Here is a 62,680-nt window from a genome sequence, read left to right as displayed (position 1 = left end):
TAGTATTAGCTATCAACAGCAGCAAAAGTTCAAGGCAGTTCACCCCAGGTGTTCCTGCTCAGAGTACGTGTCTCTTTAGAGAAAGAAAGTTGCTATTGCACCTATTTGTGAAAAGAAGCATGGTTTGTACGTGGAAGGGAGAAAGAGGATAGAGCTCAGGTTGACATCACTTGCAAAATTCAAGCTCTCCCCTCAGTCCTTATAATAAACTCATGACTCTGCTGCTCTGACTACCAAACAGGAAAACCATTAATTCCTATCGTGTTTATTTCTCTCTTTCTGATCACTGTAGGAGGCTTTTTTTGTTAGGGTGGGGGGTCCAGTAGAAACACACTGGAGGCCAGATGGAAGTACAGACGTGTTTTACATTACAGCATTAAGAACAATACAAGACCTACACAAATATGGGATGCCAAGTTTACTCAAAACTGCTTTTTACGATACTGACAATTCCTGTGCCGTTGCTAAGTAACCTGAAGTAAATGCAGCTGTGAAGCCTCAGTCTTGCCCATAAAGAAATGGGGGTATATCAGGCTACTCTTTAACCTTGTATTCCTGAAGAAATGGGCTCGTTTTTTTGTATTAATAGAGCTGCGTTGTTTTCAAAGCAGGCAGATCCCTTCACATGAAGTTCAATTTTTTTTTACTCATAACCTAAAGTAAAAAGCAATGATGCAGAAGTAACCTATAGGAACGTATTTGTTCATTTAATGTCTATAACAATAGCTAATGTAACACTCTTACTGACGTTTAGGGCATTTCTAAGATTGGTGAATTACTATGGATGATTTTTTACCAAACTAAAGCACTGCGTTAGCCCCACTTTTTCGGCATCTGGAAGAAAATGTCACTTGTAACAGGAAAAAAAGCTGAAAAAGATGCAAGTGGCATAGTGGTGCAGTGGTCAGCATTGCTGCCTTGTAGCGCTGGAGTCCTGAGTTGAATTCCTGGGCTGCTGTCTGTGTGGAGTTTGTCAGTTCTCTCCATGTTCGCATGGGTTTTTGCCAGGTGCTGTGGTTTCCTCCCACAGCCCCAAAAAATACTGGTAGGTTAATGGGCTTCTGGGAAAACTGGTCCTATTTTGTGTGTGTTGGTCCTACGATGGATTGGTGTGCCATTCAGGTTCTATGCTGCCTTGTGCCTTTGCTTGCCAGGATAAGCTCTGAATCCTCAACCCTAAATTAGAAAATGAAGGATGAAAAAGGCTGAAAAGCTGAAAAGGAAGTGACCAGATCTTAGTTCACCATGATCCCATACTTGTTGCCAATATTGTTATGTTTTGACACCAGGTCATGTACAGTATGTGGAAATGGACAGGCAGTTGAAACAGTTTTAATTAACATTGCTTGCAGGCCATACATTCAAGGACATTCTTGCACTAGCTAACTATGGGAACCCAGTGGGACCAAAATAGTTCAAATGTACTACAGTATCCATCTGCTACCGGCTAATAAAGTGAAAACATGTAAACCAATAGTAATTACAAATGTCAACTTAAATACTCAAATATAATACATAGTTAAAGAAGACAATTCTTAAGAATAAATCAAAAGTTAATATGTAGTGGGACATTTCTCCCTTTCATCTTTAAAAACTACTGTCAGTTTTACACCCTTGGAACACATAACTCAGCCAGAATTGTTTAAATATTAAAAAGCTGGGGAGTTATATAAAAGCTTCATGCTGTAATCTCTGTATATACATATTCTAATAGAAAAAAATGTCTTTTAAAAAGCTGTTGTGGAATAAAATGTAATGGAACTGGTTGGTGGGACAAAATCCAAGCCTGCTTTTGGAAAGGGTGGGAATTGCTGCCTAAAACTGAATTTAAAACCTGCTTTGTAACCTTCCGTCTTACCATGAACATGCAGTGGGAATGCTGCTCGTCCTGTATAGTGAAAAGTTTATTTGCTTTCAATTTGGTCAGGTTTACATAATGGTTGATTGAGCAGGACAGATTCTTGTATCCTCCGTTAGACTGACACAGCCCGATCCTGTGCAGCCGGGATAACTCGATTAAGAGAAGAAAGGTAAGCCTTTAAAATGTCTCATTATTGTCCTCCATTGATATAGAAAGTCATTTTCCATAATGCAATCCAGGTCCACACCCCAAATAATTTGTAATGTAACCTCAGTAGAAATTTCTCTTTTTTATTGAGATTTTTTTGTTCCTAATTGCTTTGTTTCTACAGTAGCTATCCTACATACTGTATATATAGTTTGTGAAGAATCTCTAGACAATGTTTTAAGATAAGATCAGCTGATCAGATAAGTGTTCTGAATCTAACTGGTAAACCTAAAGGTAAGTTTATTATGGTATATCAAATTGAAGGAAAAACATTGAAATACTTTTGAACTGTATAAATGAGTTGAGTTAAAGTGTCTCATTATTGTCACAGTAATGGTTCACTGATTGCTCCATTGATACAGAAAGTCCCTGTGCTTCATTTTTCATATGCAAACCAGGTCCACAGCCAAATTAATTTGTATTGTAACTTCTTAGAGATTTCTCTTTTTAGTGAGATTTCTTGTTCCAAATTGCTTTTTTTCTACAGTAGCTATCCTACATACTGTATATAACGTTTGTGAAGAACTTCAAAACAATGTTTTAAGATATGATCAGCTGATCAGATAAGTGTTCTGAATCTAACTGGTAAACCTAAAGGTAAGTTTATTATGGTTTATCAAATTGAAGGAAAAACATTGAAATACTTTTGAACTGTATAAATGAGTTGAGTTAAAGTGTCTCATTATTGTCACAGTGATTGTTCACTGATTGCCCCATTTTCCATAATGCAAACCAGGTCCACACCCAGATTAATTTGTAATGTAACCTCATTAGGGATTTCTCTTCTTTAGTAAGATTTTTTGTTCCTAATTGCTTTGTTTCTAGCTATCCTACTGTATATATATAGTTTGTGAAGAACTTCAAGAAAAAGTTTTAAGATATGATGAGCTGATAAGATAAGTGTTCTGAATCTAACTGGTAAATCTAAAAGGTTAGTTCATTAAGATTTTTCAAATTACAGGGAAAAGATTGAAATGATTTTGAACTGTATAAATAAATTTGAGTTTAGAGGTTATTCACACTGTTAGTGCCTTGAACTATGGGATTATTGGAAATGTAGGTCATCACTGAAACTATTGACATTAATAGTAGCCACTGTATTATTTCTGTTCTATCTGTGTTTCTTCCCTTGTTGTATGTTTATTCATAGTGATTGTGTGCTTGCTTGTATTTGCATTTTGTGGGGATGTGTTTGGGGGCAGTCCCTTTGTGAGCTTCCTCAACCTGTTGTTTCTGTGCTCACGGTATTATGAGTGTGTCTGTCAGCAGGAAGACTAGAAAATGCAAAGTTCTGATTTTTATTGAACGATAAGAGCACAAATTCCTGGAGAGTGTGGCATAGTGGTGTGGCAGTTAGGTGTGTTTCCTCACAGCTCTTGGGTCCTTCTGTTCAGTTCCCTGAGCTCTGGTTGAACTGTGTGGAGTCTGCATTCTCTTGTTCATGCTTATGTGACTTTTCTCCTGGAATCGGATTTCCTGACATATTCAGAATTCAAATGCATATTTGATCTGTTACTTGATTTTTTCAAGCAAGTATTCCATAGGAAGCCTGTGGTATTCCAGCTCAGGCCAGTGTTACCAAGGAAGTACAACAACCATGGACACTGACCTACACACAGTCCAGGTTCTCCAGGTTCCCACGCACTTCCCCCGGGACTGGATTCTTCAGAAGCTGCACCATCACTTCTCCCAGCCCTGGGGAGGAGAGGTCCTAAGGGTCCAGTACCCCACTCGAACCCCTGGCCAAGCCCTGGTCACCTTCAAGCACCAAGAAGGTGAACTTTGGTCCTCAGCGCTTTCATCTCAGGGAAAGCCCTGAAGTCAAATTCCTTAAAATAACAAGCAAAAAAAAAGTAAAAATCTCTAAAATGCTTACAAGTCGAATGCCGGCAATATGGACTTCTGGAGAGAACTTCACACCTGTCATAGGTGTGCTCTGTGTTTATTGAGAGGTTAATAAAACATAAACCACCACTTTGAACGAGTGAATGAATAAGATTGGCTGGATGGCCTCCTGATCTGTAAAGGTTACACATTTACATGGTTATTTTCTTATAGTCCTATTAATTAAAATTATAATGTATCAGGACAGGATCTGGCTTCTTGATCTTGCCTTTGCAATCAAACTCTAATCATCTTAAAATCATCTTTAAAGATTTTTTAGGAAAGCATTTTATTCACAGAAATAAAATAAATGAAATTCAAGGAAAGCATTTTATTCAAAGAGGGATAGAGCCACAGATAAAAGTGTGTTGCAGCACACACTTATATGAGGCTGCAGTTGAAGGAACAGTGTGCTCCCAGGTTTCTATGAGGGTTATATGAGGTTTTTTATCCTTTTAGCTCACTGACCTCCCCTGTCTCTGTTCCTGTACAGCTGCAGAGCGAATATTCCAGTATAAGCATGTGCTGGAGGTGGAAAGCGAAACTTTCATCCTGAAGGTCAAGAGGATAGAGAAGAATGAGGTGCAGGATGTATTTTACTCTTCTTCACCTGTGTGTTCTGTTCGAAGACCAAAACTGAATTTCTTGGAATCTGATTTTAAAGTGAGGGCAGCACGCACATACAAAACACGAGTTATGCAAGGCTTTCCTATATGCAAGAAGAAAGAGAGCTCAAATGAAATCTAGCAGCTACTAGCCGGTATTTACACAAACATACAGAGTGACATAATGTATTAAGGAGTATTTTATATATTAATGTACTTTATATAAGGTATTAAGACTTGAGAGTATAAAAACTTTAAAAAGCTACAAATGAAAGGAAGCCATCCAGATCAAATTTTTCTTTTGTAGTTTGGTCACTAAAAGAATAAAAATAGCCAGACATTCAGACAGCCACTTCTTGAAGGAAGTTTGGGCCTCAATAGCCAGGCTCAGGAATCTGAAACTCACAACTCTTTACGTTAAAAACATTTAGCTATTTTCACTCTGAAATGAATTTCCTTTGCTTCTGAAATTGTCCAATTGTATTTCCAAATGCTGAACATACAGCTGTCCCCTAGGTTGATGGCACCTATACCATTCAGGATTTCTATATACTTGGATCTTGACTTCTTTTATTGTTCTTTGAGAAAATTAGCACCTTTAACCTGTCCAAGTTTGATAATCACCCAAGACCTGGAATCATTCTTGTTGCTCTTCATCAAGCTCTTTCCAAGGCTTTTTGTGGAATGATGACCATAACTGGACACAATATTCCAAATGAGGATTCACCAATGTGCAGTGAAGCTTGTTGCTTTTTCACATTGTCTTAATGAGAGCATAGAAGAATTTCCATAGATACCCTCACATAGCTCCTGCAGTCCAAAATCACCCATGCGAAGTGTATATTGCACATTGCTATTTCCTGTCAGAATCAGAATCACTGATTTATTTGCCAAGTTATACCTCCAAGGAATTTAATCTGATGTCATAGTGCAAACACATAAATAGAAACCATTCAATAATACTTAAACACTTCACACAAAGAACACGCACAAGTTCACAAATACACACACACACACTACATCTGGTATTTTCTGTGTTGTGTTTAAGCAGGGTGATGGCCAAAAGGAAGATACTGTTCAAATGCCAGGCAGTTTTGCTTTTGATTGACTGGTAGCATCTCCCAGAGGCAAATTTTGTGAAACCGTGTGGCTCAGATTGCATTTTATCCAACTTAAACTTAATTTTCCAAGTATCTGCCCACTCCAGGATTTTGCTGCCGTTTCTGTCTGAGCACGTCTGACACCCCCCCTGTTTTGTGACATGAGCAAATGTAACTCAGTTACTGCGCACACCAGAATCTAAATCATTGAACAAGATCAATGAGAGCACCAGACATGAAATACACCCTGTGATTACATGCTTATGTATAATCGGTTAGTGTTTAGGCCCATTTTGATGTGCTGTTTTTTGTTCATTAATCCGTTCTTGATCCCTGTGCAACAATATCCTTGGATTACTATGGCTTTTCTTTTGACCTTTTCCAAATAGTGCATTTTCCCAAATGTTGATAAGAAAAATACCTGCATATTATCTCATCTCTGTTTTAAGGGAAAAAAAAGTTCAATGAAAACTTACTGGTTTCATTTTTTATTTTTTTAAACAAGTTGATAAAGTGTTCCAAAGACCTGCAAAGTCAACCAGCGAGGGAGATGGGGACCCCAGGCGATGGAGAGTGGAGACGTCAGCCGGTCAGGAGAAGCTCCACTCTGCCGAGTCAGTCAAGCAGGTGCTGGCTGGTGGGGACTGAGACGGACTCAAGTGAAACCCAGTGGTACCTTCAGGAGAGGCTCAAAGACAAGTGGCAGAAAGATGAACAAGGACCTCACCGTGTGCTACCGGGCATAAGAGGCAGCTCAGTCTCTGCTGCACCAAGACTGAGGTATGTGAATAAGGAGCATCCTAGAAGAAGTTACAGCAGCCCCACTTACAGCACCACTCCAGGTAGCGTTCATCCCAGTCCACCTGGAAAAGTGGAAATCTACGAGATGAGTAACAACAGCCTGCACTCAAATGACACTGATCTGATTCACAGCCCCAAAAGCTATGAGAGGAATTTACCTCAGTCACCAGGAAGAAGAATATTTCCTGCCCCAATAAGGGATATTTCTGAGGCACCTCAGTATGTTTCAAATGAAAGAAACCAACTCAACTGGAACCACAGAGCTGCCTTGTGCCAACCGGAAAGAAAACAGAACTTTCAAACCTGTCTTAGCACTGATACCTACACTCTGAGATACACCCAAGCCTTCCAAAAGCAGCAGATAGACCGGATCTTGAGCAGCCACTCAATGGACCTCAAAGTGGAGGAAAGCATCAGCAAATTGATTCTATCACCCAATGTTCAGGACCCCAAAATGGCAAGAAACATGAAAAATGCCCAGGAGCTCCTCTCAGAGCTGTTAAAGAACACTGGATGCTCTTTGCAAACACAGGACATCAATCTTAGCAAATACAGTGCCCAGGAGCAGAGTGCGATTCTGAGTCGCTATCCGGGGCTGAAAGATGTTTACAGGGTTGTGGTGGAGCTCTGTGGGGACAGGCTCCGCCTGGTGGGGGCGCCCTTGGCCTGCAGCGAAATGAAACAGAAGCTGCTGGGTAACTCAGCCATGTCTCCAGTAGAGTACCAGCATGTCACACCAAGCACAGGACGCAACCAGATTGGGGATTGTGAGATAGCTGTGCGTAGCAGGTCTGATGCTCAACACCAAGCTGGAACCAAAACCCCGCCTGTATAGTTCCTTGTAACACCAACGAACAAAATACTGTTCTTGGGACTTTCCATAATACTCTAGAACTAGAAAAGAAGAGTTTCCTCTTACAAATATTAGCTTATCCAACTAAGAAAGAAAGCCAAGCCATTATCGGATGGCTTCTCAAGATCACACGGGTTTCCTAGTTGCCTTACACTTCATAATAAATGAGCAGTTTGTGGTTATAAATTGGCAGCACATTGGTGCAGTGGTTGTTATTGATCATTGTAGCTCTGGGGCCCTGTGTTCAATTCCTGGGATGTTACTTATGTGGAATTTGTTTTGTAATGTGTTTGTGTGGGTTTCCTTTGGGTGCTCCGGTTTCCTCCCACAGTCCAAAAACATACTGGTGTGTTAATTGACTCCTGGGAAAATTGGCGCTGCTGTGAGTGTGTGCACAGCAATGGACTGGTGTCCCATCCTGGATAGACTCCAACTCCCCTTGACCCTGTATTGGAGAAAGTGGTTAGAAAATGGATGGATTATTACATAGTGAACTACTAGTGAGAACAAAGCTAAGACTAGTTTAGTTCAGTTTAGCTGATTTGTCATATGGACAAGTGCAATGAAATGCTTACTTGCATGTATGCTACAATACAAAGATATTAAAGGAATCACCAAAAACATAAACACAGAACAGCAGCCAAAACAACAAGTTAAGAAACATTAACGTTTTCAAAAAAACGTCAGACAAGCAGTTTGAGAAAACAACATCAGTGTGAGCCAGTGGTAGTGGTAGAGCTCAGTCATCTGACAGGTAGAATTATAGCATGACTCCTGTCAGACTCCTGAGTATAGACAGTACACAGTAGAGACAGAGAGAAAACATTTATTACAGATAGCTAACTTCCTGTTTCTGAGTAAGAAAATGTTGTTTGTAACACACCGCATGGAGAATTAAACCCAGGAGATACTTGAGAGAGCACCTGTCTGTTCTAATCCTGTAAAGTGATTCTTAGTTGTGTAGGGTGAATCTAAAAACCAATACAAAGAATATGAAAAAAGAAAAGTAAAAAAAAATGTGGTTATCATCCCTAACAAAAGAGCAGGGGGATAATAACTATGTATCAGGCAACTTCAGAAGTAACAACATTAGAATTAAATGTCTTCTCACAATTAATATCAGCAGAATTACAACAGTACTGTATATATACTCTTTTATTTGTAATGTCTAGAAAAGAAGAATACAGTCAAATGACACAAGCAGAGCATTATAAATGTTGAATGAGGTGCATTTGTACTTATAATCATTTTTTTTGCTACATGCATTAGTTTTATTTTGACTTGTATTTTAAAAAGGGTACAATTAAGCTTATGCTGAGACTAGTGGGATAAAATACAAAACTCTGGTCTGACCTTGAATGGACTGCCCACTTACATTGCTTGTTTTTAAAGAGCTGTTTGTATTCATGATCTGAACTTTGGGTGTAATAAACATGCACAGCTGGACTTTCCCCATGTCCTTCTTCCTCATGTTAAAAAAACCTGAATCTCTGCTTCAATACTTTAGTTAAATGACATTGAAGCCTGCTTTCTCTTATGGGAGAATAGTGTTAAGCAATGAACACACAGTCTGATTTAATGTTATTTAAGACAGACATGGCTGGCTTGGTGGTGCAGTGGTTAGCATTGCCTTGCTGTGCTGAGGCCCCAGGTTCAATTTCTGGGGAACTTACTGTTTTCACCAGGTGCTCTGGTTTCTTCTCACAGTCCAAAGATATTCTGGTATATTAATCCCCGCCGTTCGGAAAGTTCTTATTGCATGCGAAGTTCACACCTAGTTAGAATGTTTAGCAAATTTGTGAGAATGTTTCGTTTGTGAGCCATATCACTCTGCAACTGTCAACTGGCAGCCCACTGAAGCTCAGCAGGTGTCAGTACCTGGATGGGAGTCCTCCTGGGAAAAACTAAGGTTGCTGCTGGAAGAGGTGTTAGTGGGGCCAGCAGGGGGTGCTCACCCTGTGGTCCATGTGGGTCCTAATGCCCCAGTATAGTGGCAGGGACACTATACTGTAAAACAGGCGCCGTCCTTCGGATGAGACGTAAAACCGAGGTCCTGACTCTCGGTGGTCATTAAAAATCCCAGGGCTTTTCTCAAAAAGAGTAGGGGTGTCTCATCCAGGATGTTCCCTGTCTTGTGCCTTTTGCTTGCTGGGATAGGCTCTGGCTCCCCTTGACCCTGAATTATATAAAGTGGCTAGAAAATGGATGGATGAATGACCCAGAGATTCTACTTACAGTACATTGTGCTTCACAGACCAGTTCAAAAAGAGGCACCCTACTTGAAGCATTAATCTTGGAGTTCGATAGAAGGTGATAGATGAATGGTGATGTTAAAAGAGCTACACACCTGAAGCTCTCAATTCTTTATAAACTCCAATGAAATATGATATTGCCACCTACTTAACAGGCATGGTATTACAGATTAGGCCATTTCATCACTAGATTTTAGATCATGGTGGACTCTGAAATGCCTCAGCAACTGCAAGAATTGGCAGAATCCTTTCAATGGATTTCAGGGTAAGCCCCCACATGTTAGATCACAAGATGTATTAAAATTAAATCTTACAAGAGATTTCAGAGCAGGATATAAAAAGGTTTAGGTTTCACAAGTAGGTCTTCATTTTAATTTCCCCATCTCATAAGGATAAGCAGGATTGTTGCTCGTCCTGTAACTCTTTCTGGATCTGGCTGAATGTTTTGAGTACACAGTCATTAAAAAAAAATCAGCCAAAACATTTGAACCGAACATTTTTTATAAGGAACAGTAAATTCGAAATCTTCTATGTGTGTTTTTTTATTATATGCTCCACAAAATACAAACTACCTGGAGTTCCTACCTTTCACTGCGTTTACAAACTATACTTAAATAAACAGAACTAACTTAAAAAAAGTTGTGTAGTTCTGTAATGTTTAAGTGATCACCAGATGCTTCTATGACTTAAAACTTCTTAAATGTCGAAAAATGAGAAGTAGTCAACCGTTTGCTCTGTAAGATGTAAATCTCACAAAGTATCTGTGCTTTCTCAAAGTTGTAAAGTGTACTTTCAGATCGAAAAACCCTTTAAATCAGACAAAAATCCCTTTAAGTCTTCCTCAGTTCAATTTGATACCCATATCACGTGAGGAGGACAGCGATTCCCTGCTTACTAGTGACGAAATCAATCTGCGACATTTGCGTTTGGAGGCCATGTGAATGTTGCTTCCTTCGACCAATAAGGTGAGTATATTGTTTAAGAATTATATTACACCTCAACCTTATTTTTAAATTTAGAGGTTGGGTGATGAGTAACGAATGGTTGTGTGGCGTTAAGCACATATTTAATGTGCAGTCTTGTTCGATAGTCAGTAAGTAAGGGCAGTGTAACCGGCAAGGTCAGAACGGAGTGTTTCCGCATCAGGTTGTGCAATAGATCAATTCTACTGTCACTACAACATGAATTGTTGGACACTACATTTTGAAACATAGTACACAAGGGCTTTCACGTACTGTACGGAGTCTGGAGAGCTGTACAATGGTCCTGTGGTTGTCTTTAGGTGATTGTCACTATGTACAATGTAGAAAGAGGATGATGAATATACATACACGATAACGATTAGCGAAATTAATAAGCGATCTCATAATTTTCATAATAACATGCATTACTTGTCCATGATCTTGGAACCAGAGGCTGCAACATTAACAGAATCGCGAAGTGTTTCTCCCTAGCCCTAATTTACCCCCCAGTCTCCCCTAATCCCAATCGCCAATCATCCATCAATTCTCCGTCCGTTTGCCCTGTTGAGTGTCTCCAGAAGGGTGTAGTTGTTCCTCGTTAAGATTTGAACATTTTACGTCCCACTGGGTCACTGTATTGACTGGGGAAATTACTGCATTGCATGTTTTCAGTTTAACAAGTATGTTAATTATTTAAACGAATTAGCATTTATTTAAGAAGTGCCAGTTGTGTTCCGTGCTTGCAAGGTCGTGAATTTCATACCTTAATCTGCTTAAATTTTGTTAACCTGACTGGGGGACCAAGTGTATTAGTCCCGGTATATTTCCTGTTCACTCAGTGCAGGGCCTGCAGATTCCCTTTCAGCCCATGGCTGATGTGTCCATGAGTGCCGAGGACTATTGTGTATCTGTAACTCTCCCATTTTCTTACTGTTGGAACTGTTAATAGGCGGCGATATCCGAGTCAGTGAGACGGCAAATGACCCAGAACTGCACTGGTGTCATCACAGCTATGCCGTGTGTTCAGGCTGCAGACTGTGTATGTTTGGCCTATGCTCAGACAGGGCTATTTCTTCCCATTTCTAAGAGCCGTTTATTGAAGACCTCTGTCTAGCAAGTCTTTACAAATCCTTCATATCCAATTCCCTGTATAAGCAGAAGTATTCCTGACAACCGGATCTGGCTTCGATTGTTCCCCTGCAGGTTCAGTGAGATGAGGAGTCTAGTTCTTTGCTTGTGAAGGCAGTGACAGCGCCTGAGAGAGAGCTCCTGATGACCACGCGATTTTTAGCCCGCTGCACCCGGCTCTTGGGTGCCCAATGCACTCGTGTTCCTGCCATCCAGGGACGGCCCCTGGCCCTCCCTCCCCCTTCAGAGCCCCTGTGGATTGTGGCCTGGCGGCTCCCCTCCCTGGGTCCACTCCGGGCGCTCTGCGATGGGCACGGCGTGGCGGCGGCGGAGGAATCCTACCCCAAGGCCCCGGAGCGCACCGAGCTGGACCAGCTGCTGGAACAGGCCCGCTCCCCGCAGGAACTGCTGCAGCTGTGGGCAGAACGGGGCGGCAAAGCGAACCAGGCCGCCATTGCCGTCGTGCACCTGGCACGCCTCGCGGGCGACAGGCAGGCCGCCCAGGGGGGAGAGAAGGGCGGCTCTGACACGGACGATCTCCTTTACGACTCCAGATTCCAAGACCTGCTGCACACAGTCAACTCCCAGGTAAGAGCGCCCAGGGCGAGCAGCACCTCCAACTGCCTGTGTGCAGCTGGCCAATAACAGCAGCTAGAACATGAGATCTCAATGCAGCTTAACCCACTAAGTAACAGGTCAAATACAGTTATAGAGAACACCAATCCACTGCTCTACTGCACAGAATGGTGAAGTGGCATTGAACATTGCCAAATCTGTGAGTTGCAGAATTTGTTCTCGCTTGTTTTTTTTTTAATGTTTTAATATTTTGTCAGTGATTTTAATTGTAACAATTAGAAACGTAGAACGGGGTTAATAGATTGTGCTGTGCACTCTCACACAGTTGGCTCAGGGTGCTACAGTGGAGAGTGGGGCAGCGCGGGTGTGTGTCTGGAAGTCTGAACGCCACACGTGTGCCTGTGTAAGTACCTTTGCTGTGCTTTCCAGGTGTCCACAGTGTGGAACGGCTCTCTGGTGTCTCTCCTGAGGGCCCTGTCCCGACTGGGTGTGGCCCCTGGGGCTCCTGTGCTGCGCTCTCTGCAGACGGAGGCCCATTGGCGGCTCCGGCGGTTCAGCTACAGGCAGCTGGCGGCGCTGGCAGAGTGGTGCAGTGTGCGCCAGCACAGCGGGCAGGAGGGGGCGCTGCTGAGGGACGTGCTGAAGCAGCTGGAGCTGCGCTGGACGGAGATCAGTGACCCGCGCACTTTATCCCTCCTGATGATGAAGGTGGGACATCTGTCCGCCTCCCTCATGGACAGGCTGGAGGACAAGGTGAGGAGCGGGAAGGGGGGGATGCACTGCTTGGAAATTCTTTCTCTCCTGCCTTCTGTTCGATTTGAATGTGACTTTTCTTAAATAGCCCCGTCTAGTTTAGTTTGTGCAGCATTTAATATCCTCCTCTGCAGATCCCACTAATTATCTCTCTCTCTCTCCCTCTCCCTCTCTCCCAGGCTCTGGAGCTGGCCGAGAGGTTCGGCCCGGAGGAGACACGGCGGGTGGCTGTGTCCCTGGCAGCTCAGGGCCGGCGCTCGGTGCCCCTGTTGAGGGCGCTGTCCTACCACCTGCTGCAAAAACCTGGCCTGGAGCTCCGCACGCCCCTGCTCATCGACCTCGCCTTCTCTTACGGTGAGGAAGGAGGGAGGGAGAGATTGAGGAAAAGAGGATACCTTGTGTGCCGCTAACAAGCACCGGAGCTCCTTGCACCTTTGATGGATTTCTCCCTTCCCTTGACCCCTGGTAGGAAAGCTCAATTTCCAGCAGACCCAGGTGTTCCAGAGGATCGCGGGTGACCTGCTGCCAAGGCTGCCTGAGATGAGCCCCGGTGATGTGGCGAGTTGCGCCAAGTCCTTCTCTTTGCTCAAGTGGCTACATCTTCCGCTATTCGAGAGCTTCACCGAGGTCTGTCCCTGCCCCACTCTCCACCTTCTCTGTCTGTTCTCTTCATTCTCTTCTTCTGAAAACACAGCTACAGCGTACCTGATAGGGTTACGTGGGTTTCAGCTTACATTTGCAACAAAAGACCTTTAGAAGGTGAAAAAGTAGATAACGAAATTAACAATTCCACACTGACCCTTACAGAATTGTTTAACATTTGAAAGCCTTGGCATTCAAGTTAAGACTTGCCCATAGCAAAGCATTATACATTTACTTTAAGGTTCACCAGCCATAAGTTCATATTACAGTAACAATACAGTGGAGTTTGGTGTGTCCCTACTTCTGTCTGCTTCTCACTGCCCTACATTGCTCTCTTAAGTGTCTTACTGACATCCCTTGTTGAAATTCCTGCTCAAATCAAAGGAGGATTCTTGATAAGCACAGAATATACCAAACAGGACCTGGTGTGTCCTATGGGGACCAAGATCATTTGCAGAGGAGTTATAATCCATAGCAGACTGCAGATTCTTAAAATTTTTCCTGTTCTGCATAAGCTTGGGCAGACAAATGGACAAACCCAGAATAGTATTGGATACACTGCCAGCAGCTAAGCAGGGGTGAGCCTGGTCAGTACCTGGATGGGAGACCTCCTGGGAAAGCTAAGGTTGCTGCTGGAAGAGGTGTTAGTGGGGCCAGCAGGGGGTGCTTACCCTGTGGTCCATGTAAGTCCTAATGCCCCAGTATGGTGTGATGGGACACTATACTGTTGCAACGCTTGCTCTGTGGAAAGCGAAGGGCATGACAAGGCACAGAAAGGCGTCATGGCCATCCACTGCAATTAAGGAAGTCTCCAGTCATGACGAGTACTCGTACCACTGGACCCAGGATTCTGAGGTCGAGAGAGTGGGACTGCCCCAGTGCAATAGCATTCCCACTTCAAAAAAAGCTCTCCCGAACAAGTTTCTTTGTGCAGAAACAGCCGTCATCATTAGATACACTGCATTTCAGTTTCATCAGTACAGCTTGTAAAGCTTGTAATAGATCCAGCTGATGAGCAATAGGATTCTGATTTGCTGTCGTCCAATCCTCGCGTATTCAAATTCACACCCGAACCCTGTGTTCTCTAACTTTCTCTCATCACAGAATTTCCTGCAGTGCAGCGAAAACTACAGCACCACCCAGCTGTGCAACCTTCTTATGGCATTTGCTCGGCTCAACTTCCAGCCCAGCAAGGATGTTGCCTTCTATAGTAAGGTAGGCACAGCTCGGCCAGGATGGGCTTGTTGACAGGCCCTCCTTCAGGTCCCGGGGGCAGACTTGGGGATTTCACAAGGGCGCATTGCTGCACTGTGTGGTTGATCTGAGGGACTGTGTTTCTGTGAGCAGGTCCATGCTGGTCTGGAGGGTGCTTTGACCCAGCTGGAGCCGTTCCTCCAGACGGATGTGGTGTGGTCACTGTGTATTTTGCAGCAGGCCAGGCCACAGGACTTGCGGCCAGTGCTGGAGCCAGGCTTTCAGAGCAGGCTGACGGGTGAGCTTCTGTCCACACACACTCTCCGGTCCACCGCTCTGCAGCCATTTCCCTCTTTCTTCCTGTAGCCATGTGCTCCTGCTCTTAAATTCTAATTTAGAAGCTCATTTTTGGGTATGATAAAACTGTCCTTCCCCTTCTCATTTCTGTTGAGAAAAACAGATTGGCACCTGGTGAGGTCAGAGATACGTGGCCTTCTATATTTGTGACTAAATCTTAGTGATCTTTTGCATTTCTTCTGCATCTGTACCGTGTCATTCCAAGTGTGCCCAGGAGAGGGCAGTGCAGGATGGTGTTCGGGTCAATAAGGTGTTCCTTTAGATCTGTACACAAACTGTAGGCATCGTCTCATGTAGTGGTTAGTCGGGATGCAGGTGCTCCTTGCTCAAGTGGACATCCAGCATAATCCTGTGCATTGAAAAAAGCAGATAAAAACATTCCACATCCATAATTGGGAAAACACTGAAGCTAGGGGCAGCGAATCTGAATTTGTACAACACATTTCTGAAAACCATGGATAGAAACTCAAATGAGAATTTAAATAAGACTGAAACTTATTTGGATGACACTTCACTTGAAAGGTGTGACCTAAATTGAGATGTTAAAAGAACTGCATGTCTTTTGCCCTGAACAGAGACGACTTTGTGGAAACTTGGTTCATATTCACAGAATCCTTAAAATATGGACAACTCCAACCCTTTTTTTATCTAAAGCTGAGAACAGGCATCTTTAAAATGAAAGTACGAGTTGTGGAGACTAGAAGTACCCCACCACGTTGTGGAAAGTGGTTGATAGCAATCCTTCAAAAAAATTGAAATGGTAATACTAATTCCCTGCATTTATATAGCGCCTTCCATCCCAGCGTGCTCAGCTCCTAAAAGCAGGATGCTTCCTTGTATTGACACACAGTTCTCATGTGCCTGTTGCCATGGCGGCGCTCTGACCCTGTGTGAGTTTGTGTTCCAGGTGGCAGTCCCTCCCGCACTCAGAACTACAGGCTGAAGCTGGCCCACATCGTGGCAACGGCACAGTTGGAGTACGGGGAGCTTCTGGGGACACCACCGCCCGCTCCCCCCGCCGAGGCCTCCAGGAGCCAGCCTACACCCCTGCAGAGCAGCCTGCACGAGGCGCTCCGCAGCCTGGTGGCGGGGCAGGAGGGCACGTACCGGACCGCTGTCAGCACTGTGTACGGCTGGACCATTGGTGAGCCTGGGGAGAGGGCTGACACTGGCTTTGCTGCTGCTCGGGTCCATCCTGGTCAACTTTTGTAGGTTAACCAAGCTCCTGGTTACTACACACATAGAGCCCATTTACTTTGCTCTCCTGTGGCTTGCTTTGACTGCGAACGTGTGAAGTCAGAGTTAAGCACCTTACATGTGGTATTTTTGGCATTGAGCTTTAAACCCTGCTTCAGTCATTTACTGTATCATGTTTAAAACAATCGTGATCTAGTGGAGTTCTAGTGCTTAACTGTGAAAGTCATGGGTAACTGTAGTCTGGTGTGGCCCTGGGCTGAAAGTGTAAGAAAAGCAAGCAGAAATATGAAATTACGAAGCAGATTTCTCATTCTTATCTGTCGTAAATGACAGCATTAACTCAAGCCAGGCTGGGGAGGCTGTCGGATGTACTGGTTGTCTCATAAGCTCACAGAAATGATTAACTGTGAGACTGTATTTCTGGAAGATTTAGACAGAAGGTAAAGCAGGTTGCACTGCCTGATGTTAAAAGTAGTAACTGTCTTGTTTAGATTATAGTTTTGGGTTAATTGTATTGTCTTTTAATTTGATATAATTCCACTTGTAAATAAGTGATGTAAATGTTACACTAATTGAGGACAATAAGGGCCCAGTTTATATCCTTCCTATTAAGTACAAGCCTCCAGTCAGGTTCCACAGAAAGTTTTCTGGACAGTCTGTGCTCCATGCTGCCATATTAGGGCGTCACAACACCCCCTTCATTTTTAATCTTCAGCAATGGTAAGGTCTTGCAAGGCAAGTGTTCCCTTTAATTAGTTTGCTGTGGGCACTGCCTTGAAAAAGCTGAGTGAGCTGCAGCCCAGTGGGGTGATGTGCCTGAGAGACAGATCCTCCTGTTGTGTTAATGTGGCTGTAGTGGACAGACGCTGATGTTTTATTGCCTGGTCGCTCTGCAGACGGAGAACTGGTTCTGGATTCGGAGAATAAGCCAATGAACCTGGAGACCCTGAAGGCCCCCCACCTCCCGGGGGCCGGGGGGCCCACACCGCTCCCCAACGGAGCCAGGAGGTGAGCCGCCTGTGCCTGGCGTCGCCCCTCGACACCCCTCCGCCTTCTCCCTCTTTCCTGGCTGCTTTGTTTCCTCCCTGCCATGTGCCATGCCACCCTCCTCCACCTTCCCACTGTCTCTTCCGCTTCTACAGTAAGGCACTGTGCCCTGACAACTCAAGCCCTATCCTGATTCCTGCCAGTCTGACGCTGGCAGCCACCTTTTTAGAAAACAGTGACTCTTCTTATGACGCGAGATGAATGCAAAACGCATTGCCATTTCCTGATTGATTTGTATCCTATTCACCCGAAATCAATGTCGATGTGCAGGATTGCGTTCCTGGCTGGGGAATTCCCTAATTATGGCTCACGGAGCAAAGACCTGCTGGGGCGATTCGTGATGCAGCGGCGCCACCTACAGCTGGCTGGTTTCCTCACTGTGGAGGTGAGAAAGAAGTGTGTGTGTGTGTGCAGGGGGGTGTGCTCTCTAGAAGTCATAACTGGGACTGTGATGCCATGTTATAAAACAGTCAGATTATGCCATTCAAACAAAAAAACAGCAGAAATTCCAGCTACAAAGGATCCCAGTCCAGGTTGTGACATATACATGGGAATTAATATCCATTAGGATTGATGTAATTAAGCTTGAGATCTGTTTCCAGCACATACAGTTCAAACACATGTATATACTTATAATGCATCTGATGTGTATATTTAGTGTAAAACAAGAAATGGAAATAATTGACAAGTGTGTTATGGCCTGTTCATCACTTCTGATTTGCTTTATCACGTCTGTTTGCCCAGCGAGACTAATACATTGCTTCTTGCAAAAAGCAATTAAATTTGCACCAACGCTTGATTTTCCCACCTGTGGTTTAAGTATTACACACATTAAGTTAAAATATATGCACCAGCAATGAGTCCACTTTTAAAACTTACAGACTGTAAGGAGGGCAACGCAAAGGACTGTGGTGTGATGTCATTGCGTATTATAGCGCCTGCCAGGGAACCTGCTCGGCCTATGTTGCTGGGTTTTGCTGCCTTGAATTTAAGTGTGGATCTGTGAGATGTGTAATAAATTGTTTCGTTAATTAGTTGACGATGTCCGTGTGAAACGAGGAGACTCATAAAAGGTACCCTCTGTATCTTGAAGCAAATCAAATTTATTTCTCTTGTCAGCATCTATAGTGCACTACTGGAAATGCAATACCTCAGCAAGCCTCTGACTGCTGCCATGATCCTTAGCAATTGGCCACCCCTCTGAGGAAAGCTGAAGCCACACTGACGTAACTTTATTTCCAAAATGGCCTTCAGAACATTTTTGAGTGCAGTATTCGCTCAACAGATGCTGTTCAGTATCCGACTTTATTGCATCTTACTTCATTTCTGCAGCAGCTGTCAGAAATGTTACAGTGAAGCAACAGGTTTTGAAAACTGCAGTGCCCCTCCAGCCCAGTAGACCAGCAGGGATAATCCTTCTCCAAGCTCCTTTACAAGATGAGCCTAGTGGCTGAGCCGCTTTTGGTGAGGGGGAGTGTGTTCTATCCTGAGTTTCCTGTAACTTAGTTTGTGCGGTTCTTATCATATTATCTGGGGACTGACTGGTATTGTTTTTTTCTTTTTCTGTTGTTTTTGTCAAGGCTGACACTATAAAAACTACTACCATTAAAAAAAACGAACTTCAAGCTCAACGGGCATACTAGGACTAAAGGATAAAAACTAAAATGAGGTGGGGGGTATCCCAGTTCCAATCCCAGTTCCAATCCCAGTTCCAATCCCAGTTCCAATCCCAGTTCCAATCCCAGTCACCTGGTGACAAGAGCCATGTTAAAACTCAGTATATCACTGACAAAACCTGCCCAGGGGCCTTCTTCTGAATTACTAGTAAAAGTCATACCAGAGGACACAAATGACAGCTAAGAGGAAGTGCATTTAAAATTGGGAACTAGTGGCACTTTTTTACTCAAAAGGTTGTTGGAGCCTAGAACAGTCATGTGGCTGAAGTCACTACCCTGGCTTCTATCAGGAAGCCTCAGAATGTGATCCTCAGATCAATGGGTGTTGGGAGCTATGTGAACTCTCTTGTTTGAGCCCTTTCTTGTGTGCATAGGGGACTTAATGATTGTCAGTCTGGTTCTGAGCCTCTGACTGGTTTAGAAAAAGCTGAGATCTATTAAATTCTGTTGTTGTGCCCAAAGCAAACTTGTAATCTGTGAGCAGAGCCAGTGCTGCACAGATGCTGGGTTCCTTCTAGCAAAGAGACGAGGGTGAGAGGGAGGCAGAGCTGTGATACGCTGGGAGGGGAGGGGCACTGCAACACAAATATTACATTGGGGCGAAGCATCTACTTTAAACACACTCATGTACAAGACTGAATTAAAAATGAATGAGACGTCTGTCCAAGACTACAAATATAACTACATTCTATGAGAGTCTTGCTGTCATTGGCTACATAATTTCATGCCTCGCTCTTCCCTGCTGAAGCTGATTCATCGGATGGATAAATGTGTTGAAAAAGGTTCAGCTTCGGTGTCATGGGTAACCGCGCACACGCAGCAAACCTTTTCAGCTTCCCTCCTACATGCGTCAGTGATGAGTGTTATAAATAGTGAGGTCAGCTCTGTGCTCCTTTCAACAGAATCTGTTATCTCTATCTAGGCCAATCCTCTTACCCCTCAGCCAGAACTCAGGCTCTGATGATATTCACTAAATTAAGCCAGTTAGATTGGGCTTGTTATTAGGGCCTAAATAGCAGACCCAGCAGATCTGAGTTACAGCACGCCGAGAGAGAATTTGGCAGGGGTTGGTGGAGAAACTGGGTTACTCCTTAATGGCATTAGACCTCCCTGTGCTGGCAAATAATGGGCAGAGAAGAAGCAATGTCAAGTCCTGCTGATAAGAGTGTGCTGACCACAGACATGACCAAGTGAACACCCATAAAAATGCTGCCGTCGAGTTTCTCTGCAGTACTTCCACAACCAAGATATAAATATCGGTTTTCTGTATGACCAAGCCAAAACTACCAGAGCCAGATGTGCTTGGATCTATTTTGTGCCGGGTGTTTTATTATGGTCTTTGTCCTAATGGTGTTTGTTATACTGTGGCAGTAGCTCTGTGGATTTCCAAGCAGCCCATAAGAGTATTGAAAGTGCAATTGAGAAAATCTGCTGAAGGAATTTGTGTGTACCAGGGTGGAAACTCATGATACAGGTCATAGGAAAATATAGACTTTGTCATTCTCACTTGTGCACCATCCTGGGCTGAAAGAGCTGATAAATGGGTGGTTTGTACCCTCATCTAAAAACGAGTTATTTCTAAAAGGCATTTATTGATGTTTATTTGTAATTGAGGGGTTGTCCATCCTGCTAAGCTTGAGCATTGCTGTTAATTGTTTTGAGAAAGTAGGGTGTTGAAGCCTTGCCCAATGATTGCAGTTCAGTAATTGTGTTTTTCTTTTTTCCGATTTTGTCCTCTTGAAGGTACCCTACTATGAATGGCTGGAGCTGAAGTCTGATTGGCAGAGGGTGGCCTATCTGAAGGACAAGATGGGGAAGGCAGTGGCAGAGGACATGGCCAAATAACATCTGGACAGCGGAGTCATTTCCCTAAATGAAACAGCTGAAAGGAAAACACAAAATAAGGATTAGACAGAAGCAAGCAGTTGTATTTCTGTGTACTCACAAAGAGTTTGTCCATCAGAGGCATTCCCAGCAACACTTGCAGCCCATAGTTTGAGTTCTAGAATGCCACTCAGGTTGTCATGACAACCACCTGGGAATTTCCCTCTGCCCATGGAGATGTGGCTACAGGGAGGCATTCAGAAGCCTGGTTTTGGATGCAGTATCTATGTATAGTAGGTTGAGCCAGCGGAGATGGAGAGTCAGATACAAAGTGTGCATCAAAAGAAATACCGCGTGACTGTGCAGAAGATGCTGAAAGGGGAGTTAAGAGTTTTCCAGCTCTCTTGCTTTGCTGTCAGCAAGTAAGAGCTGCCATGTGACGTTATAATACTTGCAAGATAAAGTTATTGTTAACTGTGCAGGCTGCTTGTGGTGTATGTGAACTCAATACCAAACTAATTAAAATGGAAAGGAAACTCCACAGCTCTCAGTGACTCAATTAAAAGAAGAAACCCTAATTTGACTATTTTAATGCTTTGGCTGCTGCCTTCAGTGAGAATAAAGTTTTTAATTGATTTCTTTAGAGGTGCAGTTTTCTTTCCTGTCTGGTGTAATACCACCAAGAGTGTGTCCTGGTGCATGTCTCAAGTTTCAGGAAGAGTTCACTGAAGACCCCTATTATATCACAGCTTCTTACGTAACTCTGTACACTACAGTGAGAGTGACATCTATGGTAGCCATTCAGATTAGGTTCCTGTGCTGTCCTTTAGGACAGTGAAGACATTATCTTTTTAGGGTACAGTAAAATGGGTCTGGGACACCTTGTCAAGAACCAATAATATATAGTGTGGCAATAAGATTTATTTTAACATTGCCTTGGTGACTTGATACATGTTTTTATGTTGGTGAAGAACTGTAAAATGTTGTATCCATAGAATAATGTTTACAGTTTAAAGTTGTATCCATGATAGGCCAACATGGTGGCACAGTAGTTAGCATTGTTGTATATTCTCTCTGTGGGTTTCTTCCAGATGCTCCAGTTTCCTTTCACAGTCCAAAGAAATGCTGGTAGGTTATTTGGCTTCTGGGAAAAGTGACTCTGGTGTGAGTGTATGTCTGGACGTGCCTTGCAATGACCTGGTGTCCTGCCCAGGGTGTATCCTGCCTTGCGCCTGTTGCTTACTGGGATAGGCTTCGGCTCCCCCATAACCCTGTACTGGATAAAGCAGTTAGAAAATGGATGGATGTACCTGGGATCCTGAACGTCGGTTTTTCAAGGGCTCTCAAGCTAATGAGAATACAATGCCAAATTTAGAAATGTGTTCAGTGACCTGAACAACAGGACGAAGGAGGTTGATATCAGCTTCAAAAACATAGTTCAAGTAGGTAATGTTATTATAGTACCATGTTCCAAGATGAGCAGAACACATTTTGGGACAGCTTGTCTCTTCCCTTCCAGTTTTAACATAATCTTCAGTATCTAGTTTATTGTGTGCGAGAGAGGCCTGTTTAGTGTTTCTTTATAATATGCTTTTCTTATTAGTACAATGGCGATATAATCCTTCTCTTATTTGAGTTTAGATGGGCTGGAGTGTAGCACAAGGGTGCCCAGGCATGGGCGTTTGAAACCCCGTTAGACAACTTACACTGATTGCCAGGTCGGTATGTAAGGGAGCTTTGTCTAGAACAGGGCATGTCAGCTCTGATCCTGGAGGCCAGCAGGGTGTGTTAATAACCGGGAAATTATGTTATTGTGGAGCTTTTGGCTCACATTTGGTTTTATTCCAAATTGTTTATGCTTCTAGAAAATGATCAGGGGAGCAGCTCTCCAGGAACACCTGGCCGACGCTTCCAAGTCCGTTAAGCACAAGAGTATCACTCTGTGCTCCTTGACTTGCCATGTGGTCCCATCTTTCTGAACTCACTCAGCCAAGGGCTGGAGGTCTGTACGTTTTGGCTAGCACTGCACCTGTGTGTGGAACAGTCCAGTGAACAGGACCACGTGACAGAAGCGGACAAACCATAAAGCTGGAAGTATTTCATTCCAGATTTGGCTTCCTCGGGACCTGTGGTCTCTGAAATTAAACTTTAAAAATTGCCACAGACAGGTTTTCTCAATGCTTCATGAGGGAGCGATGTACTCTATTTTCTGGCAGCGTGATCAGTCCAGTCGAAAAAGATTTGTGGGCAGGTTGCCCCTACCTGCAATCTTCCTGCATCGGCATCTCGTCATTACCCCCATTGTAACCCTTTAGAGTCTGTAATCAAGACAGCGACCTGTCTGGGCAGAGGAGTAACAATGAGTGCATGTAATAGATGTACAACAATTGGTTTAAACCATCACATCAGGCATTCCAATCTAGAACTGATTGTGGAATTTGAGTACCATAAATATGAACATATAGAACTTTGTCTTCAGGAAGAAATGTTTAATTGAATTTGGAAACTTGCATTTCTGGGCTACTTTTATGTTGTAGGGGAAATTATGATGATAAGTGAAAAGTTTTAGTGATTGCTTCCTTGAAGGACACAAATTAGGCAGGCTGCCTGTGCATATTTAAAGTTAAAAGGTATTGGTGCAGGCACCACCAAAAAAGAGCTTTTCCTTGAAATGACTCATTTCCTTTTCCTTCAGAACTAGGTTTGCACATGCATTTATATATTGAGATCCATTCAAAACCCAACAAATGCTGTTATGTAGACTGTCTGGGCCTCTGTTATAAATCCCATGCCACTGCTAGGCCTGATCTGCAGGTACTCTTCTCTAGCTGGTGGAGTGTCAATTCTTTGTCAGTGAAGGGATTAATATGAGTCACCCTTCTTCGTGGGAGAATGGACTGCCTTTTTATAAATGGCATTTTGTCTTGATTAGGATATTTTTTCTCCCTTGACCACTGCTGTGCTGTTATGCTATCTGAGCTAATGTTCCAGCTGATGCTGCTTAATGCGCATGTTGTCCTCGCAGAATTTCAGTCTTGGCCAGAAAGGAATTTCTTCCCTCCTCTACCAGTGTGTGAGGCCAGCCAAGGCATGGGGCACTCAAGTGTTTACTTGTGTCTTTTGAAAGGCGACCATATAAGATCCAGATCCAGGCCTTAATCATTCTAATTACTTCAATGCTCATTTTTGAGTGAGCCAGCTAACATTTAGGGGGAGTCAGATCAGAGAGGGTCTAATAATCCTCAGTTGCAGGCCCTGACCTGAGCAGTCATCTCTGCTGCTGCCAGCCAAGAGTTAAACTGCTCACCCTGAAGACGCGGCTGTGATTGAGCCCCGTACTTCAAAATATCCTTAAAATGCCGCTGCCCCCACCTGCAGAAAATCTGCTTACCAGGGTGCATCAAGAGCTGTTGAGCACGAGGCTGACGTCAAACTGGGAAAGAAGGGGGAGGTGGGCAGGTTGGAGCCTGTAAAGCTGTAATTTGCTATAACAAAGAGATCTGGCGAATGGGTTGAACTGCAAAGCAGCAAAGGGTAGAAAGAAAAGGCCGGGCACATATGCACAACAGCACAGGCCAGCCAGTCTTGAATGAGACTTGGCAAGGTGCAGCCTGCACCAGTGAGAGCCAGCTAGGGCATGGGGCCCTCCACAGCTCACACTCTGCACAGTATCTCGGCAGCATTCGCAAAGCAAACAGCTGCGGATGCTACCCTTTAATTTTTGTTTCGAAGGGTAGGGGCATTCAGGATCATTTTGTTCGTGCATCACTTCTGCTAACCATAGCTCATCTTCTGCGCATTATGCATCCGAATACCATATATTTCAGAACCACCGAGAAGAGATGCACAGGACGACCAAATACAGAGGTGTTGGTCTGTGCTTGTCTTTTGGTGCTGAATGGTGTTTCTTACCATTGTCTTCGTGTCATCTTTTCACTTTAATATGACAGGGTTCTGTCTGTGTTTCATATAAAGATCTGCATAAAATGTCTGCCTACCAGCGATACTCACCCTTCTGTAGCTGTCTCTTCTCAATGCGGAGCAGTTGAGGCGGCAGTCTTCAGGACTGTCCCCAATTCTTTTGAAACCCCCAGTCACTGGTTTATATTAGAAAGGTGTAGTGAACAGTGAACGCTGTTGTGACAGGAGTGCGGTGTGTATGATACTGAGGTGATGTTTTACTTAGGCTAAAAAACATTACACAATACAACATGCACCAAAACCATATAGCGAAATAATTAGATAATCAAACCAAGATCCTGTTACTGAGCTGCATCTGCAAGAAGTTCTTGACAGATCTTAAACCTTCAAATGAAAATGTAATTTTTTCCTATGCTTCTGTCTACCTTGTGTTCTATTAGTGTTCTGTTGACAACATATCTCGTTATGAACCAGAACAATTGCTTATCTGTAATTCATCTGCACAAATGAATGTAATAAATAATGAATTTTATATAATGTTGTGTTGAGATTATGAGAAAGTTATGACTGTACTTATTAGCTACATTCAAATGAAACCCTGCCAGTTTCAACACTTGAATTGCCAGTGTGCTTGAATTTTGTTAATGCAGATTAAAGAAATCGAGTTGTGCACTAGAACCATGCTGTATTCAACAGCACTCATGAAAGCAGTTCATACCCCATTCATACTGTTAGATCTCTGCATTGTGGTGATGCAAATGGATTTCATTGGTTAGGAGTTTGTTTCACCTTCCATTTAAGTCTGAGTTCATCTGTAAAATGGCAGTTTTATATGTAATATTTAAGTTTGTATAGCATTCTGAATGGAATGGATTTGTGTCTAGAGTCTCTGGATGCACTCTTGTCTGTTTTCAATTTTCATGGGTATTTAGCTGTTTATGAATGCATTGATTTAAAGGCTTATGTACATGTAACCTCACAATCACACATTCTTAACAGATCTTTATTTGCATATCATATAGAGGCAGCAAAGTTAAGTTATATTGCAACGAAGAATTTTAAATCAAAATAAATTCAAAGGATATACAAATTGACAATTTAATTGTCAAATTGCATAATATGTCAGTGAGTCCTTATTTCAGAATATTATGTACACATTTGATCACCACATTAAGACAAAATATTTCTGCTTCAGAATTCTTTGACTTCGGTGTTAAAAACTGACAGATTAAAATATCTCAAATGTTTAGGTCATGAACAGAGAAGACAATGGGGGGAACCTGTTTGAAGTAGTCAAACTTCCCTGACAGCTGCAGCCCATTGGTTGTCTTTACACTCAATTCTGAAACATGAACTAGAGGGAACAAGTGGAACTACGCAGTGTATCCTGGATGCACCCAGATACAGATTGCATTTTGAACTGAGAAATTCTGCTACATCTTTACACGAAGGGTTGTGGGGGCTAGAACAAGCTATGCAGGCTTGAAGTTGATGCCCTGACTTAGTTCACGAAACAGCTGAATCCTTGACTCTTAACGAACTCAGTGTGCCATATAGCCTTCTGTTTTTTTAAATCTTTTTAAGCCTAATCTTTGCTTTTTTTTTACCATCCATCCATTTTATAACCATTTTACCCAATACAGGGTGATGGGGGAGATAGAACCTACCCTGGCAAGCAGTGGGCACCCTGGATGGGATGCAGGATACATACAGACACACACTCTCACGTCAGGGCCGATATTCCCAGAAACCAAATAATCTACCATGTCTTTGACTGTGGGAGGAAACCAGAGTATAGTTTGAAAAACCCATGTGAAAACAGGGAGAACATACAAACTGTCCAGACAGCACCCCGGGAACTAAACTCAGGGTCCGGGTGCTGAGAGGCAGCAATGCTAACCACTGTGCCACCAATGCCCCCATTTTTCTTTACCAATCTGGCTGAATTGTGTGAGGAAAGCAAAAAGATTTCCTCATTCCAGCCATAAGCAGCATGCCTTTCATTGGAAAGGCCAATGAGGTCTGCTACCAGCCCTGCTGTGATCCTCACCCCATGGTGTCTCCATACCACCTTCCTGCCCCCACACTGATGATGTCATCACAGAGTCCTGCCTCCTGCCAATGAGCAGTGTCAGGATTCGGTCAGCTTCCTCTCCTAAGAGCATCTGCAGAACTGGCACTGTTGCTGGGGTCTGGCATGACTTCCAGTCTGCCTCATTGATAGGGTTGTTATACACAGGATATATAATTACTTTGGAATTCACACAAAGTAGCACACGTCTCTATGCTGCTGGTCAATTTATCAAGAAAACAATTGCTCCTTAAATATATTTGGAAATGCACACAGTCAAAATGATATTTTGCTTGTAAACAAATTTCTTCATGTCTAACATCATAATTGTTCCCCTTGTAACAAAAAATGTGGAATAAAATGAGTCATTGCTCGGTAAAACAAAAAACTTTTTTTTAATAAATATGTCGAGGGACGTTATGAGATTGTAGTGACAAAATATTTAGGTAGACTTCATCAACCTCAGGAAACCATCAGATAAATATTTTTACATTACTTTAAGATAATATCTAATAAAGATGAGATTTTTTATGGACATGCAGTGTTTTTGTACATCTATATACATCACAAATTGCATAACTCATTAAAACACAGTATACAAGACATATTTGACACATTTTGATCTACATTTGGGAACCCTAAAAGATCAAAGACGTTGAATTTCAGAATTAAGAATATGAGAAGGATAGTTATTTCTGATTTTTTTAATGGGAGAGTTGCACCCAAAGTTTGTCAGTTTTGTTCAGAGGGTGATGTGATGAGTGATGTGTAAAATGTAAAATCTCAGTTTACCGTCTCTCAGATCAGACACTAACATTTGCTTCCTGTGTTTTTCCAAAGCACCTAAGCAATGGGAGTCAGGTGACAATGACACTGATGTATTTAATGTCTGAAAGACGAGTAAGATATCCAGCCAGCCTGAGAGCTGGGCTCCAGAGCTCCATGTGTGAGCTTGTGTGCAGGCCAGGGTAGCTGGGATAGGGGGGGTCTGATCTGAAACAACCGATTACTGAAGGATTGTGTTCGATGTAGAGACACCCTTCACAGACAAGAGTGACAGATGGGCAAAATGGCCACAATCCAGCCCTGACTCAGAAACCGCAACCTATGCAAAAAGAGAACTTTCGTTTCCAGGGAATTTGGGTATGCCGCAACAGTTTCTGATAGCACAATGAGGGCTCACAATTAAAAGCACATTAAAAAACAAAGAAATTTTAGGAAGACGTGGAGACAAAAAAGTTAGAAGATTGCCGTAACCGGCTGCCAAGAGTAAACTCTACATAAGCAACTCTGACCCTTCAGAGCTCTTCACAGCCCATTTCTTCACAACCTCACAACCTCTGGATTTTATTTCAGCACACCATCTGTTGAATTAATTATTACAAAATTATTTTAACTTGTTTTTCAAATATTTTTGGCTCCCTCACAAACAATTTATGTTTTTTTAACTTGAAAGCCGATGATTTCAGAGCCTAAAACCCTTAAAGAGGCCTAATGAGTGAATTGTTAATTGCAATAGTGGGTTTGATTATGGAGTTGGGGGCTCTGGAAAGAAAACTGGATGACAACGGATTCACAGAGGCCTGTAAAGCATTGAATTACCCCGTGCAGTATGGACCTGTGTTAACCGAAGGCCATGTGAGAATTAAGTGTTACAGTGCGATAATACAGGGGAGGTCAGACCAGGTCTATTGTCCTGACAGCATTGGTGAAATTAAAATCAGCCTTGAGTTTCAGGTGAAAGAACTCATTCCAGGAAAGTGAAAGAGATGAGAAACAATGAAAAATTCCCCTCAACCCAATCCACATTGTTGTGTGTCAGAGTCTGGAAAGCCCCCAGTCTTCCTGTACTTCAGTAAGTGCTGTCTCGGGGAACAGGAATGACGCCAGCCTTTGGTTATCTCATTGGATTTTTCTTGCTTCTCTATTGAGTTTTCTCCTGCGATAGTTCCCATGGCAACCTCACTTCTTTTTCTTCCAAAGTTAAGTCTGTTGTTGTTCTGCTGCAGTCAGCCCACCCGTCCTCTGTGTGCACATAAGGAAATTCCCTCAGGAAGACAACTCGTGGATAAAGGGGCTTTTTTCAACATAATAAAACCCTAAAACCATAGCTACACTGATTATACCTAAAATACGTTGGGTCTCTTAAGGTGAGCACCATGGTGGGACAGCAGTTAGCATTGCTGCCTTGCAGTCCTTGTGCCCAGGATTCAGTTCCTGAGGTGTTATCTTTTTATAGTCACTATATTGTCCCTGGGTTCATGTCTGTTTCCTCCAGGTGCTCCAGTTTCTTCCCACACTCCAAAGACATACTGAAAGGTTCATTCTTCTGAGAAAACTGGCTCTGGTGTTGTGTGTGCTTGTCTGTAGTTGTGTATGCCCTGCGCTGGACTGGCGTCCTATCCAGGTTGTATCCTGCCCAGTACCTGTTGCCTGAATGGGTTCCGGCTCCCCTGCGACCCCTTAACTAGATAAATTGGTTAGAAAATGGATGGTTGATGAATACTCTTTCTTTTCCTTGAATCCTGATCATACAATAATTTGATGGAAAGGGCTCACAGCTGAAACATAGAGATTATTTTCTTCCCCCCTCAGCATGGAAGGAACCTTTATCCTTCATTTAAAAACTAGACTGGGACATGCTGCTAAAGTTGTCACAGAGTGCCCCAAGTCCAACAAGCTGTGATTGCTAACAAGGTGGAGAGGGGAGGGGATTTTCTTTTAAGCGAACAATTGCTGTAAAATGCCAGCAATTCAAACCCTCATTGTATTTTTAATTTAATTTTCATGTGAATCAATGTTTGTCACTGATTGTTCTCTGGCTTCATGCAAGAAAAGATCCTTGGATCAATTCGCTGCTAGCTGCCCAATGGGCTCAGTGGGCTGAATGTCCTCCTTTCATTTGTAACACTTCTTATATTCCTTTTTTTAAAAACTTTTTATTTAATGATGCAAGAATTTACAAATAAAACACATACAACACAAAGAAAAATAATGTGCAGCTTTCATCTTTCATGGTTTGATTATATTATTTTTTATGTAATGAGCTATTTACTTTATACCAGCAAGGATGGGAGGTTGCATTTAGAAACACGATCAGCTTAAACATAACAAATAACCAACAGTCTAGTCACTGTTCCATCCTCTTTCATCTCAATGGGGCCACAAACCCCAATCCAGGCTGGCCAGTATCTGCTAAACCTTTCTGCATGTAACCTTAGGAGAAAAGGGGATCTTTCCCATTATATTAATCTCTTTTTCTGATATCCCTTTATCAGCTTCTTTTCAGGAAGAACTTTCTGGAGACAACACAGTGACTGTTGTGTTCTGGACCACGTGTGCATCTACTGTGCAGCAGGTTCAGTGGAAGTACAGCAGTTGAGAAACCATTCTAATGGGGGATAAGAGCATCAGACAGCAAGGCTGGAAGAGTTGATCTCATTCCGCAGTAACTCCCTGGAGAGCGAAGGGTTAAAGGAAGGGATGTTGAGGTGGGGGTGGAGCACTGCTGCTGGGATTGCCTTTGCTCTGCAGCATTAACTGGAAATGCAAGGCCTTTTCTTTCTTTATTTTTTGAGTCTCTCGCAGGCATCTTCTCCAGCTCTCCGCAGTGCTGAATGCACATCCTGCCTTCACCAATAGGGCCGAGGCAGGGAACAAAAACAGAGGAGAAATCTGCTGACATCACAGATCGTGTTCCAGTCACAGCCTGGGAGATGCTGAGTGAGAGAGAGAGAGTGAGCGAGGGAGAGAGGGAGCGAGGGAGGGTGGGGGCCAGGGAGAGAGAAACTGCAAGCAAGAGATTGTGAGAGGAGGGGGGGGGGTATTGCCGAGCTGTGCTGTAATCGGAGAGAATACTGCAGCTCCCTCTCAGACTCTACACGCAGACAACAGCGCAGCATCTCTGCAGAGTGCGAACACTGGGGAGAGGCAGAGAGCCGTGCACGCACACACACACACAAATGCGGAGAGGGCTGCTGGCCAGGGCTTGAGGATCAATGTCTTAGGAACCGGTAAAAAGCCCGGCGCATCTGACACCACCTATTCTGCAGAGCTGCCCTCAGTCTGAGCGCTTGTGCGATTGCTGGGCTGCTGCAGTCTCAGGGAGCCATGCCAGGGGAGGCAGCCCGCAGCTCGGTGCCCACACCTGGCCTGCCGGAGGGTGAGGCGACAGACAGCGGCATCCCCGGACCAGGTGAGTGAGAGCGAGGGACGGGACAGAGGCAGGGAGGGGTTTGGGGCCGAAAATGCAGACAGAACAATGGCGGGAGGAAGGCTGGGGGAGAGAGGGAGAGGCTAGCCGGAGAGAAGGTTGTCTGACTGGGCCCAGCTGAGGCAAGGATGGAGAACGGAGGGGCTGGGTAAGCAAGGCAAGAGAAAGAGAACATAACGGTTGAACAGAGGCCATGCGAGATGATTGTCCTTTGCTACGGGGAATGACGAAGCCATCAAAACAGATCCCCCACCCCCCAGCAACCCCTAATTACTGTATTGTGCTGTGAATTAGAGCGTAGAGCAGCACTGCCTGGTGCAGAAATGGCGCCTCCTCTGCCGCGAGATGCCAGGGGCATGACACAGCACTGGCACACTGCACCTCATGTGCTCTGGAAAGGGGGGCAGCAGACAGGGAGGACAGAAGGGACACTGTGACACCTGGCCGGCGCGAGCAGACTGGTCACTCCCACGTCCTGAGCGTGAGATTTGTGTCCTTGGTCACAGGCATGCCTTCATGCGTCTCAAAACCAGAGCATCTTGCTGGTGCGCTTTGTCACTTTTGTCATGGCTGATGCCGAACACGAACAATGAAATACGAAACATTTTATATACTGTATATATAAATGTTTACCAGTTACAGAAAATGTCAGACTGAAAAAGGGTTTCAAAATGTATAATTGATTAATTCATGCCGCTTGACTCGTTGCGCACAAAAGCCGCCAGAGGCAATGCCGCTTGTGCTTATATAAGGTGAACTGGTATGCAGCCATGCGTTCGTTCACTGTGGAGGGAAATGTGAGTGGAGCCTGACGATGTCCTGGGCTGTTGTAGACAGGCTGTCTGGCATCTGAGGTGTGGACGGGTCGGAGCTGGAACACACCAGAGGGGCGATGGCACCTGGCGTGGAGCAGGGAATCGGTGCACTGGCCTGCTCGGTCTGTGTCAGTCTTTGACAGTCCGGACAGGTGTAGAGGCCCAGAGGGACTAAGTGTTTAACTGCCGGTTCAGCTTTATTGTCTGTGGACTCCTGGATCCCCCATCACCTTCATACACAAGAGCTTTTCTACAAACTAGTAGACACACAAACATCCAAACATTTACAAAGATGTTTGTACTGGCTTAAATCTGAAGCATTTTTCTTTTTTGTCTTGGATACTGGAAACAAGGCAGGAGAAACACGGGGATTGATGGGGCATAGATGGAAGAGGATGGAACAGACTGGGAAAGACAGGGATGGAGTGGGGGGATAGGACAGGAGAAGGAAAGGGAATTGGTGGAGAAGAACAGCTGGGCCAAAGAAGAAGTGAGAAGGTTGCACTGAGCGCCATGTGTTTCAGGGAGTCACAGGGTTAATGAACACCTTCTGTCAGGCCCCGATTGGTGCAGACCCTAGTCTGTCCCCCCAAGGGAAGAGAGAGGGCACTCTGTGAGGGGGGTCATGTCTAATTGACAGCTGTCAGACAGCCAGGGATGGGTGGGTTATGCAATTCCCTTCAGACCACGTTCAGAAAGGCTTTAGCTCCCTGACGCAGCAGAAACACTGGACCAAGGCCTGCTCTTGAACATTACATACAGAAAGATAGTTTCTATACAACAATAGCAGCTCTTGTTACCCTCTGGTGTAGCTAGATGACTGTCAAAAGACCAGCTGCTTTGGAGATGTTAGCTTTTCAGGAAGGGGGGGGTGAGCAGAGAGAGAAAGAGGCTGCCTTAGCCTCTATAATTGATATATTCTCTCTGACAAGGGGAAGGTCTGAGATTTTTATGCGGAGATCGAGTTTTCTTTTGAACTTGCTCTGTCACTCTATGGGTTCTCCTTGAGCAGCAGCAAGGATGACTAAGCTATAAGATTTCCCAGAGAGATATGATCAATATGTTTTTTTTTTTAAAGATGTAGTTCTATCAGGATATGACCTATTCTAGTCATATGAAAAATGGTCATATTTCTAAAGCATCTCACAGTAATGCTAGGTATTCCAAATGTTTTAGAAATTTGAATAAAAAAATCCTATCTTTATGAAATTTAAAAGCAGAATTTGAATTATACAAATCAAAGGTAGCTTGATTATCAGACTAAAACTTTCACACTTTATACAGTGGGTATAGAAAGTCTCCACCCCCTTTCAAAATATTCACCTTGTGTTGCCCTAAAGCCCAAAAAGAAGGCAAATAAAATCAGACATTTACAAGTTGTACCTTGCAACATCCAAGTGAAAAAAAGAAAGCAAAATATCTGAAAAAAATTAAATAAAAAGTAGAATAACAGGGTTGGATAAGAGAACACCCTGAGTTAATACTTGGTGGAAGCACCTTTTGCTTGAATTACAGCCTTGACTCTGTTTGGATACATCTCTACCAACTTTGCACACCAACAGAATTGTTCAAGCTCAGTCAAACTGTGTGGTGACCATTGATGGACTGCCCTCTTCAAGTCATTCCAAAGATTTTTGATGGGATTTAGGTAGGGGCTCTAACAAGGCCACTCATGGACATTCACCTTCCTGTCCTTCAACCACTATACGTTTGCTTTGGCATTGTGCTTTGGGTCATTGTCATGTTGAAAGGTGAACCATCTTCCCATTTTCAACTTCCTGGCTGAGGGCTGCAGGTTTTCTTCAAGAATTTGCCTGTATTTTGCACCATCTATCTTCCCTTCTATCCTGACAAGTGCCCCTGTCCCAGCTGAAGAGAAACACCCCCACAACAGGATCCTGCCACCACCGTGCTTTACCGTAGGAATGGTATTCTTTGGATGGCTAGATATATTGGCTTTTCACCTGTCATACCATTTTGCATTCTGGCTAATAAGTTTGATTTTGGTCGCATCTGACCACAACATCTTTAAGGTGCTTTTTAGCAAAACAAACAAGACTTGTTGTGGCTTTTTTTAAGGAGTGGCTTTTTCCTTGTCACCCTGCCATACAGGCCAGATCTGTGGGGCGCTTGTGATATTTTTGTCACGTGCACTCAATAACCAGTCTTTGCCATAAAGGCATTTAGCTCGTTCAAAGTTGCCATCGGCCTCTTGGAAGCCTCTCTGATCAGTCTCCTTCTTGCTCAGTCATCCAGTTTGGAGGGATGGCCTGATCTAGGCAAGGTCTGGGTGGTGCCATACGCCTTCCACTTCTTAATGATGGTCTTGACTGTGCTCCATGGGATGCTTAAAGCCTTTGAAATCTTTTCATATCTACAGTATCTCCTGACTTGCGCCTTTCCAAAACATTATCTCAAAGTTCTTTTGAAAGCACCTTTCCACTCATAGCGGAATCTTTGCTTTGAAATGCACACCCAAGCAGTGGAATCCTCTAGAAACAGGTGCTTTTATTCTGAACTTATCAAAATCACCACAATGGATCACAGGTGGTAACCAATTAGTTTGAGATCTGTAAGGTGATCCATTATACCCGAGCAAGTTTACAAATTGTAGGGGGGTGTTCACTTATCCAAACAAGGTATTTCACTGTTGTAATATGAATTCATTTTCAGAATGTTTTAGAATTGTATTTTCACTTGGGTAATGTGGGTTACTGTGTGTAAATAAAAATGGAACAAGCCTAAATTAATTTGTTTTTATTTTTCAGAGTGTCACACAACAAAAGGTACACATTTTGAAAGGGAGTGGTTCTATACCCACTGTAAATGGTGTCTAGTTCTATTAGGAAAAATAACGCAGTTGAAAGGTCCATGTAGTGGTCATTGTTTTAAGATTATACCTAAAAATCCCTGCTTTTCTTCCAAGGAGGAAACTGTCTTGACTCAAACCAACCCAGTAAATAGTACATAAAGTTACATTCACCACTTTCTAATAATATTTGGTTGTTTTTACTGATAAAATGGGCTAATATAATTCTACTGATAGACAAAACTGATGCAAAGTCATAATCCACAATAGGGCTTCAATATGTTGCTAAACTCCCTTGACATCTGATCTAATCTAATTTCAGAATTTTACCAAGGCACAGCCTACCTATACTGATTTAGGAGACATCAGCTGAAATCTCCAAGCACCTCAGTCGACCTCTAGGTGGCGCTGTGACAACCAGTTTTTGAAAGAGATGTTGTTTTGAGGTCTTATATCACAAATGTTCCATGGTGCTTCTTACAAGAATGGAAGTATTATCTTAGGGCATGATGGCCTGAACTAAAAACAGGTTGCGAATTCTGTCATACCTTAAGAGCCGCTGACATCTTTGCTCCCTGGATCCGAATAAGACTTGCGGGTTCAATGAAGGTTAAACCTGAAAATGTCTTCCAGCTGTCTGAGCTTTACCTTGTGTCCAGCTGTGCTATATAGTGCAGTGTTAGGAGGAGATGGCACTACTTTCCATTGTCAGTCTTTCGTACAGCTCTGTGCCAGGACCCAACAGTCGCTTGAAAGACTCTGTTTACAAATGCCATTTGTTATATAAGAGTTGCTCGTTTGTGTATTCTCAGGGATGGACAGATGGACTCTATTGTTTATCATACAAACTAGCATGCATATTTCTCTTCCTGATAAAATAAAAAACAAGTGTACACTATACGATTGTTTTATGGCTTATCAACAAGATCAAACTGGCTGTCTTTTTTTACCATACTGGGAAATCAAAAACATCTAAATGTATCCCCAAAGAATAGAACAAAACAGCATACAGCAATATATACTGTACACCTCCCACCTTGTACAGCAAAACGAATAGTACCATTCAAACGTCTGGATGTATGATCAACTAAAACATGCTGGAGAGAAATGCTCACTGTAACCCTTAGATTCACTAATATTTATGTATTTTTGAGCAGATATAAGTAACAGTACACTATGTTTAGAGAAATTAGAATATTTAATATGCAAATATCTTGTGTTGATATAAAATCGGAATCTGATGATTATACTGAAGAATTAAGAATGACATTACTCTCTCTCAGCTTCTCTGGGCATATTGTTTAAAAACATTTCGAACAGTGCCGCCTATGAAAAGATCTTTCCTCTTGAAGGAGTTTTTCAGTAGCAGCTGTGCAGTATGTAGCACCAGCTGGAGGCAATCTCCACAAACACCGCCGATCTATCCCTTCATCCAATCTGAGCACCTCACTTGTTAACACACCCTCTACTTCCTGATTTACTTAAGGCTTCTCCGTTTTGCTGAACACTGCTCTGTATTGTTAGCTTCTTTGAAATTCCTTGCCTCGCATTATTAACGCTGTCTTGCCTTTTGGGATACTCGAGACTAGATCTTCCCTTTTGACCTCGATTTCAGCTAGTACTTTGGATTTTCTTTCTCTGTTTGGATAACCTTTGGTATCGAACCCGGAATTCGCCCTCGACTATGTCTCTGCCTAACATTCTGGATTCGTCAGAAATCTTTCCTGACTCGGCTCATCATATTCGCATAGGGTTCTTCACTCTAAGAACAATGAGGCTTGTTACAGATCTTTGATAACTGAAGTACTGCAAGTATTGTATCTAAAAAATTGCTGTGCACAGTCCTTTTAACTCGTGCACAACTCATGCCTTTTATAAATATAAAGCCCTACCAGTGATATCCTATTGTGTTGAATGGAAAGTGCTGTTTAGGTTTTTCTAAATGAATATTTTTAATTAGAATGTGCATGCACAATCTGGACACTTTCCTAGGTTAAAGAATATAAATGGCAACAAAACTGTGAAGGGAAAGCCAGTCCTAAAATATGTTGGTTCTGTATTCACCCCCATTTGCTATGGCAACACTAAATTAGTTGAGGTGAGCTTGATTACTTTGACAAATAACATGATCAGTTGAGTGGCCTCTGTCTGTGTGCATTAATTGCTGGTCATACTGAATAAATATACCTGTCTTTGTAATGTCCCTCAGTCATAGTGAAATGCAAGCAAAGATGCAGCTAAAAGAGTAGAGTAGGGGTGTTTTCCTGGCGTCCTGGCCAAATTTCCCATTGGCCCTTACCAATCACGGCCTCCTAATAATCCCCCTCTATGAACTTGCTTCATCACTCTGTTCTCCTCCCCACTGATAGCTGGTGTGTGGTGAGTGTACTGGTGTATTATCCCGGTGGGGCTGTACATTGGTGGTGGAGGGGAGTCCCCATTACCTGTAAAGTGTTTTGAGTGGAGTGTCCAGAAGAGGGCTTCTTAAATGTAGAGTATTATTATAGGTGTCAAAAGACACAAATCAAAAGAAAAGTATAAAAACTTAAAAGATACTGAATATACCACTCAGATACTGCCATGGTCAGGCTGGGACGTCGTTGAAAGGGGATTAATACAAGTTGCAGTTTACAAGGCACTGTACTTTTTTTTTTACAATTGCTTTATTAAAAGATAAAATATCAAAAAGCTAGCAAGCAACAACATAGCTACCATTTCGTAGTTTATATCAATGAAAAATCAAATCTAAACCCCTTTTTTCAAAGGGTGTAATTTGTTTTTGTGTTCATAATAGCTTTCATCTTTGTGTTGGGGGCATATTTCACTTGCAGAGGTCGAAACTATGAGTCTGTTGTTTCTTCCTGAGGTGTCCCCCATGTACTATACATGAAATGGGAGATACCGCCAGTACATTCAGACAGTGCCTCATGGGATATAGCATAAATCCAAACCATTCCCAGCACATCTTGTTAATGTTAACAGTATCTTCTGAATGCAATACTGCCGCTGTAAAAAGACTTCTTAATGAAGTTGCCGCCTGTTGTTTTCATTTTGTCACGGTCTAGAGTTGACAAAAAGAAACCGTGACATAGCCCAACCACCTGTAGGGGTGTGAGGGAGATGGCATCAATTGAAAAGGGATGCAGGTTATATTTACTGTGCCCCTCCCCCCCCCAAACCCTTTTAAACCACATTACCCAGCTGTGTGTGAGCATGAGTTTTAACATAGAGAGATGGAACTGCAGAGTGAGTGCCTGCAGCTGTTTTTCTGTCTTTTTCGGCTGCGCAGGAGCCTTCTGCTGTGTGAGTTGCTCCTCCTTCTGGTAACTGTGGGTTATTGATGGGATGCAGTGGCCGAGTACTAATTCCGGGCTGCCCATGCTTGTTGTCTCTGAGCCAAAGTAGGAAAGGGGGAAGGATTCTTTGAGCCAATGCAGCAGTGGTTCCAATATTAGCTCATCAGGGTTGTTTTAGAGGGCACGGATCAAAGGTTTCAAAATAATACATCCATCCATTTTCTAACCACTTTATCCAATACAAACAAGGAGAGAAGCTAGGCATGATGTCACCTGGATGGGAGATCAGTCCATTGAGGGGCACACGCAGACACAGACATGCACACACTCATACCAGGGCCAGTTTTATTGAAGCCAATTAACCTACATAACAGTATGTCTTTGGACTGTTGGAGGAAACCCACACAAACATGAGGAGAACATACAAACCCCACACAGATAGCACCCAATGTACAAAATTGAACGCAAGGTCCTAGCACTTCAAGGCAGCAATGGTAACCACTCTACCACCATGCTGTCCCAGAATAATACAATTATTTCTAATTTACAGTGTTTGGCTGATGCATTTATCCAAAGCAATCTCTATTCACACCCATTTATACAGCTGGGCATTTTCCCAGAACAATTCAAGAAAAGGACTTTTCTCAAGGCTACAACAGATGAATCTCTCCTGGGATTTTAATCCTCAGCCTTCCTGTTTGGAGTCCCGATCCCTAAACACTGCTCCACTTGAAGAAGGGGTGAAAGATGAGTGGCTTGAATTTACAAACTGACTCTGCTTAGATATGCATTCTGGGATATTGACAATTATTCGGTGCTTATTTTTGGAGGCACCAGGATATGTATTTGCAGTCCATACATCCATTTTCTAACTGCTACATCCAATTCAGGGTCAAGTTGGAGCGGGATCGTATCATGGCAGGGAATGGGCACAAGACAGGATACACCGTGGGTGGGACACACACAGACATAAATATGCACACACCCAAAACAGGGCCAATTTTCCCAGAAACCAATACTTTTGCTTCACTATGTCTCCGCACTGTGGGAGGAGCTTTACAAACCCCTGCAAAAACTCAGGGAGAACATATGAACTCCACTCAGACAGTACCTCAGGTCTGGAACTGAAGCCAGGGCTCCAGAACTGGGAGGCAGCAATGCTAACCATTGCACCACTGTACCATCCTTGTCTTACAATCTATTCACATATAAAGTATATTAACATTTTCTGCACGCTAACATGCAGCAAGAAAAGGGCACAATTGTACAACAACGTAACACCATTATTTCAAAGTCAGGCATCAGTATTGTTTAATGGATTTGGATTAAAGAGTCTCAGCAAAATGTAGACCTACTGTTGGAGTACAATGAAATAAAATGGAAGTCATGTTGATAAAGAGTGGAGCTTTGGTTGTCATGCATGAAGAGATGTTCTATCGAAAGGCTGTTTAACTGACCCAGCCAGACAAGGTACTTTTCTTTCCTCGTCATCCGCTCTTCTCGGTCACGTGCTCCTCACTTTATTGCACCACAGGCTTACAGTGCCTTGCGAAAGTATTCGGCCCCCTTGAACTTTTCAACCTTTTGCCACATTTCAGGCTTCAAACATAAAGATATAAATTTTTTATTTTATGTGAAGAATCACCAACAAGTGGGACACAATTGTGAAGTGGAACGAAATCTATTGGATTTTTGAAACTTTTTTAACTAATAAAAAAATGAAAAGTGGGGCGTGCAAAATTATTCGGCCCCTTTACTTTCAGTGCAGCAAACTCACTCCAGAAGTTCAGCGAGGATCTCTGAATGATCCAATGTTGTCCTAAATGACTGATGGTGATAAATAGAATCCACCTGTGTGTAATTAAGTCTCTGTATAAATGCACCTGCTCTGTGATAGTCTCAAGGTTCTGTTGAAAGCGCAGAGAGCATAATGAAGACCAAGGAACACACCAGGCAGGTCCGTAATACTGTTGTGGAGAAGTTTAAAGCCGGATTTGGATACAAAAAGATTTCCCAAGCTTCAAACATCCCAAGGAGCACTGTGCAAGCGATCATCTTGAAATGGAAGGAGTATCAGACCACTGCAAATCTACCAAGACCTGGCCGTCCCTCTAAACTTTCAGCTCAGACAAGGAGAAGACTGATCAGAGATGCAGCCAAGAGGCCCATGATCACTCTGGATGAACTGCAGAGAACTACAGCTGAGGTGGGAGAGTCTGTCCATAGGACAACAATCAGTCTTACACTGCACAAATCTGGCCTTTATGGAAGAGTGGCAAGAAGAAAGCCATTTCTCAAAGATATCCATAAAAAGTCTTGTCTAAAGTTTGCCACAAGCCACCTGGGAGACACCCCAAACATGTGGAAGAAGGTGCTCTGGTCAGATGAAACCAAAATCGAACTTTTTGGCCACAATGCAAAACGATATGTTTGGCGTAAAAGCAACACAGCTCATCACCCTCAACACACCATCCCCACTGTCAAACATGGTGGTGGCAGCATCATGGTTTGGGCCTGCTTTTCTTCAGCAGGGACAGGGAAGATGGTTAAAATTGAGGGGAAGATGGATGCAGCCAAATACAGGACCATTCTGGATGAAAACCTGTTGGAGTCTGCAAAAGACCTGAAACTGGGACGGAGATTTATCTTCCAACAAGACAATGATCCCAAACATACAGCAAAATCTACAAAGGAATGGTTCACAAATAAACGTATCCAGGTGTTTGAATGGCCAAGTCAAAGTCCAGACCTGAATCCAATCGAGAATCTGTGGAAAGAGCTGAAAACTGCTGTTCACAAACGCTCTCCATCCAACCTCACTGAGCGAGCTGTTTTGCAAGGAAGAATGGGCAAGAATTTCAGTCTCTCGATGTGCAAAACTGATAGAGACATACCCCAAGCGACTTGCAGCTGTAATCGCAGCAAAAGGTGGCTCTACAAAGTATTAACGCAAGGGGGCCGAATAATTTTGCACGCCCCACTTTTCATTTTTTTATTAGTTAAAAAAGTTTCAAAAATCCAATAGATTTCGTTCCACTTCACAATTGTGTCCCACTTGTTGGTGATTCTTCACATAAAATAAAAAATTTATATCTTTTATGTTTGAAGCCTGAAATGTGGCAAAAGGTTGAAAAGTTCAAGGGGGCCGAATACTTTCGCAAGGCACTGTATTTCGCTTTTCTCTCTTATCCTGATTTCTCCTGATCCTACTCTAATGTTGTTGCTTCTTTCCTGCTCATCTGAATTCTATTCATTGCTGACTCTGTCTGTGTGTCTCTTTAAAGGGCATTGTAAATACAGACACTTATTGAGTTGACAACAGAGTTTCATCTGATGATAAAGCCTTTATAAACCACATTAGCCTCAGGTCAGGCTCCCGCTGTCTGGAGCTAGAGTATGAGATTACATACAAAAAAATAAAAGTGAACCTCAGCAGATTTCACAGACTCCCAGCCAGAACGAGCTTCACCTTCCGCTTGCGCAAAAATGATCTGATTAGCAAAATGTTCTTTATAAGAGATGGGGGCCCTGGACAAATGTTGTACTGTAAACAGTACAATGCAGTATTAACCTACTTTTGTTAATAATATTGGAAAGAGCGTTGCAGTTCTGTTCACACTTGAAGTGAATTATAATACAGGGCAGGGGTTCCTTAACCTGCATTCACAAGGACATCAAAGCAATTATTAAATTCATGGAAAGATGGATAGTCCACATGTCACATGTCCTGCAGATGTCTAAAAGCCACCGGAGCTGGGTGGGTTTCATTTAGCCAGGGTATCATCAATTTGCCCGGCATCTGTGATACTTGTTGTCCGGTAGACACCTCTGAACTCGAAATGTAATCTTTGAGAGCTGTATCAGTCCTCTATTTCATTTGAGCTCTGTTGTTGGTACTGAGGGTCTTGAACTGCGAAGAAAGGTTGATGGCTCAGCAGTGCCCCCTTTTCTGGAGGTCCTTCGTGCTTGTTCTGCTGCAAGCCACGTTGCCATCACATTGTTTTTATTTTTAGATGTGAGTCTTTCAATCTTTTAGGCGTAGAGTGAGTCCAAGGACAAATAAGGATTCTCCTTAACTGGATTCCATGTAGACAGTTTCCTCTCCATCCATTCAGATACAGTATTCTCCAAGAGTATCAACGTAGGTCCTGGAGCTGGAGAAAGTTTCACAGTCAGCTTAAAGGTTAAGGCAAAATCGGAGCTGTGTGTAAGGATGTGAGGGTATTTCTGGAGTCACAGGTCCTTCTCTATCTTTTAATGAATCTTCTAAATGAAGGATATTCTTCCACAGACCTTAAACCTCTACCAAATTAAGTGGATTGTAACATTACCAATGCTATAACTGTTCCATTGATCCTACCTGCTATCAATACATCGAATAATCATGGAGCTGAGCAGAGCACAAATCTGCAGCAGAGTGGAGTGAACACCTTGAAAGGGACATACAGTATTTGCATGCATGATTTGCTTTCAAGGTTAATGCTGCATAAAATATGGCGGACAGCTCTGAAGAGCAGTAAAAGAAAAATGACTCTAAGCATTGTTGTTCCTTCTTAATTGGTGCTTGTGTGCCGCTGGGAGACAAAAGTTGAAATGTGGCTTGACATTTAACCCTTGGTAGTCCAGACAGAAAAAAAAATATCTTTTTACCAGCATTAATATAACAGCCTCGGTGGTGTATCAGGGCTCAGTGACAGACCAATTTGCTTCATTATTTTTTCTTACAGACAGAACTATTCTTTTCGTTTTTTACCCAGACAGGTAGAACATTCACAAGTTCTGTGCTTAATATGTTATTCCCTACATGAGTACGATCTCATGAGTCTTCAGTACTCTCTGAAAGTCTTTGTTGTAACAAAGGCAGTAACTGTTCGGAGTAATAGCTGCTGTTTTGTGTATTAATTAGTTGTCCTCTTTAAAGAGCTGGGCTGTCCGGCCATGTGCAATGAGACTCTGCCTGCAGAGCCCAGCAGTGCCTCATCACAGCTCTCTGCAGAGGCAGTCTGACAGAAAGGTTAGCAGAGGATTTATTTTGCAGTGATGTCTAATTATAAACAAGATGATATGTTTTTTTTTCTACCGACTTGACAGACCAGGCAATTACTCACTTGGGGTTCTTCTGTCCTCTTCTATTAGAAATAATTATATCTGAAATGCACAGTAAAACGCTTTAGATTGTTTCAAATAGAAAAGGGAGTGCATTAATGCAGACTTTCTTCAGTGTGAACAGATAAACAGTTAATGTTGTGAAAGGGACAGGATGTTCTGATGTGTTTAAGACAATGAAGGGTCCTCTGGGTCTGGTCATTTAGTTACACAGCTGGTGCCCTTAATTTTCATATCTTACTCCATGCCTAATCAATGCTCTCCCATCATACTTTCATAGTTATTTTACTTTAGCCCTGGGGTCTGAAATCTGTCAGGTGTAAACCACTAAAGAGGTCTGATTACATGCATTGTAACTTCAAGTGGTGTGAATTAAGTAACTAAGATATCAGCTGGATAGGAACAAACAAAAACATTATGACTGGACCATAATAATGCCGTTCAGTTGTAGCACTGTTCATTTGGACACAATCATACAACTCATATAAACCTTTGCTCTGGTTCTGCTTATTATTATTTTTGCCTAGTGTTGTAAAGACCTTTAAAGACATGGAACAGAACTGCAATAAAAAAATAATAAGCAAATAACCATCCCATTTACCGTGACTCTTTTTCTTCAGGGGACATTCTTTGAAAGCCTGAGAAACCATGGGTGCAAATTTTAATGTTAGTGAAGAGGCCACAGTAGCAACCTTCTTAAGGAGGAATCCCCTTCAGGCCTATGAATCCTGCAGCACATCACTTTTTTCACCTTCACGTTGTCTAATTGAACTAATTATTTACTTCTGTGATCAAAATAATACATTGCTGTTTCCAATGAAGGGCAGCACTGTGGTGAAGTGGTTAGCATTAGTGCCTTACAGCTCTGGGGCCTTGGGTTCAGTACCCTGGGTGCTTTTTGTGTAGAGTTTGTATGTTATTCCTTTTGAACATTCCTCCAGGTTCCTCCAGTTTCCTCCCACAGTCCAAATAAGTACTGGTAGGGAAAATAAGCTCTGTTATGAGTGTGTCTGTGTGCGCCTTGCGATGGACTGGTGTCCTGTCCAGGGTGTACCCTGCCTTCTGCCCTTTGCTTGCCAAGATAGTTTCCGGCTGCCCTGCGACCCTGAATTGGATGAAGAGGTTAGAAAATAAATAGATTCAATTAAATCCTACTTTAGTTCTCCACTTTAGGGCTGGGATTAGAATTGCTTGATATCCATACCTCACACAGTAGACCGATGACTCAAACAGACATGGGTTAATGGCCTATTCTACAAGAGTTAATGGATATGATCTACCCATGTTTCAAGATAGCATGTCACAGCTTTTTTAACTGATGCTGCTGTACATATAAAAGAGAAAACAGATAACTGATACTACATATAAAAGAGTGAAAAACACATATCAGGATTCTTTCAAAAGTGAGCTTTGACAGAATCACTTAAAACATGGCAAAACAGAATTCTGCTGAGCTGCTGTACTATTGTTAAAAAATGTTGTGATGTTTTTACATTGGTTTAGTCTGAGGTCATCGCTGCATTCCTAACAGGCCCTTATTCTCTAGGCTAGTGATCTAGAGGGAGTTCAGTGGGTTTTATTGGATATTCCCCTGGGAAGATATGTTTTAAGAGAGTGATGCACATTTTCTAGTGCTTTCTACATGGGTGTTGGTATGACCTTTCTTGTCAGTGTGGTTTAATATTTTATAGCCTGGCATTTAGCTGACATTATTAGAAGATAAACAAGACAAGGGGGGGAGAGGAGGAAAGAATTGAATGTGGGAAAGAAACACAGAGGAAATTAGCATGTCCACAAAAAGGATTGCCTCTTTTTTCATCCACTGCTGTTTAAAGTTCAAATTGAAGTATCCTCTTCTTCAAAATCTCTTTAAGTTAAGAATAGTTTTTAATGGGCAGCTGAAATCAAGGCTCTTATTAAACAGTGTGTTTGAGCTACACTATAATCACATCAATGTCCATTTTTCCCGAAAACAGTCTTTGACTCTGTTAGCAATTGTTTTTATTTCCTGGACACCACCTGATTATTATTTGAATATCTGCTTTGTTTTGAATTAGACTAAACAGATCAGAAGGCAAAGAAACTTAGGGGCTGAATAGAGTGAGAGAGAGTTAAAAAAGATCACAGATTGCTGGGGGACCGGGACACAGGGTATCTCTTACAGAAGGTGCACAAGCAGCTGTGATATCTGACATGTTAAGAGACTGTATGCCTTAATGGATAGAGTGAAGAGAAGAAAAAATAATGTGAGAGAACCAGAGGAAATAAAAATGTGAATAGATGGTTGTCACTAAAAACTAAAACAAAATTGTTGATTGAAAAGAAAACTTAAACCTGAAACCAGTTTGACCTTCCAGTTATCATTGAAACCAGGGGGCAGTTTGCCTACAATTTGAAGAGATTAAAAGTACAGCTTTATCACCAGATTGTTGGTTGTTTTAAAATGTGAGGTACTTTGTTTCTTTGTCTAAATTATAGTTGTGCATGATGAAGTGTTACATCATTGCTAACCCCTCTCAGGATCTGACTGTCTCTGTATTTCCTCTCTTTCAGATATGACCAGGCATTCCTCCAGTTCCTCAGCCTCCACTCCCAGCGACTGTGCCTCCACCCCCTCCCCCCTCACCCCCCCGCAGCTCTCCCCAGCAGGCAGCCCCGAGTGTTCCTCCCCCTTTGGTCCGCGGCTGCCGAGGGCCAAGCAGAACTTCTCAGCTCTGCGCCCTCCGCCAGAGGGGGCAAGCTGTGACGGGACCCCTGATGGGAGGCTTGTCAGCATTGGGAGGGCAGCAGGCAAGTATGGCAGGGGGCCATGCAAGCGCGGGTACCAGCCTGTGAAGATGGAACGCATCAAGGTCCTGACCGGAACAGAGATCGAGAGTGACTACAAGGAACCGGAGATACTGGACACTCGGGTAGTGATGGGGGAGGAAGCCTTACTACGCAACATGGAAGCACAGGGAGATAGGGTAATGAACAAGAAGACAGAAGATGAAGGAGCCATTCCAGAAAATTGCCCTCTTCTACCCTCCTCAGCCCCTGAAGAGATTCAGGAGAGACCTAATGAGGAGTCACAGTTGGACACAGGTCAGGATAGTTCGTCCGTCTCCCAGGAAGACAATCCGACACTCCAAATGGAGCTGGCCAAGGACCCTGTAAGCCTCCTCCCTTCTTCCATTCAGGAACCTATAGCTATGGATGCTGGGATGGCTGATAGTGACCCTCTTATGAGAGAAGAGGGGTCTGAGAAGACGCCGTCTCAGGATGAAGTGCCTTCCTTGTCATTTTCACAGCCCACCTACATGGCTGAGCGCCAGGAGCCGGACCACCAGCTATTGGGGTCTACCCACAGCTTAGATCCTGACCTCTACTTCACTGCCCCCTCCACCCCCATCAAGATGGTCTATTCTCAACATGTCAAGCAGCAGTGGTTCCCTGGGTCACCCACTCCTGAGTCTCCACCTGATGAGTCCCCTGACCTGCCAGAGAGCGAAGGGCTCTGTTCTCCTCCAACCTCCCCTTCGGGCTCCTATATCACAGCAGAGGGGGGAAGTTGGACCTCATCCTGCACATCCAACACCTCCCCTTCTTGTTCCCCCAACCTCATCACAGAGGGAGAGCTGCAGGAGGCCCCTGCCTGTTATGTGGAATCTCTCTCAGAGATCGGGGATGAGCTGGGAGAGGAGAGGCATGGTGCAGACAAATCTGAAGGGCTGGGGCTGGTGGAAAACATTGGCTTTGTGGAGGGCAGGGAGAGGCTGAAGAGGGAGACATGCCGCCCCAGCTGGGTGACCGAAGACATTTCCCCTCAAAGGAGTAGCAGTGGGAGGAGTACTACTTCTGGAGAAGAGGAAGGAGAGGAATCTGAAGGTTCCTTGGAGCCAGCAGAGGTCCTGGAGCCCACAGAACTCACTGCAGATGAGGATCTTGACCAAGACCAGGATTTGGACTTGGATACCTGTGTTGCAGAGCATTTTGCCACTCTGAATGCCCCTCTCAGTCCTGAAGAAGACATTTCCACAGAGCTGGTCTCCTCTTTCCCTTTTGCGCAGCATCGGTTAGCTGCCGCAGATGCTGGAAGTCTCACCCCAGCTACCTGTTCTTCGGAGGTTTCTGACACTGATAACAACAGTCCCTGTGGAGAAATGTCCATCCTGGAGTTTCCTGGCCCCTGTGGAGAGGGCAGCCTGGAGGATGAGAGGATGATCCCTGCTTCCCTCCTGCCTTTCCATGCCAGTCTGATCTTCCAGGCAGACTCCATGGAGATCACACTGTTCCCCACTGAGGATGGGCCAGGAAACGATGTGGATGCCTATGCAGCAGGGGAGGAGGAAGGTGATGTGGATGAAGGTGATGATGAGGAGGAGGAAGAGGAGGAGGAAGTAGAAGAAGAAGGGAAGTGTGTCGAAGACGTCAATGAGGAAGACACTTCAGCCTCCTTCCTCAACTCCCTCTCTGAAAATTCCATCAATGAAGGTGTGGATGAGTCTTTTGCTTTCCAAGATGACACAGAGGAGTCCATTGACTCAGCCTCCTACAACGGGGATGAGGATGAGAGGCTGTATAGTACTGAGAGGCATGCTGAGTTATCACAGCACTTCCCTGGCCCTGATGATCCAGCAGAGGAAACACAACCCAAAGAACAAGACTCTTCCAACTCTGGCAGTGGGAGTGAGAGTGAGAGTGAAATGGAGATTTCCTCTGGGTCTTCTGATGCAGAGCATGAGCAGAAGGAGAAGTGTCCTGCCCCTAAATCCAGTTCAGGAGCATCCTTTTCTTCAAAACACCCCAAAGTCCAGGAGTTCATTGAAAGACCAGAAGAGACCTTGACAGACCAGCCTTTGGAAAATGTAGAAGAAGTGAGAGAGGGAGGCCCTGCCCAGAACATTTTCCTGGAAAGTGAAACAGAAGAACAGTGTGTAGACTCCATTATCACAGTCACTGAGGAGCCTGCTGATGCAGCTTACCAAGAGTCTTTGCAGGAAGGAGTTGTGGAGTTAGTGGAACATGATGATGTGGACAATAACATCCAGATAGAAGAGCCTGTTGTGATTTCTGGACAAAGCGACATAACAATATATCCACAGGAAAGCCAAATGGTAACAGAAAGAGATGTTCTGGCTGATGAGACAACTCTTGAGGCTGAATTAGCTGATCAGGAAAATGCCAACAGCATAGAGTATAATGACTTAAAAGTAAGTCTGGATAGTACAGCTACGAATGATCTCAATAAAGGAGTCCCTCCACTATCTTATCCCAAAGATGACCAGAGCTCCAGTAATATTCCTGTTTCAGAAACCCCTGAAATTCCCACTGATGTCCCTGATAACCTAGCTGTCACAGCATCAGATGTGTTAATCTCTGAATCCTCTCTTGACCAGGATAATCTGACCGAGAACCATCCTTGTACTGATGAAATTAGTTTAGATCCTCTTTACGTCTCCAGTGCTGTTTATAGCATGTTAGCCATTTCACCAAAGAAGGAAAACTCTGAAACCAATGTCTCAGGAAGGGGAACTACACCTGAATTGTGGGAGTCTGGAGTGCCTGTCTCCTTAGAAGAATGCTGTGAGTATGAGGCTGAAAATTTGCTGACATGTTCAATGGCAGGCCAAGTGATTAATGAACCTGTTGTCGTTCCAAATATTGAGACAAAGGATACTACCCCTGCTGACCATGAGACCAACAATAACTGCCTTGTAAATAACAAGAATAGTGAATTTCCTGAAGATACACTCTTGGATAACTCTGATACTGTTTTGTTGGAGTCTAATCTGTCCAACTGGAAATCACTAGAAGAGATTTCTGAAGCTGGAGGAGGGGAAGATGGAAGTTCTCAGTTTCCAGAAGATGATAACAGTAACCTCCTGGGCTCCATTCTTGAAACAGCAGAGGGCAATGTCCCCCAGCACATCTTACCTGTAGTAGGAGAGGAGACTTGTGAATTGAACATTACAGATGAAAACCACTTGCCGCCCAAATCAGTAGATGATCCCAACTATTTGCAATTTAATATTCTTTCCGAAGATGAAAACAAGGATGCTAAAGACCACACCTATGCTGATTTAGCACAAGATAATCCAAGTGTCCCAGGGGAATCAGCATTATCAATTGTATCCATCTTTGAAGAGAATCCAGAGGATACTGAACACAAAGTGGTTAAAAATCAGTCTGTAAGAGGATCACTGCAGACTGAAGATGCCACTCAGGATCTCTGTGAACCTCAACCTGTCTCTTCAAATTCTCTCCCAGAGGAGGCCTCCACAAGTGCACTATCTCTGACAAGTGAAACTCAAGTCAATTGTTATCCAAAGAACGTTCCAGATCTTGAAAAGTCAGACAGCACAGGTTCTCCAGGAGGGGGGTCTACTGTTGAGCAAAACACCACACTAGGACACATACACATTTCTAAAACTGAGAATGTGACAAACAATGAAGAAGGTCCCAGTAGCATCAAGTCTGAACATGCATTCACTTTGGTTAGTGGTTCTTTTGGATCCTTCATTCCTAGACAAGTATCTTCTAAATATAAGCCAGAGGAAGCCCTTTGCCCTACCTCACCTTTAGAAATCATGGATTCTGTAAGCGAAAATAAGGCAAAGACAACAGAGTCTGAGACTGAAAACTCAACAGATGAGAAGTCTGATGAAAAGACAGATGAAAAGAAAGAGGATCCTGTTGAAGAGGAAAATACTCTTCAATCACTACACCACTCTGAGCAGGTAACTTGTTCAGAAAGAGAGAGGGGTGGAGAAATCGACAAAGACCTTGATCTTCAGGAAGAGGAAGAGCAGCAAAAACAGAATGCAGATCCTGTGGATAATAATCATGTCAGTGAACCAAAGAGTGAAGGTGCCTTTGAAGAAAATGAGAGCACAGATGTCAAAATTGATGCTTGCATCTCTGAGGAAACTATCACACCCGTTGAGAACATGGGTTCCCTTCTGACAGAGAGCAAACAGAAGGCAGAATTAAACTCTCTTTCTCAAGGGAAAGATTACAAGCTTAATGAAGACGTTATAACATGTACAGAGAAAGCAAGCATTAGTCCCATAGAGGACAGTTTCTTTGAGAAGGTGACCAGTGAGCAATCAAATAGCATTCCTTTTGATGAGCAGGAAAATGCAACTGAAAGTCCTGACAAAATTAAGGGATCTGACAATGACAAACAGGAAATACACCGTGAACCTGAAAGGAGTGTCAGCCCCATTAAAACAACTGAATGCCACAGAGATAAAGACAAAGGACTTGAGGCTACTTCTACAGCAGCTGATTCCAGCACACCAGACAACTCTTTGAAGCTGGAGTGTACTATTCAGGAGAAAGAGGGAAATATTGCTGAGGTAGTAGGTATAGATGTGTTACAAGAAAATATATCTTCTAGTGAGAGTGATCATGAAAAGGAATTAACTGACCCTGGTATTAATACACTACAAGAGAACAAGGACACATCAGACCTGACCGTTAGCGAGGGTGGGGTCATAGAGGCATCTAAGAAGGAAGATGAGGTTGAGATAAATAGCTCTTCTAATCTCACAGAAAGCTTTGAAGCTGTAGAAAAAACAGACAAGCCTATTGTCTGTTCTCCTACTTCACAGAATGATGCACCTGCATGCTGCGGGGAAGAACTGGGATCCAACAGTCAGATATGCAGTAACACAACAGAAGTGTTCAATCTACCTATTTGCACAAGCCTGTCAGGAAAAGAACAAGTTGCAGAACCCCCTGTGCCCACCTCAGTGCAAGAGGAAGAGAAGCCAAGCCCATCTATCTCTGAGATACCAGATGAAAACATGTTGGATGTCTGCAATGCTGAGGAAAGAAAATGCCAGATTGAAGGGATGAGGGACATCAATGACAATCATGTTGATGACAGCCAAAATGCTCTTGACGAACACAGTGAAACATCTCCTTTGAGTACCTCACCAGTTAATCAAGAGCCCTGTGAAGAGCTTTGCATCCCTGTCCAGGAATCCCAGTCTGTGCCTTTGTGTACCCCACTGCAATCCCTCCCTGATTGTCCATCTCAGATACCCATGAACCCTCATCTGTGCTGTCCTGATTTCTCCAGCCCAATTCGATTTCCCAGTCAGCTATCCACCAAGTCTGTGTCAGGACCAGGGCAGCTCTCTTTAGTTCCTGTTCTGGACACACACACAGACCTGCAGATATCGGCACACTACTCGCAGGACAAGAAGACAGGTAACATTTGAAATCATATCCACCTCACTTTCATTTTCACATTTTCATGGTGTAGCTTAAAATGTTAAATGGTCAAATTCTAACATCTTTGCATATATAAATATAGTTTATTGAAAAATGTATAACTTCCTAGTAGAGGGGAAACAATATTTCCTTCAAAAGCATATCTGCATATCTGCAAATGGGTGGTTAAAATGTTTTGTGGCTAAACCGGAAAGAACAACAGAATCCACGGCAGCTGCAGATACATATAGTCTAAAACCACGAAGGAAGTCCCTTTGGTTGACCTCAGCTGCCATTTTTTAAAGAGAGCCATGAGATCTCATTCAGCAATGTGGCTGTATAGCTTTTTTCAGAGTCCTATAACCTTTTGTGCCTCAGTCTCAAATTGATTTCCTCCTATTTTCTTTCTTAGACTACTGTAGTTTATAAGGAACAAGAACCAAGTTTATTCTATGCTGAAAAAAGAAGAAAGAAAACACAACGTTTCAGCCATAGAGCCTCAGAATAAAATTATTACTTGTTCCTTTGCAACCTACGCATGCTGACACATCTACCCACCTGAACTACTGTAGTTAATGTTTTGCTGCTTAATCTATTCAAACAGTTAAAGCACAAGGTTTTAATTGCATTGTTCCATGTTCTGGACAGGAGTGTGGACTAGGTCAGATCAGGGCTCAGGACTCATAATCAAAAAGTCCCACGTGTGACCCAGCTGTTGTATTTGTGTGTTGTATTGTGTTGGTACTTCACTAGGATTGCTTTAGTAAAATGTTCAGTTGTATAAATAAGTTAGTTTGGTAAATGTGTCATTGATAAAAAGCATTTAAAATTACACATTTTAAATTAGTGCACACTGAGTCAAAATAATTTTATTAAAATGTTTATTAGTGTTCTCTCACATCATAAAGCATAATGCTCCATTGTCTGTATTCAATATCCAGCACTGTACTTTTTCCTGTATCACAAAAAAATAAACAACCCTCACAATTTGAGGTGAGACAGAATCAAAATGATATGAAGTTTTGGTATCCTCTGAGATCCTAAATTTACTTTTATGTGTCCTTAATTCTCTAATGTTCTGTAATTCTGTTTTTCCCCATTCAGCCAGTTCAGCAGTGGACCTCAGTGTGGATCAGCTGGACTATTGCATGGAAACTCCCTGCAAGTCCCTCACCCAGACAGACTCAGGTCCTGGTCGGAGGGTAGGGAGACAGTGTGGTTCATCCCACACGGACTCCAGCTCATCCAGCGAGAGGGAGCTCCTGTCTCCCTGCCAAAAGAACTCCCCTGTTCCAGCCCCTCATGCTGCAGCAGCTGAGCCTGAGAGATTCCAGGACAGGTTACCACGCTGCCCCATGTCCTATAGCCACAAAGGTACTTCACACCCTACAGCCTAGGCACAGGAACATGTTCAATAAGCACAATAAGCACACATGCATGGACTTTGTTTGCAATATTGTTAGTCATGTGGATTGATACTTCATTCTCTATATCCCCACTCCACTGGGAAAACTGTACATGCAAAACACATAGTGTTTAATTCAACTTTAAAAATAGTTGTTAGCAACATGCCATCCAAGTTCAAAACAGTGAACTGATCCCCTTTTAATGGAAACAGTTTCTGACTTGCATCTAGCGAGCAATACATGTGCCTGAATCTAGTACACCATCTCTATATACTGTACAGAATGTGCTTTTTTCAATGTGCTTTTTCAATTTTTTACAATGTACACATTGTAAATGCATTTGCCAAAGGTCACATTTTACATTTAAAGACTTTTTTTTGGTGGTGCATTGATTGCTAGTTCTGAATTGCCTATCTGACAGTTATTTAATGTTCAAGTACTCAAACCTAACATTTAGCCTGAACTGTTGAACACTTGTCTTTACATATTTATTCATGTTGATTTCTTCTCCTCTTAATTTCTTCTTGAAGTATGAGTCTCATTGGCAGTGAAGGAAAATAATGTGTGCATCTGCTGTACAGATTCTTCTTGAAATAATAGCATGCATTCTGTTGTGTGTGCTGCCCATGAATGTGTGCACTAGTGTGCAGACAGTGCATGTCTGCAGTGTTATTCCTGTTAGTAAACCTACACTGTGTATTTATCTGTAGGCTCCTGCAATGACTCAGAGAGTGATGACTCTGTGCCTGACCTGGAAGAGCCAGACAACCACCCACTGCAGCCTGCAGACACACAGGTGAATTCCAGGACTGCTATGAGCACTGAAATGTCTTCAATTGGATCATTGTAGAGCATTTCGAAATCTCCTCAATGCAGAGAGTTATTCAACAAAACACATCAATAGATTATTAGCAGCAGTAACATTATTGATAAACTATAAGAGGTGCAAACAAGCTTTGAGGAACTCCATGGCTTTGTATCCACAGATCATCTGCAGTTTAAACAGGAAATAATTTGTTTATGAATGAACTCAGAGCATCACTGGCTGTTTTCCTACCAAAAATCATTAGAGATAAAAAATGTCTTGCTCTGACATGCTGAGACCCATTTGCTTTTGCACCAGCAGCAATGTTTTTCATTTTAAAATAAGATAAGATACAGTGGATCATGCCTCAGTGTTCCATTCACACCAATAGTGAATTAGTTACAGAAATCTTCAGTACCACAGACAGCTCATGCAGTCCTGGTAGCAGTTCAGCACCATGGACAGCTTACAGCCTTACCCTGCAGACAGTCCTCGCACACACAGATATTTAGTCCTTCACAGAGCTAAATGCAGAAGTGTAGAACATTAAATACAAACAGAACATGCCCAGAGCTCACAGAAGCAAATATATCTTTCTAAGAAAATAGTTTATCTATAGATTTTTCTTTTCCCTTTTAAGAAGAATGAGCTTTGTGGATTTGAGTGTATTTTGAAAACTGCTGATTTCTGAAAGTCAGGAAGATTAAATAATATGCAGCAAAGCTCACCTACAATTTCAAACAAAAAGCTCTGCTCTATTATAAAGGTCATTTTTACTAGCTCTAAAGAAGGATATAGAAAAGGAATGCACAGTAGTTATGTTTTTAAAGTAAAGGAAGGAAGGTTGAGCAGATAAAGGTTAAGTGCATTCTAGTATTTACAGAACACTCACTGAACACTATTCACTGCCTTTTCACCATGTCTCCCTTTCTCCCTGTCCATTTATCACTCTCTTTTCCTCTGTCTCTTCCTCTGCCCTCATTCCCCTACTTCATCTCTCTTTCAGTCCCAGCTCTCTCCCTCTGCTCCTTCAGGAGACGACTCCATGAACAAGGCAAAGCAGAGCCGCAGTGAGAAAAAGGCACGCAAGGTAAGAGGCAGAGCTGGACAAAGAAACCAGCACTCAAACGCCAGTGAATCACAGTCAGAGCTAATCGAAAACAGAGCTACAATACTACAGACCTTACAACACGCATAGCATCATGACACCTTGTGAAAATGCACACGGCCTGTCTTTCTAACAACTGCTGTTTGTGTTTCTTCTTCATTGCCATGCTTCTGTGTGTTGTTCTCCCTTCCAGGCCATGTCTAAGCTGGGGCTGAGACAGATCCACGGAGTAACCCGTATAACCATCCGCAAGTCCAAGAACATCCTGTTTGTCATCACAAGACCCGACGTCTTCAAGAGCCCAGCCTCTGACATCTACATTGTATTCGGGGAGGCCAAGGTCAGGCCCCATGGCTTCAGGATAAGGAACATACCAGCAGTCCCATTCTACCAAATTCTTTTAGTCTATTGTACCCACTTGGACCCCAATCAATAACCATGTACTCCTCAGTCCTGAAAGCACATGACATTTCAAATATATACAATTCTCTAGGTAATTTAATGTTAGGAATAGTGACATGGTTCAACACTTTTTCAACACTCATCATGTCCTCAGTATTTTCAGTAAGCGCTAGTAGCAATGGACAATAAGCAGAAAGGTTTGCTGTTCCAGGAGTTCTAGGAAGCTGGTTTGTAATATTTTACCTTCACCTATTTTTCAGCCCAACCCGTGTTTTTGCCAATACCTGTAGTGTGCTTGTTCAGTTAACTGTTTACAGCCACAAGACTATTTCCATCTGAACCTGGCAGTATGACAGGATTTAATTCTGACCCCACTTGAAGACGAATGCTGCCTTAAGTCAGATGTCCATTGTTGGTGTTGTGTTACTGCATCTCTATATGAAGCCAGAAGACCTGGGTTAATACTATGCCTAGGACTGTGCAAGAGTCATCTCTTGTTGACTAAGTTGACAAGTGATGTCCAGAGTGATGTCTCAATGTCCAGATTTAAACATCATGTGATGAAACACCGTTCTGTCTTGAAAGACAACCAGTGCGCCTCCATTGTGTGCAGCTGACAGTGTTTATTCTGTGTGCCGCAGATTGAGGACCTCTCCCAGCAGGTGCATAAGGCAGCCGCAGAGAAGTTCAAGGTGCCACTGGAGCCGTCACCCCTCATCACAGAGAGTGCCCCCAGCCTGAGCATCAAAGAGGAGAGCGAGGACGAAGAGGAGGTACCAGGGGCACATGACTCCCCTTCCTCAAAGCTTCGCTTTTATCTTATAATAGTGCAGTCACTTCTCTGACAGCTTCTTTAAAAAGTACAAGATCACTAGTGGTTTTTTGCCTTAAATGCACAACAATGTGGAGCTGCCAGTGTTTCAACTCACTGTTTATACCTTATACCACACCAGTCCGGGAGAGATGAGATCAACAGGCAGGCATCTTCAAAAGTGTGCATTGTCAAGACGATTCCTCTCAAACTGAGAGCTCAGACAGCAGTGCGGCTTTTGGGGTCACTTTAAAAACTCTTAATTTTCCCAATAACAAACCAATACACATGTAATGCTACGAGACGTTTCTCTTTCCAACAGGAAATGTGAAGCCGAAAGCACAATTTTCCTGGATACGGCCTAGAATTAGCAAAAATCTAACCAGACACTTCTCTCTGTCTTTTTACATTTCTGCTCTGCCCTTTCACATTTCCCTTGCTCCTCTTCTCATTCTGCCTCTCCACACCCATTGTCTTTTCTTCTCTTTTTCCCCACCGTCTCTCTGCCGCCCCCCCCCCAGGTGGATGAGACGGGTCTGGAAGTGCGAGATATCGAGCTTGTGATGGCCCAAGCCAACGTGTCCCGTGCCAAGGCAGTCCGCGCACTCCGGCACAACAAGAATGACATCGTCAATGCCATCATGGTAAGAGCCGGCGTGCTGAACTGTCCTCTGTCAACTATTTCTCAGGACCACCGCTATGAGAGAGTGATGGTGGACTGGTTAATGATGTGTGAGGGATGTACTCCAATTGTATGAGTATGACAGTGCTCATGGTCCTCATTGATGACCTGTTCAAAGTACTGTGGTATTATCATGGTGGGTCCTTATCGGCCACAGTGAGTGAGGCATGAGTCTTTTGATATTGAAATCAACAATGTGTTGCGTCTTCACAACCTTGACCCCCTTCTCTCTGCTCTTATCTGCAGGAGCTGACCATGTAGGAGAAAAGAGGCTTTGTCTGTACCTGCACAGTGAACCACAGCTCATACACACTATAGGCTCCACTGCATTGCTGCTACCTTGCATCCCTATACAAGCTCAATAAACCCGTCTGTTATAACCAGCCCAGTTGTTCAGTTGGTTTGTTCACAGTGGTCACGGGTTGCAAGACAACCCTTCACCTGTTTCAGGTCTTGGGTGATTATTCAGAGGCTTCTTGACATTGTTTTAACTGCCCTCTCTAGGAAATCTGCCCACCCCTGACACAGCAGCACCCTATTTTCTTCAATTCATTCATACAATAAAGCTCAGACATTTTATTCAGTTAAAACAGCTTACTTAGAAGTATACTTCTGCTTTTAGTGGAAAATGGTACAAAGGTGACAAAACATTTATTTATTCCATTGGGACCTTTAGTACCATTATCCTATGCAGTTTTGATCCGAATCCTGCTAGAATCTATTTTGTCTCCGCTTCTAGGCCCTTTAAAAATACTTATTATGTCCTATTTTATTGTTGTTTCCATTTGCATTTTAATTCCAGTTTAGAATTTAATTCCTAACAACATTGTTCTTTATGAGCTAATGCCTTAACAGTATTTACAATGGGCTATTGTACCTGCTTTCCAGCAGAGTATGGCTCACTCAGTGACATCTCCCAGTGCCCTGAAGCTGGAAAACTGCAGTCAAATCAAAATAGAAAGTCCATTCATTCTCTGACCTCAAAGTTGACACAGTAATGGATTTTTTTTAAATGAAAGCATGTGCTAAAGGAATTTACAGCACACGTCTTCCATTATAAAAGGAAAGACCTGGAAATGCATTGTGGTGTGATTTAATCTTTTTAAACTGTAAGATATTAGTGCATTCATGAAAAAGCAGCTCTGAGGAGATGGATTAGTGTGAACAAAGTAGGCAGCGCTGTACACATTATCTTCCTCTGAAACTTATTACATGGAATAATGACAAGCATCCCTGTGAGGTGTATTTTGATTCTGTTGCAGACTAACAACAATTGAATTCAGCCTTTACAGAATTTAAACCTTTACAACAGAAACAAACTAGGCTACTGTACAGCATTGGTTGGGATGCACACTTAAGGTACAGCTAAACACAGTTTCTTCAGCCTCTCAACCCTGCTGCCTGTGCTGTTGTCAGCAGCCTCTGCTCTATCTGCAGGACCGTAGCCCCTGGCAACTACTGCCCTGGAAACAGAACCCTGATCTGTCATCCTGAATAAGCTCGCAGTGCTTTATACCCACAAGGGCCTTTACAACTCTTGACTGACTGCTTTCTTCATCTTTTGTTGCACTGGCATCCTTTCTAAATCATAGAAACACTTCATTACATTTTTGTGCAAGACAACCATTAATAAAATATTTTAAGAAAAATGTTTTAAAGTAAACATGGAACAGTCTTGTCAGCTTTAAAATCTAAGGATCTTTTAACAAACATAATTTGATTCATTAGGAGAGTTTGGACTGCCATAGTCCCAGGTTGCCCAAGATATCGTAGGTTCAGAGTTTCTTCGGAGTGGGAAACAATCTTCACCAATCACATTTTCTTCTGTCCTCCATTTAAACATGACACTTTGGTAAATAATGTGGTGATGTTTCACTCTTTGACCAGGTGGTTCCATAATGAATTAGGCTAATTTAGTTTTACTATGCTACTATATGAGAATTACTACAATGGTATGAGGGGTGATGTAGGGTACTGGGTACATCACTGGACTCCTAAAGCAGTGGAAGTAATAGTAAAATGACCAGAAAAAACAAGATGAAAGAGCAAAATTAGCACATTTACAATGGCAAACGTTAACAAGAGGAACTATCAAGTAGCCATAACCTTCACATTCAGAGCTCCAAGCAGAGCTGTGAAACAGAGCTTTAATAGCCTCGCACCCCTGAGCACCTGACCTCTTCAGCTTTGAGCTTTGGGCACTTGCTTGGTAAGATAAGAACCCCAGTGGATATTGACGTGCCTCATGGAAAGTGTCAAGCCCTAAACTGCAGGAGGGCACAGCTGTGCTCCTAGAAGTGTGCAGTCCAGCAGGACACATACTGTAGGTCTCTGCAAACAGGAAATCAGGAGATGAAGAAGTTTGGTGGAGGAACAGCAGAATACCCTATATTCCTCCGGCATAGGACATACATACCATTGCTTTATTAGCCTGAAAGGAAAAAAGGAATACTGTATAAGGGTAAGGGAAATGGTATGACCATTTGAAAGCAATTTACCAAAAACACGATTTGCTTTGTGCCTGTCTTTCTAGAGCAGTCTGTATAGGGACCACTTCCTGTCTGTCTGTTACAGCGGCAGCAACAGTGTGTGTAACGAACAGTTCTTTCCGGACCCTATGCGGACGACACAGTCCGACGAGTGGGGGAACACTGGGGAAACGTCATTCAGGAAAACGGGGCTGAAGACAGGGGGGCGTGTCCAGGGTGCGCTGGTGCACGGGGAGGTGTGGCCGAGGCGAACAATCCGAGAGAGTAGTCCTTTGGGAATATCCAAAACACAAGGGTAAGTCCAAAACCATAAGATCCATCAGAACAAGAATTAAAAACCACGAAGGCCGGGTCGGAACCGGCGGACGGGAACGGGGACAGAGGTTAAAACCAGGCGCTTCCAGGTCCCGGACTCGCACGATATGGAAATCAGATGCAGAGCCCGGATGAGCGTCAGCGCCTGGCTTTTAAGGTGGGCTGGGAATAGGGAACAGGTGCAGAGGATAAAGTCTTAGTGAAAGGGCTGGAGCACCCTTAAGGAGGGGGGACTATAATCGTGACAGTGTGTCTCTGCCCTGCTACTGCAGCAGTTGCCTGCTATGGGCAGGTGTGCAAGGGGACGGGTTGAGCTGGTCAGAAGGAAGTCTTATCCTCCTGTGTTAATAATTAACGGTTTTAAAAAGTGGCCTGGATTTGGTGCTGCATGTTGTCGTGGAGACTCACTTTGGCAGAGGTGTTACGGAGGGGAGAGGACTCGTTAATTTCGTGCCAGATGATGACACAAAGTGGGGATGGCAGGAAGGGTGTCTCCCCACTCTCATCCATACTCACCGGCAGGTCAGTTTGGTAAAACGGCATTACCTCTCCTGAGAAGGATACACAACATAACACACAGACACATGCAGACATACATAAACATGCTGTGACAGACCTATGTCTCCTCAGGTGACTTGTGAGGCCTGAATTCCTTGTCAAACTGCAAGACAAATATGGTGCAAAGAGTTTCTCTATTTTAGTAAATGTGTTCAAGATACAGACAAAAGAAACACCTGCTCTAACAATCCAACACCAACTGTCAATGTGAATTCCTTTACATACCAAAACTAGTTTAAATTAAACCCATGTGAGAAAATGGCTCTACGCCCCTCACTAATATACAATTAATCAACTAGCACAAGTGAATCTATATACAGTACTGTACAAAGACTAGGGGCCCTAACGACCTCTAGTGGCAGGTGAGCTGAATTATTAGCTCAATACAGTACGCAGTTTGAATACAGTATGCGTTGCTGGCCTGCAACACATACAGTACTGCATTCAACGAGAAGAATGCATAAGCACTCTCTAGGATGAGTACTAGAATCTTCTAATCTATCAAGCACATAAGTGCAGAGCTAAACACACAGGGAGTTTCTGTTGTCTCTCTTTAGTGCACAGAAGCATGTGCTCCCTTCTGCATTTCTGAAGATGAGTGCATATCTGAATTCTGGAGAATTTAGCTGTGTGAAAAGGCTGAGTCTCCTGCTGTGGTAGAGCTCAACACTCTCAGTTTTCCAAGGGGGTGATGTCATCTTCTGTAGCAGGCTCAGGACGAAATGAGCAATCTTGGCGGCAGACTGAGAACAATTCTCCATGATCTGAGTCACAGTACCAAGGTGATGAGTAAAACTCCACCTGGTGTGCATTGGCACTTCTGGCTTCAGAGCTACACAGCTCCATGCGACAGTGGAGAACTCTATTAAGACAAAAGGCTGGTCCTCCTGTTGTGGAATTCAGCACTTCACAGCTTTCAATGGATAACAGACTTAATGCTACATGAACCAAGCTGCACACATTTAATATAGGCGAGACTTACGTAAATGTGACTGTGTGCACCCTGTCTTGTTCAGCACTGCTTCATGTGTATATCGTCTTTCATGTGTACCCACACATGATACATGTGGAATAATTTCTGCCGTGCATCTGCAGTGTTACCCCTTTAATGAATGAAAATGGTTCTAGTGATTTGAAAGGTGCCACTGCTGTGAAATAGTGTACAATTACTCTGCAAGAGAAACTGGAGTGATATGAGGGTGGCCAGTCACCTCCTTCCCCTGTAATGATGGTTTTATTATCTTCACCATTGACACAATTTTGAAGAACTAAGAACATATAAAAGGTGTAGAAAATCCAGACTCTCAGTCAGGTTTGTTTGTGAGAAGGTGCAGTGAGTTTATTATGTATGCATACAGGGACTGATCAGCCACAGGAGCCGTAGTCAATTCAAAGTACGAGGCTGGGACTTTCCCATTTACATAGTCAAGCAGTTACAAAAAACCAAGTACAGAGGAGGAAGCATTTCATGAGGAGTGATACCACTCCAAGGGAGTAGTTAACATATTTGTGTAATAAGGCATTAAGCAAAGATATTGCAGAACAAGGACAGCTTATTTACAACTCCAGATATCCACTCCTCACTAGTCCTTGAACATTATTTTTAAGTCCAGTTCAATTTCAGCTCTGTAAATCTTATCTGACATCTTCTGTTACTCCTCAGACAGCTAAGAGCTCTGATATGCTCTTAACCCTTTCCTTCAAAGGTTATGCACATTTGTGATCATATATGAATTGCGATTACAAAACAGTGGACTGGAAAGCTATAGGAGATGGAAAATCTATTGAAAAGATTAATTCAAGATCACATTTTATAGTCCCACTAAGTCTTTTCTCCATCCAAACTGAAGCTACAGTACCAGTGATGACCCATGAAGTAGTTAAGCTTGCTCATCAAATTCAACATGAGACCGACCTTGAAGATGTCAAAAACCTCTCAGAAGTGCACTCCGAAGAGCTGACAACTGAGGACTTGATAAGCTTTGATAAGATAAGCTTTGATAAGAACAGAGTATCACAGATGTCAGAAGGGCAAGCCATGGAATGAGCAGTAGAGACCCAATGCGTAGCTGCAAAAGGGGCAACATGAGGGTTAGCCCGGGCTCAGGGGGTCAGACGATGTCGGAAAGAAACCTATGCCCTCAGGCCATGGACAGGAGTCACCTGGTGCTAAGCGGGTCTCAGGTGCTCAATGCTGAGCAAAGAGCAGAGCAGACGCAGGAAGTAAATACTGTAGGCTACACAACAAGACACACTGGAAAGACAGGAATAATCACAGGGAACTAGGAACAGGACAAAAGTAGAGCGCCCTCTAGGTGTACAGAACATGACAGTACCCCCCCTTCAAGGGTGGCTCATGACGCCAAAAAAAGAGCTGCACAGCACTGGGGGGAGGAAAAACCTAATTAACTGTAAGAAAACCTCCAGGAGTCCTCGGCTGAGAGCTACCTCCTCCTCCGGGGTAAAAAACCTTTATTGAGTAGAGGAAGGGGAGGCCGGACTGGGCTCCGGAGGAGCAAGACAAAAAACCAGACCGAACAAGTAAAAAATCACGCACTACAAAAAATAAACCCTGATGTAACAGGGGAACACATAAAAAAATGACTGTTCAGCACCTCAGAGAGATTTTGCCTCTGTCCGTCTGTCTTCAAAGATATACCTTCTGCACACAGACTGGCCTCTGGGTACAACTGCTCCTACATCACAGATGAGCCCCCATCTCCACCTGTGCTTCCAACCTGTCTCTGTCATC

At 43.2% G+C, this 62,680-nt stretch overlaps 2 protein-coding genes across 3 annotated transcripts; both read left to right on the top strand.

The window, feature by feature from the left end:
- The first annotated feature begins 10,440 nt into the window (after positions 1-10,440).
- Positions 10,441-21,562, top strand: tbrg4 (transforming growth factor beta regulator 4). The gene is made up of 11 exons (XM_015357293.2): positions 10,441-10,528; positions 11,729-12,241; positions 12,659-12,982; positions 13,162-13,336; positions 13,452-13,609; positions 14,729-14,839; positions 14,972-15,116; positions 16,083-16,319; positions 17,269-17,380; positions 17,690-17,804; positions 20,839-21,562. The coding sequence occupies exons 2-11, from the start codon at positions 11,798-11,800 to the stop codon at positions 20,938-20,940; spliced, it is 1,923 nt and encodes a 640-aa protein (XP_015212779.2). The 5' UTR covers positions 10,441-10,528; positions 11,729-11,797; the 3' UTR covers positions 20,941-21,562.
- Positions 21,563-30,463: 8,901 nt separating this feature from the next.
- nacad (NAC alpha domain containing) lies at positions 30,464-56,949 on the top strand. Of its 2 annotated transcripts, none has more exons than XM_015357300.2 (9): positions 30,464-31,106; positions 45,704-51,349; positions 52,457-52,726; positions 53,469-53,554; positions 54,576-54,653; positions 54,865-55,011; positions 55,715-55,846; positions 56,406-56,528; positions 56,813-56,949. In XM_015357300.2, the coding sequence occupies exons 1-9, from the start codon at positions 31,022-31,024 to the stop codon at positions 56,825-56,827; spliced, it is 6,582 nt and encodes a 2,193-aa protein (XP_015212786.2). In that variant the 5' UTR covers positions 30,464-31,021; the 3' UTR covers positions 56,828-56,949. The 2 variants fall into 2 exon arrangements, with proteins under 2 accessions (XP_015212786.2, XP_015212785.2); XM_015357299.2 differs by having other exon boundaries at positions 30,465-31,106; positions 54,570-54,653.
- Positions 56,950-62,680: the final 5,731 nt, after the last annotated feature.

The sequence above is a fragment of the Lepisosteus oculatus genome, chromosome 10 (genome assembly GCF_040954835.1).
Source record: "Lepisosteus oculatus isolate fLepOcu1 chromosome 10, fLepOcu1.hap2, whole genome shotgun sequence".
NCBI lineage: Eukaryota > Metazoa > Chordata > Actinopteri > Semionotiformes > Lepisosteidae > Lepisosteus > Lepisosteus oculatus.
This window is presented reverse-complemented; position numbering and strand designations above follow the sequence as displayed.

Coding starts and splice junctions, on each gene's coding strand:
- tbrg4 (XM_015357293.2), top strand. CDS start 11,798: ATGACCACGCGATTTTTAGCCCGCTGCACCCGGCTCTTGGGTGCCCAA. Junction 13,610..14,728: donor TATTCGAGAGCTTCACCGAG/GTCTGTCCCTGC, acceptor CTCTCATCACAG/AATTTCCTGCAGTGCAGCGA. Junction 17,805..20,838: donor CTGGTTTCCTCACTGTGGAG/GTGAGAAAGAAG, acceptor GTCCTCTTGAAG/GTACCCTACTATGAATGGCT.
- nacad (XM_015357299.2), top strand. CDS start 31,022: ATGCCAGGGGAGGCAGCCCGCAGCTCGGTGCCCACACCTGGCCTGCCG. Junction 54,654..54,864: donor GTGAGAAAAAGGCACGCAAG/GTAAGAGGCAGA, acceptor TCTCCCTTCCAG/GCCATGTCTAAGCTGGGGCT. Junction 55,012..55,714: donor TTGTATTCGGGGAGGCCAAG/GTCAGGCCCCAT, acceptor TGTGTGCCGCAG/ATTGAGGACCTCTCCCAGCA.